General features: G+C 33.3%; 1 protein-coding gene across 2 annotated transcripts; it reads left to right on the plus strand.

Annotated features, from left to right (window-relative positions):
* Window positions 1–22,066: 22,066 nt before the first annotated feature.
* Window positions 22,067–26,264, plus strand: LOC128172785 (uncharacterized). 2 transcript variants are annotated; one of them, XR_008242327.1, is made up of 2 exons: window positions 22,067–22,742; window positions 25,831–26,264. XR_008242327.1 is itself a non-coding variant. In XM_052838532.1 (2 exons), the coding sequence occupies exons 1-2, from the start codon at window positions 23,998–24,000 to the stop codon at window positions 26,154–26,156; spliced, it is 336 nt and encodes a 111-aa protein (XP_052694492.1). In that variant the 5' UTR covers window positions 23,942–23,997; the 3' UTR covers window positions 26,157–26,264. The 2 variants fall into 2 exon arrangements, 1 of the variants encoding a protein (XP_052694492.1); XM_052838532.1 differs by lacking the exon at window positions 22,067–22,742 and adding an exon at window positions 23,942–24,007.
* Window positions 26,265–57,714: the final 31,450 nt, after the last annotated feature.

Genomic DNA, 57,714 nt, shown 5'->3' on the forward strand with positions numbered 1-57,714 from the left:
TGTACAAAAAACTTCGAGAAATCACGAAGTATCACATCATTAACAGATCAACATATATGAATATAGATGAACTACTCTATTGTAAGCTGTATGGTGTGTCTTTCACCGCCCCTTAAAATCACGAGAACATTATCTTGAGTTAAAGCAGTTATAATGCAGTCCATAGAAAAGTGGCTACAACTCTACATCTTTGAGATAACAGTACGTGAACTTGCACAAAAACATCTATATAATTGTGAATTTATATGTTCATCGATATTCATATATATCAACACAGCAATTCTTTAATAATTGTGAATGTAAAACGTTCTAGAATTTTATATACAAATTAAAATAATATAAACCAAACTCATCCTTATCATAGAAAATATTGTGTTTCATTCATGTAATAAGTTATTTTTATATTTGTCTATGTACGAGGGTCAATCAAAAAATACCCTCGTACAAAACATTTTGAAGCAGTTATTTAAAACGGGAGTATAACTATTACAACGAGAGAGAGAGAGAGAGAGAGAGAGAGAGAGAGAGAGAGAGAGCAGGGGTTGCTAGGGACACTTATTGCAAAATCTATAAGGAGGGATAAAATGAGAGAGAGAGAGAGAAAGAGAGAGAGATTATACACTGAGGATTCGGGAAACAATCATTTCTTCTTTTTCTAAAATTTCTTTCGCAAGCATGCGTTAGAGGGGCATGGTCACGATTTTGGTCAAATTTTATTATACTTTTTCTTATTATATACAACGCTGTAGGAATGTATTTCTAATTATCAAGTGAAACATGACAGTCAGTCGTAGAGTAATGAGCAAGATACAAAGCTCACAACTCTTTGTCATGTAAACAAGACTCGTGCCCTTTTTTTGTTTACACATGTTCAATATAAAACAGTAAAAAATCTTTTTCAAGCTGATTTGTCTTTCTTCTTATTCATTTTAAGCATAAATAAACAGTTCCTAAAGGTTAACACATTCTTTTTTGGTCTGAAAATGGAATTTTCATTTCAACATTCAAAATGTAAACAAAAGCTTTGTTTTACATCGCAAAGAATTGTATACTTTGTAACTCGCTTAAAACTCAACAAATGATACTCAAGTGTTGGTTGCCTATTAAAAATTTCTTACTAAATCATTGTAAACACTGAAATTGGATAAATAATTATTGACCAAAATCGTGACCATGCCCTTCAGGTTCAGTTGATTAAATGGTAAGCTTTGTTGACATGTACTTCTACAACGTACAAGTAGATATTTTATTAACGTAATTGAGTCAAAATATTTTGACTGACGCCTGTCAAAGCCGAGTGTAAAAGGCGGAGGAAAATATTACCGCTTTTAAACGAGAAAGAAAAAAAAAACAATAGCGAATAATAAATATTAGTTAATTATAGCTGTTAGGAAAAATGTCATTATAAATTTGCAAATAATTGAATGTCATTGTTTCCTAATGTAACCTTACAAGGTTGAGTGTTTTAAAGTTAGATGATCCTGAAAAAATTCACAGGATCCATAGGCGCTTTACATCTAAATCGAATTTTATTTATAGCAAGAAGATAAAAACTAATTACATACTGATTTTTAAACTAATTAAGATAAGGAACGCCTTAGACAGAGGGCTTAAACACACAATGTCTAAATATTTTCATGACGTAATATCAACATGGTACTTATTGATATCAAAACGAATATCAGGAAGAATACGTAAAAAAAAATATTTTAGAAATGAACTCAATATCTACCCAAGTTATACTCGTGTAACCTGGGTTGGGGCAGTTTAGGCTTTGTAATCATCGCAGTGGATTATAAATAAACATTTCCACTATTCTAGGACAATAGAAATTAAGTTGGAAAGTGGTTAACTTTCATTAAACGTTACAGTTAGAAAGGATTTATTGGAGCAGTATCACGAGAGAAAAAAAATCGGCTGCCATTTGGTTTCATAGACTGATGTTTGTTATTGTTTGGGTCAACCTTAGTTAATCGTCTTTTTAAAGCTTTAGCCTTGCGATAAGCTCAATTTTTTTTATATATGCTTTTATTATGTTATGCTGAATTGTCTCATTAAAATGTACCACTAAATAACTGAATGTGAAATTTTCGTTATCGGTACAATTTCTAAGTTTTTAATCGTATATTTCCAATTCTAAGTAAAACGTTATTTTTTTATTTTGCGAGCTGTAATCTGCACTTATAAAATAATGAAACGTTTACTTTGTATTAATTGTAAAATAACTGCTTTATTAAAATATTTTTGAGCTTTTAACATAAATTCTTTTATAAGTAAGAAGAATCAAACTTTGGAATATTTTATAAATAATACATTATTTAATTAGACTTCAGAGAAGTCTTTTACTGCAGTCCCTTAATTTATTTGTATATATTTACACGAAATGTAAACAATTTTATTGCCAAGGTAACGAATGTCGGCAATGTTTAAACCTATTACAATTTATTTTAGAAGGGGCGCTATATCACGATCATCCTCTCTTGCTTCAAAAACGACACTTATGTAATTATAGAAATCAATGCCAAGGGTTGGTCTCTTGCATGTCGTTTCAGTGTAAAAGTTACAAAATCATAAATAAAAAAATTGTTAGCTTTATTAACCTAAGTACATAGATCGTAAAGGTTTTATGAATGACTTCATGATAGCCCTGGCAAAATACAGTACATTTGTATTTCAAATCGAGCTCTTTAATTTTTTTTTTTTAAATGTAACGGTGGTCTGTTATTTTCTACTTTATTTTCCCGAATTATCAAGAGATGCTAGCTCATACTCATTTAAAAAAAAAGCAGCAACAACATCATTCTAATGAACTCCTTAACAGAGTCAGAAAATACAAAAATCGCAAAAAGGGTGAAATCAAAGAGTCACGATTAAAAATGAACCCCCTTTTTGTGTAATTAATAAACGTGTCATCTTTACTCTCAGTTTAGAAAAAAACAACATCACCGTAGAAGTTTTTTTTAGCTAATCTGAGCGGAAAGCTCCAGTTAATTTTTTGATCACTTTTTTAAGCCGTCCATCGGTCTGTCCGTTTTTTTTTTTTTTTTTTTTTTTGTTTTTTTTTTTTTTATACATTTTCGACTTTTCTACAGAACCACTGAACCCATTTCAACCAAATTTAGCACTAAGCATCCTCAGGTAAATTGAATTCAAGTTTGTAAAAACTTAGAGCCACGTTCATTTTCTAGGTGAGGTATTTAAAAGTCATTGAGAATGTGTTTTTTATTTTTCAAAAGTCTTGTTTTCAAAAACAATTTGGTCAGAATAGCTGAACTTTTTGTGGAACTTTTTGTGGAAGTATCCTCAGATAGTGTAGATTCAAGTTCGTTCAAATCAGGATTCCCGGAGTAGGGTCGGGCCACAATGGAAGGGTGTCAAATTTTTACACAGGGATATCTTTAAAGATCTATCTTTACTCTCAGTTAAGAAGAAAACAATATCACCGTAGAAGTTTTTTTTAGCTAATCAGAGCTGAAAGCTCCAGTGAATTTTTTCTGATCACTTTTCTCCGCCGTCCATCGATCTGTCCGTTTTTATTTTGTTTTTTAGCTCACCTGAGCTGAAAGCTCAAGTGAGATATTCTGATCACATTTTGTCCGTCGTCCGTCTGTCTGTCTGTCCGTCTGTAAACTTTTTACATTTTGAACTTCTTCTCTAAAACCGCTTATCCAATTTCAACCAAATTTTGCACAAAGCATCCTTATGGGAGGGCGAATATAAATTGCAGAAATAAAAGTCCGATCTGTATTCAAAGCGGAGAAAACCTTGAAACTGTAGAAAAAGGGGGGTGCATTTTAAAAATCTTCTTCTCAAGAACTACCGAATTCAATTCAACGTAGTTTGGCATAAATTATCCTTATGGGAAGGAAAATATAAATTGCAAAAATTAAGTGCTAATTCTGTTTCAAAACTGACAAAAATTGCGAAAATAATAATAAAGGAAAGGCGTGTTTCAATCTGTTTAATAGCTTCGGGCTCGGCATACGGTAAAATGGGTAGGCAAGACTTGGCCTGAGCAAAACAAAAGATTGGCAGGTATTAATCTGCCAATCTCATTAAAATTTCAGGATATTTGATGGACCAGTATATTTGTATTCGCTGTAAATATTGCTGCAAAATAATGCGTATTTGGAATTGACGATTGCCGATCTGCCCCGGCTTTTATTTTGCCACGGCCCAGGTTTGCATACCCATTTTACTCGTATTCCATACTTCTAAAACGAGGTTCTTTGTTTAAAGCAGCCATGACATTATACGAAAAAGGGTCGATCTGACTATGATGAATTTGCTTGCTATGCAACCGTTCGCGTATGAAGGGACATTTTTGAAACATGCAAAATATATTGGTGCCGATTTTGTGAAGTAAATTAAGGCTAAATATTTCAATGCGTTGACAGTTTTCACACATGACGTTGGTGTTAGCTTGTTCTGATTTTCGTTTCGTTTTCATAATTTATGCTTTGTAACCTGGGAACTATCGTCTGTATTTCGTTATTTTTACGTATCAAATCAAACAGAGACTTCGGTAAATTAACTGTTTACCTGCGCAAATTAAGCAAAATCTGATGTAGGGGTACTGAAATACAATTCATTCTATCGGTAATTTGGCATTATCTTTTGCGTAATGGTAGATTAATGCAATAGGTTTTTTTGAGATGCTCGGCATTTTCTCGAGTTTATTCAGTTTAAATAGAGTTTGATATCGCTGACGGAAATATGTAGGTATATAAATGTATATATATGATTTATTTCGAAAAAATAAATTGTGTTCTTTATTTGTTATACATGTAGTGCATGTTTCTTGTGTTTAATTGTTACCCTACAATTTCTATTACCAACCATATTTGAGTGTTAGGCTTCGAATTATAAGCAAGATACAGAGATTTGCTCACAATTCTATGTTTGTACACAGATCTTAAAAGCTAAAGATTAAAAAAGTAAAAATTTGTCAATATTTATAACGAAAATTTTCAAATTCTGTTTTTCCAGAAACCAACTTATTGAATTGTATACTTAACCTTTTAAGCTCACATGAGGGTGGGGCCACAATGGGGGGTCGAAGTTTAACAAATGAATATATAGAGTAAATCTTTAAAAATCTTCTTCTCAGAAACTAATCGGCCAGGAAAGCTGAAACTTGTGTGGAAGCATCCTCAGGTAGTGTAAATTCAAAGTTGTGAAAATCATGACCCCCGGGGGTAGGGTGGGGCCACAATGGGGGGTCGAAGTTTAACATATGAATATAAAAAAGTAAATCTTTAAAAATCTTCTTCTCAGAAACTAATCGGCAAGGAAAGCTGGACTTGTGTGGAAGTATCCTTAGGTAGTGTAGATTCAAAGTTGTGAAAATCATGACCTCCGGGGGTAGGGTGGGGCCACAATGGGGGATCAAAGTTTTACATAGGAATATATATAGTAAGTCTTTAAAAATCTTCTTCTCAGAAACTAATCAGCCAGGAAAGCTGACACTTGTGTGGATGCATCCTCAGGTAGTGTAAATACAAAGTTGTGAAAATCATGACCCCCGGGGGTAGGGTGGGGCTACAATGGGGGATCTAAGATTAACATAGGAATATATACAGTTAATCTTTATTAATCTTCGTCTCAGAAACTAATCCGCCGGCAAAGCTGGAACTTGTGTGGAAGCATCTTCGGTAGTGTAGATTCAAAGTTGTGAAAATAATAACCCATGGGGGTAGGTTGGGGCCACAATTGGGGGTCGAAGTTTAAAATATGATTATATAGAGTAAATCTTTAAAAATCTTCTTCTCAGAAACCAGCCAGGAAAAATGAAACTTGTGTGGAAGCATCCTCAGGTAGTGTAGATTCAAATTTGTGAAAATCATGACCCCTGGGGGGAAGGTTTGGGCCACAATGGGAGGTCGATGTTTAACATAGGAATAAACAGAGTAAATCTTTAAAAATCTTCTTCTCAGAAACTAATCAGCCAGGAAAGCTGAAACTTGTGTGAAAGCATCCTCAGGTAGTGTAGATTTAAAGTTGTGAAAATAATGATCCCCAGGGGTAGGGTGGGGCCACAATGGGGGGGGGGGGGTCAAAGTTTAACAAAGGAATATATAGGGTAAATCTTTAAAAATCTTCTCAGAAACTAATCAGCCAGATTATTCTTTATAATTGTTAAGACTTTGGCCCCAGGACAATTCTTTGGCCTCACGAGAAGGTTCAGAGTTTGATGTACCTTTATATCCCAATAATGCCATATATAAACTATTGTTAGGGATCTTTTTGAGAACTGCAATACCCAACATATGATATGACTATAAAATCATCCTGTTAGAAAAGGGACTAATGATTATAAACATAAGAATATCCAGGGGAAAATGGATTTCATTTATACAGGATCTACATGTATTATTGTACATTGTCCAGATAGTTTGTATTATGACACCATTGAGCTGATTTTATCATACCTATTGTTCCTCAGGTGAGCGCTGTGGCCCATGGGCCTCTTGTTTTTTTTGGGGGGGGGGGGGTTCTTTTTTTTTTTTTTATACATTTTCGACCTTTTCTACAGAACCACTAAACCGATTTCAACCAAATTTAGCACAAAGCATCATTAGGTAAATTGAATCCAAGTTTGTTTAAAGTAAGGGTCACGCTCATTTTCTAAATGAGGTTATTAAAAATGTGTTTTTATTTTTCAAAAATATTGTATCAAAAACAATTTGGTCAGAAAAGCTAAACTTTTTGTGGAGGTATCCTCAGATAGTGTAGATTCCAGTTTGTTCAAATCATGATTCCCGGGGTAAGGTCGAACCACAATGGAAGGGTGTCGAATTTTTACACAGGGATATCTTTAAAGATCTTCCTTCCTGAAACTAATCAGCCAGAAAAGATGTTACTTGTGAAGTACTTGCTTTATTAAAAAAATATAGTAGTCAACTTTTCTTTTAAATGCTTTCCAGCTTTTAACATATTTTTTTTTCAAAGTAAGAATCAACAACCTTTGGAGAATATTATTCATTTATTTCAGTATGCAGAAAACTAACTTTTAAATTTAGATTTTTTTCCATGGAAGTCATCTGTATCTTTATTGATTCATTTTATTGATTCACAGAGAATGTCTCTATATGAGATGATAATTGTAACAACCCCCCGCCCCCCCCCCCAAAAAAAAAATTCACATCGGTTTACTTAAAATTCTAAGTATCAGTGCAATTACCTGAACAAATTATTATTTGATACAGTAAAACATCGCTTTTGCAAAGTTTTGATTGATGTACACCTCATAGCGTATATCAATCAATATTGAACCCTAATAGTTTCGTCTGTAATTCATGAAATCTTTAATTGGAACCCTTATCGTGCTTCATGGTGCTTTTTCAAATTCATATACAGGAGTGGTACATTATGAAATGAATCTTTTATGAATAATACATTTTTTTAATTAAACTTCAGAGAAGTCTTTTACTGCAGTCCCTTTATTCTTTATGATATATTTACACGAAATGTAAACAATTTTATTGGCAAGGTAACGAATGTCTGCAATGTTTAAACCTATTACAAAGGACTGCGAACGATAGCATTGTCTAGCCGCCTAACTAAAAGTCATTTTTTGAAAGCTGTCTAATTAAAGTTTATATTTTTATAATAATGTAAACATTTATGTATATTTTCATTAAATATAAATGATTTGGTCAAACAAAGAGATATAACTTTGTATTTTGGGTTAAAATAGCTCATTTCATAATAGAAATGGAAATGTATTTTAAAACATCTCCCCCCCCCCCCCCCGTGAAACAAAATTTTTTTTTGAGTGGTTTTAACTATTGTTATTGAGCATATTTTTACCAAAGGGTTTGTTGTTTCGCGGGGGGGGGGGGGGGGGGGGGGGGGGGGCATATGTCTACAGACCGAAATACATTCCAAAAAAAAAGAATTTTGCTTTGTAAATTTTCGAAAACTAATTAACAGATATGAATTAAAATGAAATTTTACTTTAATATATATCGTAAATATGTTATCATTAATTTTTTTATGTACATATTGGCTGCTAAATAAAATTTCCTCACTCATAGAGACCGGTTTCAATGAAATTTTTTTAGACCCTGCGTTAGCCAAACTTTTGTTTTAAAATTAAATAATTTGATAACACATTTTTTTTATTTTGATATAAATTGATTAGGATTTGATTATACTTTTTAGTAGAAAACTTAGTTTAAGAATATCTGACAGAAATTCCGAAATATTTGGATGTAAAATGTAGGCGGGAAACGGGCGTTAGCGTTCGCAGATCTTATTTTAGAAGGGACGCTTTATCACGATCATCCTCTCTTGCTTCAAAAACAACACTTATGTAGTTATAGAAATCAATACCACGGATTGGTCTCTTGCATGTTGTTTCAGTGTAAAAGTTACAAAATCATTTATAAAAAAAATGTTAGCTTTATTAACCTAAGGACATAGATCGTAAAGGTTTTATGAATGACTTCATGATAGCCCTGGCAAAATACAGTACATTTGTATTTCAAATCGAGCTGTTTAAAAAAAAGTTTTTTTTTAAATGTAACGGTGGTCTGTTATTTTCCACTTTAAATTTCCCGAATCATCAAGAGATGCTAGTTCATACTCAATAAAGAAAAGCAGCAACAACATCATTTTAATGAACTCCTTAACAGAGTCAGAAAATACAAAAATCGCAAAAAGGGTGAAATCAAAGAGTCACGATTAAAAATGAACCCCATTTTGTGTTATTAATAAACATTATATCTTTACTCTCAGTTTAGAAGAAAACAATATCACCGTAGAAGTTGTCTTTAGCTAATCAGAGCTAAAAGCTTTAGTGAATTTTTCTGATCACTTTTTTGCGCCGTCCATCGTACTGTCCGGCTTTTTTGGGTTTTTTTTTTTACATTTTCGACCTTTTCTACAGAACAACTAAACCGATTTCAACCAAATTTAGCACAAAGCATCATTAGGTAAATTGAATCCAAGTTTGTTAAAACTAAGGGTCAAGCTCATTTTCTAGATGAGGTTATTAAAATGTGTGGGTTTTTTTTTTTCAAAAATATTGTATTAAAAACAATTTGGTCAGAAAAGCTAAACTTTTTGTGGAAGTATCCTCAGATAGTGTAGATTCCAGTTTGTTCAAATCATGATTCCCGGGGTAAGGTCGAGCAACAATGGAAGGGCGTCGAATTTTTACACAGGGATATCTTTAAAGATCTTCCTTCCTGAAACTAATCAGCCAGAAAAGATGTAACTTGTGAAGTACTTGCTTTATTAAAAAAATACAGTAGTCAACTTTTCTTTTAAATGCTTTCCAGCTTTTAACATATTTTTTTAACAAAGTAAGAATCAACAACCTTTGGAGAATATTATTCATTTATTTCAGTATGCAGAAAACTACCTTTTAAATTTAATTTAGATTTTTTTTCCATGGAAGTCATCTGTATCTTTATTGATTCATTTTATTGATTCACAGAGAATGTCTCTATATGAAATGATAATTGTAACACCCCCCCCCCCCCCGCCCCCAGAAAAAAAACCCACATCGGTTTACTTAAAATTCTAAGTATCAGTGCAATTACCTGAACAAATTATTATTTGATACAGTTAAACATCGCTTTTGCAAAGTTTTGATTGATCTACACCTCATAGCGCATATCAATCAATATTGAACCCTAATAGTTTCGTTTGTAATTCATGATATCTTTAATTGGAACCCTTATCGTGCTTCATGGTGATTTTTTCAAATTCATATACAGGAGTGGTACATTACGAAATGAATCTTTTATGAATAATACATTTTTTTAATTAGACTTCAGAGAAGTCTTTTACTGCAGTCCCTTGATTCAATTTGATATATTTACACGAAATGTAAACAATTTTTTTGCCAAGGTAACGAATGTCGGCAATGTTTAACCTATTATAAATCATTTTAGAAGGGACGCTATATCTCGATCATCCTCTCTTGCTTCAAAAACGACACTAATGTAATTATAGAAATCAATGCCAGGGGTTGGTCTTTTGCATGTCGTTTCAGTGTAAAACTTACACCAAATCATAAATAAAAAAATGTTAGCTTTATTAACCTAAGTACATAGATCGTAAAGGTTTTATGAATGACTTCATGATATCCCTGGCAAAATACAGTACATTTGAAATTCAAATCGAGCTGTTTAAAAAAAAAGGTTTTTTTAAATGTAACGGTGGTCTGTTATTTTCCACTTTAATTTTCCCGAATTATCAAGAGATGCTAGTTCATACTCAATTAAGAAAAGCAGCAACAACATCATTCTAATGAATTCCTTAACAGAGTCAGAAAATACAAAAATCACAAAAAGGGTGAAATCAAAGAGTCACGATTAAAAATGAACCCCATTTTGTGTTATTAATAAACATTATATCTTTACTCTCAGTTTAGAAGAAAACAATATCACCGTAGAAGTTTTTTTTAGCTAATCAGAGCTAAAAGCTCCAGTGAATTTTTCTGATCACTTTTTTCCGCCGTCCATCGTACTGTCCGGCTTTTTTTTTTTTTTTTTTACATTTTCGACCTTTTCTACAGAACCACTAAACCGATTTCAACCAAATTTAGCACAAAGCATCATTAGGTAAATTGAATCCAAGTTTGTTAAAACTAAGGGTCATGCTCATTTTCTAGATGAGGTTATTGCAAATGTGTTTTTATTTTTCAAAAATATTGTATCAAAAACAATTTGGTCAGAAAAGCTAAACTTTTTGTGGAAGTATCCTCAGATAATGTAGATTCAAGTTTGTTCAAATCATGATTCCCGGGGTAAGGTCGAGCCACAATGGAAGGGTGTCGAATTTTTACACAGGGATATCTTTAAAGATCTTCCTTCCTGAAACTAATCAGCCAGAAAAGATGTAACTTGTGAAGTACTTGCTTTATTAAAAAAATACAGTAGTCAACTTTTCTTTTAAATGCTTTCCAGCTTTTAACATATTTTTTTTAACAAAGTAAGAATAAACAACCTTTGGAGAATATTATTCATTTATTTCAGTATGCAGAAAACTACCTTTTAAATTTAATTCAGATTTTTTTTCCATGGAAGTCATCTGTATCTTTATTGATTCATTGTATTGATTCACAGAGAATGTCTCTATATGAGATGATAATTGTAACACCCCCCCCCCCCCCGCCCCCCAAAAAACACATCGGTTTACTTAAAATTCTAAGTATCAGTGCAATTACCTGAACAAATTATTATTTTATTCAGTAAAATATCGCTTTTGCAAAGTTTTGATCGATGTACACCTCATAGCGTATATCAATCAATATTGAACCCTAATAGTTTCGTTTGTAATTCATGAAATCTTTTTTTTGCAACCCTTATCGTGCTTCATGGTGATTTTTTCAAATTCATATACAGGAATGGTACATTATGAAATGAATCTTTTATGAATAATACATTTCTTAATTCGACTTCAGAGAAGTCTTTTACTGCAGTCCCTTGATTCTTTATGATATATTTCCACGAAATGTAAACAATTTTATTGCCAAGGTAACGAATGCCGGTGTAATGAAGAATAATGACCCCCGTAGAATAATGACCGGGGGTCATTTTTCTACGTAGAATAATGACCCCCCTAGCTGAAGAATAATTGGATTTTTCTGAAGAAAAAAGACCCGGGGGTTATTTTTCTTCATGTTAAACATGAAGAAAAATGACCCCCATAGAAAAATGACCCCCCCCCCCCCCTCCCCCCCCGTAAACATAAATAGAAATTGGTTACCCCGTATCTAAGATATGACTTTGAAATTACTTAATTCGTAGCAAGCACACGCAAAACACTCTGACATTTCCACAAATTGATTGTTAACAGTTACGTTACTTCTCTCGTCGACATACGGCGGGAAATGACGCAAATAAAGAAAAATTCATACACAATGAAGATATTGTGAGATGATTAACGAACAACAATCATGAAAGAATAATTGTTGTAATGATATAAGCAATATTCATTGGTGAATGAATTGTCAATCGAAGAATGATACATGTGTATATCTTTATGGAAAAAGACTATGGGGACAGGTAACGTAGGAATATGAATACTTCTTATTTACATTTCTTGGGGAAAGTGATTTTTAAAAAATCATTCTGCGTTAGTTTTGTTTTCTTCTACGTAATACATGAACATCAATATTCTAAACATTTGTTGTAATGTTGTTTTGTGATCATAAATAGACTTTAGTCTTTTAGAGCAAATTTGTGAAGAATACCTGACTATAGTAAATCTTAATAGATAATAAACACTGATCGATTATAATAAGAAAGATTGTTTCTAAAAGCGTTGATAAGAGGTTAGAGCCGATGTTATGGGTTTATATCCCGCTTGATTTTGATCACACGATCTTTATTGTATCCAAAGTTACCAATGCTCATACAAACTACTGAAGCATTAATCATCTTGATATTAACTAAACTTAATAAAGTATGCCGAGGGTAAAGTAAAATATATTTTCTGTAAGAGTACTCTCAGTACTTTGACGATTTTCCTTATTGGCCGTTAACCTCTACTGGCGTAATGGCTGCTGTTAGTACCTACTAACTTCAGCTTGGTTATAATGCCTAACAGTGGAGTAAACTTTTAACAATTTTGGTTTCATCATTAATTCTAGGTGATGAACTTGTATGTATCCAGCAGTTTGTATTGTGGAAATCCTCAATGCAAGTATAATTCATAAACAATATGAAGAATATAGAAGATGCGACGGCGAAGCGCGAAGATGCGAGGCGAAAGTGCTATGATAAGTGCGAAGAAGTGATACTTCTATCGCTTTTTCGGCTTTGCAACATCGCACTCTCGCCTTCGAATCTTCGCGCTTTCGCCTTTTGAGCTCACCGAGACGAGGTCAATGGGAGCATATGCTATACCCCCGGCGTCGGCGTCCGGAGCTGGTTAAAGTTTTAGTTGCAGCTCCTGTATCTAAGCTATTACCTGTCCTCTCTTCACCAAAATTAAATGGATGATGCATCTGGACCTACTGAATCTGGTTCCTAACTTTCAGATGCTGGAGGAGGTTAAGGTTTTTGGAGCAGATTAAAGTTTTTGTTGCAGGTGCCCTTTAATAGCAATATCTAAGTTACTGCTGGTCCGTACTTCACCAAACTTGCATGGATGGTATGTCGTATGATACTGATGCACCAGACAGGCTTGAGTGCTGAATCTGAGCTATAGGTTTCGGATCCTGGAGGGGGTTAAGGTTTTTGGAGCTGGTTAAAGTTTTTGTTGCAAGTGCCCTCTAATGATTATATCTTAGTTACTACTGGACTTCATTAAACTTGTATGGATGGTGCGTCTTATGATTCTTGATGAGGTTTAGTTTTTTGGAACAGGTCACATGTTTTATAGATAATAGCTTGCATAGTTGATGTAACTATATTATAAATGAAACGCAGAGGTTGCTTTAGATGCAGAGCCTGATCTCCATTATCAAGGATGCTAGAAAAATCTCTTACCTCACTCAAACCTGCTTGAAAGATAGATGTGGTTGTTGTTAAATGATGTAACATGATTCCTATGATATATAATGTATGATTTGAAACACTATTGTTTAATAGGATACAATATTATACCATATGTTATATTGTAAAACGTTATATGATACTATAAAATATTGTATCAATTGTTACCCCCCCCCCCCTCCCTTCGCAGAAAGGAGGGCATATTGCTTTGCTGCTGTCGGTCTGTCGGTCGGTCCACTAACAGTTTCCGTTCATTTTCTTTGCATAGGATGAACATATTGAAATGAAATTTGGTATACGTTTTATCATGATAATATCTAGGTCAAGTTCGATATTGGGTACGATCGAGCAATTTTCGACAGAGCTATGGCCCTTGGACGTAGAAAAATTCCAGTTATTTGCAGTTTCCGCTAATTTTCCTCGCAGAGGATCAACATATTGGAATGAAATTTTCTATACAGGTTTATCATGATAGTATCTAGGTCACGTTCGATATTGGGTACGATCGAGCAATTTTCAACAGAGTTATACCCCTTGGACATAGAAAAATTCCAGTTATTTGCAGTTCATTTTCTTTGTTGATGTTTCCAAGGGAGGGGGGCATAAGTGTTTTACAAACACATCTTGTTTTTATATTTTATGATATGATATTGTATCATGATATTGTTATGTATAGTATTGACTAATATATGATACACTATTGTATAATTATACTGTATTATTTATTTATATTTTTAATCACATGATACTATTACATATGATATTGCAATATATAATATTGCATCCTATGATATTATATTGTATATTCTATGATATTGTATCATACAATATTGTGTTATGATATTGGTTTCTGTAATATAGAATTATATAACATGAAATTGTATATATGATATTGTAATATTATGAAATATCGTATCATACGATATTGTATAATATGATATTGGTTTATATGATATATTATCATATCACATGAAATTTTATTTTATGATATTTTAATATATGTTATTATATCATATGATACTTATATAATACTTTACTTTATCCCATGATATTGTATCATTTAATATGATACAATGTTGTATCAAATTATATTGTATTATATAAAACAATATCATTTTATGTATCAAATATGATACAGTATCATTCAATATAATATCATAATATAATATTTACATTAACTTTCTTTCCTTCTATTAAATTACATTGGTTCATTTGAGTGATATTTACGCACCACACAGAAGACCGAATCACCAAATCTGCTGCGTATGAATACATTTAGTATTCCTTCAGTATTTCTCAAAGAACAAGAACTGACTCTTCTCGCGACTTCAAACCGGATAACGACCTGATATTATACTTACGCTGATAAATATTTCATTGATGTAAATATATTTTGACAGTTAAATGAATTCAATTGATTAATTTCTTAGTTTACCAAGAGTAAATTCATTAAATTACAGAAAGAAAATAAAATTGTGTTATTAGAATTTAAAACGCTGTGCATTATTTTTGTCAGTATATTTCGGCTGTTCCAGTGGCCATTCCGTTCATTTCGCATTACTCAGACAAGACAGAGCTTTTTTAAAAAAAAAAATCATACACCTGTATTTGCGGGAAGGAAATGCATGTTTAAAAACGTAAATATAAGCATTGATTTATTATTTTTTGAAAGATGAGGTCTTATAACTGCAACGATGAGTGAAAACAAATTTTCATAACGCGCTTGCGCGCGTTATACAATTCGTATGCACACCGCTGCAATTATGTGACCACATCTTTCAAAAAATAATGCTTGAATGCTTATTTATACAATATGATATCATATGTTTCAATGTTATGAACATATGTTTCAATGTTATTGTTTTATATAATACTATATTGTATTATGTTTTATGATATTCTATTATTTGATCAGATACAATTATAATGTATAACAATATACAATGTTATATCATACGCTATTATATCATATCTCACAACTTTTAACGGTATTTTATGGTAGTATATGATATATATTGTAAGTATGATAGGTTGCAATTTTAATTATATATTATTGTATTGATTAACATATGAACATATGATTATCATACAATTTTTTAATAGATGTTATACGATATTGTGTCAAAACAGAATCCATGAATATCCAAGATCATAAAGGGTGGTTTTCATATAATATGATAAAGGTGGTTTCATAAAGGTGATGCCTCATAAAGGTGATGCCTCATCTCGGTGAGCGTTGTAGTCTGTGATTACCTATGTTTTATAATTGCGGAGCTCTCCATCGTTTAAAGGGTTCCGAGGCATATTTTGGAATTTTTTTTTTATAAAATTAATAAAATTATCTAGGGGGATAGGGTCCGGACTCCTTCTCCCGTTTTACTGCGTAAATTATTAATATTCAATTTCCCTCTCCCCCTCTAGATCCATGCATGAGCAAGGCGTGTCGCTCCCTCGCCTTCGCACCTTCGCACTTTAGGCATCACATCTTCGTGCTTCGTCGTCGCATCTTCGTACTTTTGCTCCTTCGCACTATCGCCTTTGCAACTTAGGTCGAAGTGGCCCTATCGGAACACCATTGATATATGTAAATGTAATTGTTAAGATGACAACCATACCCCGATGAAATACAATCAATATCTTGTTATAACGGAAGGATTTTCATTTTCTAAGATATACCCCTTCTCTCACTTTAAGTTTAATTGAATATGAATTATAATTTCTGTTACTTTCTGTAAACTGCTGCATTAAAAATTACAATAGTGTAAAGACTATTTCACAAATAATAAAAAAAATATACTGAAAAACTTTAATCTACAAGGGGGTCATTATTCTACAGGGGTCACTTTTTTTCATGTGGAGTGTGCTCATTTTTATGAAATGACACTAATTCTTCAGGCAAAGGGGTCATTTTTCTACGTAGAATAATGACCGGGGGGGGGGGGTCATTTTTCTGCGTAGAATAATGACCGGGGGGTCATTATTCTATGTAGAAAAATGACCCCCGGTCATTTTTCTACGGGGGTCATTATTCTTCATTACACCGGCAATGTTTAAACCTATTATAAATCATTTTAGAAGGGACGCTATATCACGATCATCCTCTCTTGCTTCAAAAACGACACTTATGTAATTATAGAAATCAATGCCAGGGGTTGGTCTTTTGCATGTCGTTTCAGTGTAAAACTTACACCAAATCATAAATAAAAAAATGTTAGCTTTATTTACCTAAGTACATAGATCGTAAAGGTTTTTTGAATGGCTTAGTGATAGTCCTGGCAAAATGCAGTGTTTCAAATCAAGCTGTTTAAAAAAAGTTTTTTAAATGTAACAGTGGTCTGTTATTTTCCACTTTCATTTTCCCGGATTATCACGAGATGCTAGTTCATACTAAATTAAGAACAGCAACAACAATATCATTCTAATAAACTCCTTAACAGACTCAGAAATTATAAAAATTGCAAAAAGGGTGAAATCAAAGAGTCACGATTAAAAATGAACCCCCTTTTTGTGTAATTAATAAACGTGTCATCTTTACTCTCAGTTTAGAAGAAAACAACATCACCGTAGAAGTTTTTTTTAGCTAATCTGAGCGAAAAGCTCCAGTAAATTTTTTGATCACTTTTTTCCGCCGTCCATCGGTCTGTCCGTTTTTTTGTTTGTTTTTTTGTTTTTTTTGTTTTTTTTGTTTTTGTTTTTTTTTTTACATTTTCGACTTTTCCACAGAACCACTGAACCGATTTCAACCAAATTTAGCACTAAACATCCTCTAGTAAATTGAATTCAAGTTTGTAAAAACTAAGAGCCACGTTCATTTTCTAGGTGAGGTTTTTAAAAGTAATTGAACATGTGTTTTTATTTATCAAAAGTCTGTCTTGTTTTCAAAAACAATTTGGTCAGAATAGCTGAACTTTTTGTGGAAGTATCATCAGATAGTGTAGATTCAAGTTTGTTCAAATCATGATTCCCGGAGTAGGGTCGGGCCACAATGGAAGGGTGTCAAATTTTTAAAACAGGGATATCTTTAAAGATCTTCTTTCCTGAAACTGATCTGCCAGAAAAGATTTAACTTGTGAAGTACTTGCTTTATAAAATACAGCTGTCAACTTTTCTTTTAAATGCTTTCCAGATTTTTACATATATGTTAAACAAAGTAAGAATCAACAACCTTTGGAGAATTTAATCCATTTATTTCAGTATGCAGAAAACTACCTTTTAAATTTAATTCAGATTTTTTTTTCGTGGAAGTCATCGGTATCTTTATTGATTGATTGTATTGATTAAAAATAAAATCTTTTCAAAATCATTAACTAAAGATTTTTTTTTTTTTAAAAAGACCCAAAACAACACTCAGTGGCCCAAAAGAGATTGGTAAGTGTAATATCAATTAATAAAATAATTTCATTAGGGGAAAGGAGTAATCTGTTATTAAAGTAAATATATCTATTACGTTCACTATATATGAATTGTCTCTCTTTCCTTCTTGTCACACTTTGGGTAAGATTTGATTTTTTAATTATTTTTATGGCTCACAAACCGTTTCGATTAAAAATGTTAAAATGATAAAAAATTAATTTCAATTATTTTATAAAACTTATAAATATCAATATACTGTTTTTTACAGTAGAGACTCCACCATCTACGTGGATACATCGTAGGTTTTAGACTTCTTTATTTCTTTCAAATAGACTATCGATCTTCATATTCTAAAAGAATTCGAGAACAAAAAAAGGTTGTTAACTAATATTTTTTTCTCAGTTCGAAAGTTCTGGTGATTCCGATGTAAGTTTTGTTTGTATACATTACCTAAATTATTTAAAAGTTAACAAATTATTTTTTTTAATTCGTTCTTGTTTCTAAAATAAAAACTTTTTCTTTTGCTTTTATTTCATCGCAATGATAGCGACCTCTCAGAGTCTGCCGAGGATACACCAGTGTAAGTTCATTCACTTACATATTGTCTCTCATTTTATAATTGTTTTGTAGGGACGACATTTTTATATAACATTTTATATTTCAGATCACAGGAGGACCGCGTGGAAAAAGAATTATTGTAACATTTAAATCTTAAAAATTGTAAATGTGATCTTTTTATAAATGTGTTGGTTTTTTTTCCCATGTCATATATTAATTTTGCAGTATGAGAAGATTGGTAAACTTTACTAAGAGAGTAATTACTCTATAATTTTATGACTTGCGGACGGGTCACTAAACAACAGTCATGCGCGGATCCAGAAAGAAGGAGGGGTGATTCTGGAATCCCCTGCAAAATTCTACTTTTCTTTTATTAAATTACATTATAAAATTTCAAAAATATGCCTCGTACCCCCTGACAAGTTCAAATAACAGTCAGACTACCCTCCTCCCTTGGATTTTTTGTGATCTGCGCATGACATTCCTTTCGGTTCATTTAAAAAAAACCGAAACAACGTAAACGTTTTTAACTGTATTATCCACAGATACATCCTCTATATTTTTCTCGAGGGCGTTGAAAGTAAAAAAGTGTTTGGTCTTCTCTGTCCGAGCTTTAAAAAATATATACAATTTTAAATGTTACATGTACTACCGTTATAAATAGTAAATATTAATTCAAAAAAGTTAATTCTAAATTAACGTGACCTAATACATTCACGATTCATTATTTAAGGATTTTCTGTGTCGAAAAAAAATCAGTCAAAAATACAGTTGAAGACGACTTATACGATATTTTTCGAAAAGTAGCTAGCATGTAATGAATAAACCCTTAGCATTCGTTTCAACTGTTTTCATGCAGTATTTATAGTACTGTATGAGATTATAAGATTTATCTCTTTGATTGGTCATTATTTTTGGCAGGTTATGATTCACTGATCTGTATATTTAAAAAAACATATAAATTTAACACCTTAGCAGCATATAGGCCCTTTTAGAGGTGAGGTTTTAGTGCGATGACGTAACTATTGGGGGCCCCCTAGAGGATATTTTTAGAACATTAAATTTATAGAGGTCGTGTTCTCATTGGAGGAATGAATATAGGGGTGATGACGTAGTTACTATTGAGGCTTTATAGAGGGTTTTTTTTAGAACAGTAAATTTATAGAGGTCGTGTTCTCATTGGTTGTTTTTAGAAAATGGGCTGAATATACAAAATTTAGTGAGCATGCGTAGAAAAAAGTAGGAGGTTTAGGTAATGACGTAGCCATAAGGTGATTTTATGGTTTGTGAGCATGCATTGTAGTATCGATAATGTAAAAAAGATGGTATAAGCAATACGTGAGTTTTTATTTTTTTAAAAATAGATGGATTTAGATGACCTATTTTGAGCAAGCAGTAAAAATAAGGTATACTTACAGATGCACAGAGATATATATATTAATAAAAATAATTACATTTAAAAATGCGGTGATGTAGCATGCACACTTGAAAATAAAAAAAAGTTTGGGTATATTTTAAAAATTAGCTACAATGTTTTATCATTTTTAAAAATGCCTTCCACACCGAACAGTTCAACTCCTTTATCTGCAGTAAATGGTGGGATACTGCTTTTCCAGTCCCTGAGTATGATGACTGGGATTGGGAAATAGCAATGGATCCCTATCTGTCTGGGAGGTTGAGGGTTATTAACGGACGTTTAATATATATGTTCGATCATGAGTACGAACAATATATTATTAACCAGCCAGAAGAAAAAGAAGGAAGAAAAGTAGCTTTGTTGAAGCTGAATATTCCAACGGCCGTTTAAACGGCCACCAAATTTTTCGAAAAGATGTCTCTAATGCAATGAAACGTGTGCAGTAGGGGAAATTATCATTCGAATACAGTAGGTGAAAAGGTTTTTCCTCACCTAATGTACTTGATAATGAAAGACTTTTCTTGACAGCCTACGGTTAGTTTTTTCACATGCTTAACTAGTCAAGTTTGTGATAATTAACTGTAGAAAGCAAGAACATTGAAAAAAATAACGGAAATTATAATATGTTTCTATGAAAAAAAAACCCCAAAAATTATGTTCAATAATTTATATATAACTTTTTTTAATAAGAATATGTTGGTTTCACAGAAGTGAAGCGGAAGTAATTATTGTCAAGTCCTACATGACATTTCTGTTTAAAAGTGTGTTACTTTTACGATATATTAAAATGTACTCAGCTTATTGACTTTAAAATTGACAGGCTTTATCCTTTTACTATGCCAAATGAGTGTTCGAAATCAATTAATATCCTTGCATGGGTTTTTTTTTCAAACTGAACACACACATGCACAGCAGCGACGCTATATCCCCTTTGCAACAAGTTGAGCGAGGGGATAATAATGCCAACCACAAGAAGGAACGTTAGTCAGATTGTGTACTTTTTTTACGGATTGTGTTGCTGTCCCTGTCCTGGTGGGTCGTTGCCGATGTGCCTGGCTTGGTAGTATCCGTGACTTCCTCTGTCGTCGGAGTTTTTTCTATGTTTCTATCAGTAGTGATGTTGATAGGATGTGATGTATTAAAATGTTAGTTATTAAAGTAGAAATGATGATAGTTTGCGTGTACTATACACTGTGTGGCCGGAAAATGGTGGGTCGAGTAGACAGTGTACTGCTGTCTGCGATGCGTGTATGATGTGATGTAGTGATGTCTGTTGTCAAAGTATGCGGGGTACTGATATGGATTGTAAGTGTGGAATCAATGTTGGTAAATGGGGTCGCTGTGACAGTTTGAGGGTATGTACGTGTTGAAATTGTGTGTTGTACGGTCGACTGGTCCGACACATAATTGACTTAAGGAGGGTTGAACAGAGGAAGTATCTGCTAAAAATTGAATAGCAAAAAACAAAAATCAATTTCTAGGTGTATCTGCACCCGAGAAACTATTCAACAAATTAAAAATAAAACAAAATCAAAAACTCCAATCATGCACATACTTACACATTGCCGGCATCGTCGCGGTGGTTGCGTCGTCTATCGGGAGAAAAAAACCCCATTATTTACAATAGCTAATAACTTTAAAGATATGTGTATTTTCCGCTTCCCTTATTTTGAGTAAAAAAAAATATTTAAAGATTATTACCAGGGCATACAGGCCGTCCGTTGACAAATCTGCAAGTCATTGCGAATGACAAAATGTGATGCGATCGGCAAATAATTGTACTTATTCATTGGATAAAAGTGACAGGGGCGGAGTTTTCTCACGATTGGTGTTTTCTTATGATCGGTCTAACCTTAGAAGTGTGAACGCAGAGACCCGTGTAAAGGAAATTAAAAAAAATAATTACCTCTGCACCTGTGGTTTTTCTCCGTCGAGTCCAGCATGACTATGTCTTTGATCTGGGTCTCTTTGCATAAATGTACATACTGTACAATAGATCGGCAATTACCCCGAATTCTTAATTGTACAATCGGGACTAAGGTAGTTATATTTCGAATGAAACATCCTACCTCTACGTATGATGCATAAAGGGGACAAATATCCTCACCCGTGCACGTTGCAAAATTGCCAAAATCAATTTTACACATATCACATCCCGATGCCCCTCCAAATAATACACAGACAGAGAAAAGAATCACAACATGCATTTTAAGGAGATAATAAAATCTGATCTATTATGTAGCAGTGTTATTTAATAACTGAAATGCACTAATTCTGAACTTTTAATCATGAAATTAAAGTATACCCTTGCACGTGATATTTTGATCAGTCATTAACAACCAATTTTTATTGGACGCTGTATACAGACAATCACTGTATTGTGTATATCGTCTGAGCATTATGACATACATTTGTGTCTATCAAAATTTGCTTCTTTGGTCATTCTGTACCTGACGAGGATACTGATTACACAAAAAGTCGCTTTTTCGATAATTTTAAGTTTTATGAATTGTTTTAATTTTAACGACAATTGATTTGGTTTGAAATTCCCTGTTAATAATTGTAGGCCAAACCAGTTGGGAGGGTGCGTAAGGGATTTAATTTCACGCGTGATTAACCTAGTGGCCGTGTTTGACGGTTTTATGTTTGCAAACATATCATTTTTCAAAAAGTAATTTAGACAATTTCTAAGGAGACAAGTACCTAACGATCTCTGTCATCCCTTTCTCACGATGAAGTTTTAAGATAGTGATAATGTATATCAAATTCCGACGAAATTTGACAGCAGGAGTACCAAATATAATTACCAAAAAAATGAACAAAAATATTAAAATATTTTTCTAAATTTCTTTAAAATTATAATGAGCACATGAATTTTCAAAGCTGTATTAAAACCGAAGAAAACGCTCAATAAAATTGTTTTTGGAATATATTCACAAGGATTAAAACATGACAATGTAAGTATTTTTTTTTACCTATGATTTTGGCTTCATTTTTTGTTTTGTTTTAGAAATAAAATTCCGCACAAGAAAAATAACGATAAAATTATTTATTTCTCTTAAATATAATTTTAAGTCGCTGTACTTGCGGGGAAGTGCGTCAAGTAATGAGAAATCTCGCGCAAGCGATTAGCGACTTGGACGACCTGCCATTGATAATAGAAAAAAAAAATAACACGATTTAATTTAAAAAGTTAGCTACAAGTGATTCATTTTTTTTTTAAAACACACATTACAATGAGAACTTCAGCCAGACAACTGAAAAGTAAAAAAGTAAACATAAGGAAAACATGAAATATGAAGCAACTTTGTGTGAAAATATCTTTTTAGAATGTAGAACGAATTTGTAGTCTTTTCATATTTTTTTGGTTTAAGTATGGAGCAGTGTGCCACTCCAATTCTTTCTTCGTAAGTGTTGGTTGTGTTGTTTTTAGGAAAAAAAAGGTACTCTCCAGTGTATATGATTTTAATCTCCGTTCTGTTTACTTTAACCAAATTTTTCTTTATGATTTACACTTAAAAACAATAAAATTGATCATCATTTTTCCCCCATATGTAAAGTATTCCAGTAGCATCCAGAAAGAGGACGCACAGCTCCTCACCGGGATGTTCGTCTGGGTTAGTATTCTTTTTCCCAAAATTAAAAGTTTCAATTGTTTTATTGTTCAGAAATAATAAATTCTACACTCAACTTTCACTCAAAATTAATAGCATTTCATATTCTGTCCGTACATATATAGCACACCGATGTCAAAGAAGAGGAGGGGAAACCTGTTAGTACATTTTATATTTAATGAAACACAATTTCTTGTAAATGATCTTAGAAATATACGTATATATTAATTTTTTCATATATTCTTAACTTTAGTCCCTCCACTCCGTCGGTGCCGATTAGGTCAGTAAATTAATTTTGATTTTATCCTTTTAAATATTGAATTCGTAATTTATACATTGTGGTATGCAGTAAATATAATGTTACCCTTAATTCTCAGGTTCATTTAGAGTAACCCACCCCCCCCCCCCCAATGCGCCGATTCGTCCAACGTTAGTATGATTCTTTTTTATTAAATTAAAATATGTTTGTCACTGAGTTATTTTTTTTTAAATGTTTGAATGGTTATATATGTAAAAAAATTTTTTTTTGCTCCAATGAATACAAATAATCACACAATTTTTCTTTATTTAAAGTATCCGATGTACAATTGACCAAATAATGATGCCTGGTAAGGTATATATTCTATGTACTCGTTTGATAGTAAAGGTATGTAGTTTCTAAAAATAGATATTTTCTCCGCTTAATCACTATGGGGAAGTAACTCTAGCGCGGGAAATCACGCACGGTAAAATACTACTTTTCTTTGACGAAAACATGTGTAATCATATCGACATTAATAATATTTATCAAATAAAAATTGCAAACATATTTCAATAAAAATAAAGTTTTAAAATAAATTGAGTTCCTTTGTCAATATTTTTTTTTGTTTTTTTTTTTGAGAATTTTTTTACCCCCCCCCCCCCCCCCCCCCCCCCCCGTCAGCCGTCGCATTCATAATCCAACGCATATTCCCGTTATTTGGAAATTTCTATCCTTTTACGATTGAGAACTTGTAATTTTAGAATAAAAAATCTAAATTGTTGAGGGTTTTTTTTCATTCAGCAAAATGTTTGCACAAAAAATATTGTTACTAATACAACGAAGTGGTGAATTGTGGGTCACATCTGATGTGTAAAGTGTTACGAACAAAGCGTTGGAGAACCGTGTGAAATATTTTATTAGAATTCATTCCAAACCTTTAACTCGTAGAAAACAATATACATTGTATTATATTTTACTCAAAATTGTATTCTTTTTCAACCTAAAAGATTAAGTCAGTTTTAAAATGGAGACTGTCGATAAAGTCTGACTACGATGTTTCCGTACCGGTACAATTGTGGAATGCACAATCCATTTACATGCTTTACACAGTTATAACAATATATGAATCAACCATAAATGACTCAGTGATGTTGTAATAAACATGCATTTTTTACACGATAAGATTGTGTACAAATACCACACATACCATCGGACAACGGCTATCTGGCTGAAGCTGTCAATCAAATTTTGAGTATTTGATTTTATTGGATGGTGACGCGCCTCTTTTATGTAAACAGCTAAATGAAACGAATTGACCTTAAAGCAGTCGGAATCAGTATCTAATAGTATTATTTGAATGATATAGATTCCAGCGATTTGAAAAAGAGTGAAAAATGTACCGTTCATGCATACACATGTAATATGAAATGCGAGAGAAGAAATATAATCAGTGATTAGAGATTCATTATTTGACTTCATTATTCTTGTTAACTTGATTTACGGAAAATAACAAGGATATGTTTAAACACAATAATTACAATAAACGTGTACAAGCATTTCAACCAGGAAATCCGTATGCATGGTACTTATTAAAATAGTTAGTAGCAAATTCCCCGTTATACAATGTTAGGTCCGAAACACTCTGTATGTATAATGAAATTAGGTATACAAAAATTGAACAAATTGAATAGGACCATAGAATTACAAGATTACCCCAATTCAAGTTATGCACAGTTACAATATCTACAAAATCAATGATTAAAAACGACCTTTTCAGTATTTTTCGACGAAATACGCCTTAAAGTTACAATGTCATTTAGTTAAAAGTTGCTATGTCACTTAACTAAGGTTAAAATAAATGTTGGTTGTGTTTAGCTAAAAGTTGCAATGTCACTTTACCTAAAAGTTGCAAACGTTGTTATGTCACTTAATCAACAGTTGCTATGTAGAGCCCCTATGACGTCAGCGACTGTAGAGTCCCCTCGACCTATATTGACTGTAGAGTCACCCTTGATTGTAGAGTCCCTGTGGGAAACAAATTCAATCATTATTATTATCATTATTAATACAAGTACTGCAAATGGCCATCTTTTTATGAATCACATATGAACAGGTTGTGGACTGATTTAAGTCTTGATGGTTCAAATTATTTACAAAGTTTTATCGTCAGTAATCCATTGTCAATTTTAGTAAACATAAAACAACTCAAGGAACTCAAGAAACAGAAAAAAGAACAAGATGGAAACAAAGAAGATGACCGTGCTAGTACTAGTACTACCCAAGATGTTGAAGAGGTGATTCAAGAAGAAACAGTGCAAGAAGGAAGGGAACAAGATGAAATCGAAGGTGACCATGCCAGTACTAGGCAAGATGTTAAAGATGTGAAGATAGAACCTATGGACATTGATGAGGACGAGGTCATAACTGAAAAACTTGTGTCACGAAAACGTATTTTAGAAGAGCAGGCGAGAGAACTCCCAAGAAGAACAAGTTCGGTTAGAGTACAAATATTCTGAAATTCAAGAGTAATTGGAGGACATTTTTTATCTTAATATATAGTTGGAAATCTTATATATATACATGTATGTAAGTCCCTTTTTTAATCCAGGTTTCGTAATTATCACAGGATGAAGCTCTGCCATTCAGTCAACTAAAAGGTGACTGAAAGGTAACTGAAAGGTGGCTGAATGGCATAGCTATGCCATTCAGTCACCTTTCCAGACCATTCAGTTAACATTCAGTTGACTGAATGGCAGAGCTTCATCCTGTGTATCAAATGCTGCGAATAACTATTGGTTTTTAGCATAAAGTACATAAAGTCCATTGCTTAAACATATTTGTGAATTTTTTCTCATAACCTTTACCAAAATGTACATATCTTACTTTCGTCAGCTTGTAAGTAAAAATGTGACAGTTTCTTTTCCTTATATAGCCGTAAAAATATTGTACTTTACGTTTATAACGCACACTTAATATGTATCTTTTTTATGAATAATAAACGAATTGCACAAACTTGTGTCATTTTTTTTTGTATTCTGATCTAAAAAAAAACATTACACCTTAATTTAAAAAAAAATAATTTTCATTATTTATGAAAATAGTTTATCGTTTCTTTTCTTTGTTACATATAGGCGTCTTTTCATATAAATTAGGGGCGGTGAAAACGGCCGTTGATTTTATCTAATGGTATAAAACGTTTTTAGAGGAGGAGGTATCATTTATAGTTAAACATTACGCTGTGATTTTCAGATGATATTATTTCTAAATATAAAAAATATTTAAGCATTGCAAAAAACATTGACACTCTCAGAATGTGTATATATAAAATTATAAAAGATATGGAATAATTCGTGACCATACAAATTTCGTTTCTCAGTGCAGTCGGCATCTTGTCGTAAATATTAGGTGGCCGTGAAAGCGGCCGTTTCTTTTTAATATGGAAATAGGAAATTATATACATTCTTGTTAATTTATGCTAACGTAAACATTTATTTATAGAAATAAAGTATTCGGTATTGCACAACTAGTTGTAACATGTTTTTTTTTAAATGCGCATGCTCAGATGTCATCTTATGAATTGCACAACCTTGCGTCATAAATCTATAAATGGCCCACCCGCCAATTTTTAAATACATCTATAATTGACCCTCCGTCATTTTTAAAAAATCTAAAAAATAAACATCCAAATACGAGAAGGTATATCTGCAGCATAGGTGTCTGTATAGGGGGGGGGGGGGGCAAAACAGTAGAGCTATTGTTGTCGAGAACCTTTTTTTACACTTATAGGTTTCCTTTGAATATTCCTAAATGAAAACAAAACAAGAAATTAAGTTTTTTTTTTAAATGTACAATATACATATCCCTTGTGATCTTAAAAAGAAAATTGAAAAATTTAATCAGAATAATAGCATTGTGAAAACATCAAATGAAATAAAATTAGAATATTTATTTTTAGCAAGGGTCCGATATGCAAGAAAAAAAATAAATAAAAAATACACCAGCAAATCTAACGTAGGCATTAAGTTGTAATAATAATGGTTTAAAGTACTTACTTTACGACGTCTGAAACTTGGAGAGCGTGTATGCGCTGGGGGGGGGGGGGTCCTTCTCCGTCTTCTACGGGGTACTCGTCTCGCACATTTTTATAACCATAAATATTACATCATACATGTACCTTTTTTTTTTACTGATTTTTACATAATGTATGATCAGGTGTGAAAGTAAGATATATAACTATTTAATGATTTTTAATTAAAATAATATTTACCTTCAGGCCCCCTGTCCCGCTGCTGGATTTATGGCAGATGCGGGACCCCTCCTCCAGTATGCATAGCTCCTGTTTGGGCCGCGGACGCCTCCGCACTGGGGTCCGGCACTGCACCCGAAAGTGTTTGAGGAGTGCGCACCCCAGGACCTGCAACACTACCAGGGCGAGCGCCGCGACGCCCATGTTATAAGCTTCAGTTACTGAAATAATATAAAAAAAAAACAACGATAAGAGAAGGAAAATGTTTTTTTTTAATTAATTCAAAACATATTGTAAATGCCCTCTTTTTATTTTTTACGTTAAAAGTTAATTTAACATTTTAATGCTATTATTGTTAAACATGACTATTTCTTTAAAAATAAATCGCTATGTATTCTGAATTCCCTTATATTGTCATTACTCTGATTTATCATTCCAACCCCTCCCCCCCCCCCCTTTTATTCTTCTTTTAATTTACAAGAATACCTCACACATTTACTGACATGGATATGAACTACCGGATCATGCAACTTCATCTCATGCAAATGTAGTATAATATATATATATATATATATATATATATATATATATATATATATATATATATATATATATATATATATATATATATATATATATATATATATATATATATTATATGATATAAAAAAATAAAAACAGTTTATAAATCACGCACTGTACGAAACGAAAACATGCAATCTAACAATATGACGATTGATTTGAACCCTTTCCTTGTTGTGAAAAGTGTAATCTAAGAAATCATTGCGAAAATTGTGAAACCAATTTAAATCATGCAGTTAATACAGAAAAACAAACTCGTCAGGATAAGTTTCTTCATGTGAATTATTCGCCCAAAAAGTGTACAAGCTGTCGTCATTAGACTTACGCATTAGGTTTTCGCTAGCTTTCTTTTGATGTCGCTTGATTTTATAAAACCACAGGCATGCTCATACAAAAGGAAATAGTGTCAACAACCACAAGAAGTAAAGTTTGTTAAATTGTGTACTTTTTTACGGATTGTGTCGTTGTCTCTTTTCCAGTGGGTCGTTGCCGATGTAGCTGGCTGGGTGGTATCCGTTACGTCCTCTGTCGACGGAGCATGTTGTATGTTTATATCAGTAATGATGTTGAGGGAATGTGATGTATTTAAAATGTTAGTAATAAAAGTAGAAATGACTGTAGTCTGCGTGTAATGTCCACTGTGTGGCCGGAGAATGTAGAAATGATAATAGTTTGCGTAGTAGTGTAATATGTACTGTGTGGCCGGAGAATGGTGGGTCGAGTAGACAGTGTACTGCCGTCTGTGGTGCCCGTGTGATGTGATGTAGTGATGTCTGTTGTCAAAGTATGCGGGGTACTGATATGTATTGTACGTGTGGAATTAATGTTGGTAAATGGGGTCGCTGTGACAGTTTGAGAGTATGTACGTGTTGAAATTGTGTGTTGTACGGTCGACTGGTCCGAGACATATTTGACTTAAGGAGGGTTGAACAGAGGAAGTATCTGCTAAAAATTGAATATCAAAAAACAAAAATCAATTTCTAGGTGTATCTGCACCCGAGAAAATATTCAACAAATAAAAAATAAAACAAGATCAATAACTTCAATCATGCATATACTTACACCGTGCCAGCATCGTCGCGGTGGTTGCGTCGTCTATCGGGAGAAAAAAAACCCATTATTAACAATAGCTAATAACTTTAAAGATATGTGTATTTTCCGCTTCCCTTATTTTGAGTAAAAAAAATATTTAAAGATTATTACCAGGGCACACAGGCCGTCCGTTGACAAATCTGCAAGTCATTGCGAATGACAAAATGTGATGCGATCGGCAAATAATTGTACTTATTCATTGGATAAAAGTGACAGGGGCGGAGTTTTCTCACGATCGGTGTTTTCTTATGATCGGTCTAACCTTAGAAGTGTGAGCGCAGAGACCCGTGTAAAGGAAATTAAAAAAAATAATTACCTCTGCACCTGTGGTTTTTCTCCGTCGAGTCCAGCATGACTATGTCTTTGATCTGGGTCTCTTTGCATAAATGTACATACTGTACAATAGATCCGCAATTACCCCGAATTCTTAATTGTACGATCTGGACTAAGGTAGTTATATTTCGAATGAAACATCCTACCTCTACGTATGATGCATAAAGGGGACAAACACCCTCACCCGTGCACGTTGCAAAATTGCCAAAATGAATTTTACACATATCACATTCCGATGTCCCTCCAAAAAGCATACAGACAGAGAAAAGAATCACCAAATGCATTTTAAGGAGATATTAAAATCTGATCTTTTATGTAGCAGTGTTATTGAATAACTGAAATGCACTAATTCTGAACTTTTAATCATGAAATTAAAGAGTACCCTTTCACGTGATATTTTGATCAGTCATTAACACCCGTTAACAGTGCGGGTTAGGGTGATGCCGAACAAATAAAAAGTGATGATAACCAACTTTTATTGGACTCTGTATACAGACAATCACTGTATTGTGTATATCGTCTGAGCATTATGACATACATTTTTGTCTATCAAAATTTGCTTATTTTGTCATTCAGTACCTGACGAGGATACTGATTACACAAAAAGTCGCTTTTTCGATAATTTTAAGTTTTATGAATTGTTTTAATTTTAACGACAATTGATTTGGTTTGAAATTCCCTGTTAATAATTGTAGGCCAAACCAGTTGGGAGGGTGCGTAAGGGAATTAATGTCACGCGTGATTAATTCTAGTGGCCGTGTTTGACGGTTTTATGTTTGCAAACATATCATTTTTCAAAAAGTAATTTAGACAATTTCTAAGGAGACACGCACCTAACGATCTCTGTCATCTCTTTCTCAAGATAGTGATAATATATATCAAATTCCGACGAAATTTGACAGCAGGAGTACCAAGTATAATTACCAAGAAATAAATGAACAAAAATATTAAAATATTTTTCTAAATTTCTTTAAAATTATAATGAGCACGTGAATTTTCAAAGCTGTATTAAAACCAAAGAAACCGCTCAATAAAATTGTCTTTGGAATATATTCACAAGGATTAAAACATGACAATGTAAGTATTTTTTTTTACCTATGATTTTTGCTTCATTTTTTTAATTTCAGAAATAAAATTCCGCACAAGAAAAATAACGATAAAATTATTTATTTCTCTTAAGTAAAATTTTAAGTCGCTGTACTTGCGGGGAAGTGCGTCAAGTAATGACAAATCTCGCGCAAGCGATTAGCGACTTGGACGACCTGCCATGTCCGTGAGTAATTGATAATAGAAAAAAAATAACACGATTTAATTTAAAAAGTTAGCTACAAGTGATTCATTTTTTTTAAACACATTACAATGAGAACTTCAGCCAGACAAATGTAAAGTAAAAAAGTAAATTTAAGGATAACTTGAAATATGAAGCAACTTTGTGTGAAAATATCTTTTTAGAATGTAGAACGAATTTGTAAATTATTCTTTTCATATTTTTTTTGGTTTAAGTATGGAGCAGTGTGCCACTCCAATTCTTTCTTCGTAAGTGTCTGTTGTGTTGTTTTTAGAAATAAAACGTACTCTCCAGTGTTTAAAATTTTAATCTCCGTTCTATTTACTTAAACCAAATTTTTCTTAATGATTTACACTTAAAAACAATAAAATTGATCATCATTTTTCCCCCATATGTAAAGTACTCCACTAGCATCCAGAAAGAGGACGTACAGCTCCTCACCGGGATGTTCGTCAGGGTAAGTATTTTTTTTCCCAAAATTAAAAGTTCAATTGTTTTATTGTTAAGAAATAATAAATTCTACACTCAACTTTCACTCAAAATTAATAGCATTTCATATTCTGTCCGTACATATATAGCACACCGATGTCAAAGAAGAGGAGGGGAAACCTGTTAGTACATTTTATATTTAATGAAACACAATTTCTTGGAAATGATCTTAGAAATATACGTATATATTAATTTTTTCGTATATTCTTAACTTTAGTCCCTCCACTCCGTCGGTGCCGATTGGGTCAGTAAATTAATTTTGATTTTATCCTTTTAAATATTGAATTCGTAATTTATACATTGTGGTATGCAGTAAATATAATGTTACCCTTAATTTTCATGTTCATTCAGAGTACCCCCCCCCCCCCCCAATGCGCCGTTTCGTCCAACGTTAGTATGATTCTTTTTTATTATACTAAAATATTTTTGTCACTGAGTTATTTTTTTTTTAAATGTTTGAATGGTTATATATGTAAAAAAAATATTTTTTGCTCCAATGAATACAAATAATCACACAATTTTTCTTTATTTAAGGTATCCGATGTATAATTGACCAAATAATGATGCGTGGTAAGGTATATATTCTATGTTCTCATTTGATAGGTAAAGGTATGTAGTTTCTAAAAATAGATATTTTTCCGCTTAATCACAACGGGGGAGTAACTCTAGCGCGGGAAATCACGCACGTTAAAATACTACTTTTCTTTCACGAAAACATGTGTAATCATTTCGACATTAATAATATCTATTAAATAAAAATTGCAAACATATTTCAATAAAAATAAAGTTTTAAAATAAATTGAGTACCTTTATCAATATTTTTATACCCTCCCCCCACCCCACCCCACGTCAGCCGTCGCATTCATAATCCAACGCATATTCCCGTTATTTGGAAATTTCTATTCCTTTACGATTGAGAACTTGTAATTTTAGAATAAAAAATCTACATTGTTGAGGTTTTTTTTTCATTCAGCTATATGTTTGCACAAAAAATATTGTTACTAATACAACGAAGTGGTGAATAGATGTGTAAAGCGTTACGAACAAGCGTTGGAGAACCGTGTGGAATCTTTTACTATAATTCTTTCCAAACCTTTAACTCGTAGAAAACAATATACTATTACTTATTAGGTTTGTTACTGGCTGTTTAAAGAAATTTGTGGGGTCGGTAATGTCCATAGAAGGCGAGGCGGAGCCGAGCTTTCTATGGACTTTACCGACCCCACAAATTTCTTTAAACAGTCAGTAACAAACCTAATAAGTGTTTTGTTTTGTCGAGGTCCTAAAGTTTGATATGTAAACAAACGTTTGTGTAGAAAATCAGTTCAAATTACGTTACGTGCGCCATGTTGCCCTATAAATTTTGACGCTTGATTTTAAAGAAATTTGTAGGTCAGCCACGTGACGCGTTTCATCCAATGACGTCGCGACATTCTAGTCCGAGGCAAAACAAATTGTATTATCTTTTACTCAAAATTGTATTCTTTTTCAACCAAAAAGATTAAGTCAGTTTTAAAATGGAGACTGCCGATAAAGTCTGACTACGATGTTTCCGTACCGGTACAATTGTGGAATGCACAATACATTTACATGCTTTACACAGTTATAACAATATATGAATCAACCATAAAGACTCGGTGATGTTGTAATAAACATGCATTTTTTACACGATAAGATTGTGTACAAATACCACACATAGCATCGGACAACGGCTATCTGGCGGAAGCTGTCAATCAAATTTTGAGTATTTGATTTTATTGAATGGTGACGCGCCACTTTTATGTAAACAGCTAAATGAAACGAATTGACCTTAAAGCAGTCGGAATCAGTATCTAATGATATAGATTCCAGCTATTTGAAAAAGAGTGAAAAATGTACCGTTCATGCATACACATGTAATATGAAATGCGAGAGAAGAAATATAATCAGTGATAAGAGATTTCATTATTTGACTTCATTATTCTTGTTAACTTGATTTACGGAAAATAACAAGGATATGTTTAAACACAATAATTACAATTAACGTGTACAAGCATTTCAACCAGGAAATCCGTATGCATGGTACTTATTAAAATAGTTAGTAACAAATACGCCGTTATACAATGTTAGGTCCGTATGTATAATGAAATTAGGTATACAAAAATTGATCAAGTTGAATAGGGCCATACAATTACAAGGTTACCCCAATTCAAGTTATGCACAGTTACAATATCTACAAAATCAATGAATAAAAACGAACTTCTCAGTATTTTTCGACAAAATACGTGACTTGTGCACTGCAAACTTTACTCTATAAATTAGGGTTTTTTTCTTCACGTTATTGCAAGAGCGCCGCGGGAAAAAATAACGTTATACAACGGCAAATGACGTAAGGCTGCTACAACGTCACAGTCAGCGTAAGGGGGAAAAGTCAAAATAACTCGTTTTAAATTAAGAAAAAAAAATATTGCTTGACTTCATGCATCAATTGTTTATTCTTTAGTGTTTATTATGTTAGATCAAAAATAGTGCGACTTTTTGAAAATTTATTTCAAGCTCCGTAATCTACCGAGCTCATTCCGTAAAATCCCGAGCTCTCAGGCTCAATTGTACATCGGATACCTTAACAGAAAAAAGATCGAAATCATCTCAATTAGTGATGAGTAAGTCACGTAACAAATTTACATGTTTCATTTAGTTTAATTTTAAATAGATATAGATTTTTTTAGTTCCAAATTTATCTCCTTTTTCCCGTAGTTCAACCACGGAGAGTTACTGTCTTCTGGACAGTAGGTATGTATGTCTTTTTTAATCACCATAGAATATCTGTTATATCAAATACTAACTGTATGATGTTTATGTCATTTTTAATTGTCATGGTTTTGGATGTTTTACGTTATTTATTCATGCTTTTATGTATAACATTATCTTAACAATTTTGCACATTTTCTTTACACTGTCTTTTAATCATTTTATTTTAGTCTCGAGAGACAACTGCTGTGAGTTATTATTTTATATAATAACAATTTCATTTAAAAAAAAAAAGAAAGAGAAAATTAAAGATAAATTTTTACGTGTATGTAATTTAAGAACTATGAAATACAGTTATTTGTTAACAAATATTTATTCATTATTTCATTAGATAGTCTATTTTTATTCTTTTTTTCTTTCATTTATTTATTAAGGTCTTCCGTTTCCAACGGAAGACCTTGTACTGATTCTGATGGTTCTTCTTCATTATTAGGGTCTTCCGTTTCCAACGGAAGACCCTCTTGTTATTCTACGGTTTCTTTCTATTATTATTATTCTTAACATTCTTTTTCTGCCTTCTTTAAAGCTTTATTTCTCGAAAACTATTCGCCCGATTTGCACAAAATTTTCCGGACTTATAGGACATCGGAGGGGATAAATGTTTTTAGTTAAATTTTTTGCTGACGTCACTTCCGGTTTCAGATATTGACGATTTTATAAATTTTTAAGGGTCATTTTGTCCATGCATCTCCTTCGAAACTAATCAAGATAGAAGCTTGAAATTTTCAGGGATTGTAGATGAATGTATGTAGATGTACCCCCATGCTTCCAATGATGAAAATTACTAAAGGCCTCAAAGCTCGCCTGGACCTGAAAATTGACACCAAATGTTTTCACGAAATTTTTGCACATTTTTTGTGAAATCTTTTGATGTACAAATATTTTTATAAAACATGTAATGCAAAAGTTGTTTCAAATTACACGGGCTTTCATTTGATATCAAGAAAAAGGGGCTGGCCCCTCAAATTAGGGTCAAGAGGGCTGTAAAGTCTTCTTACAATAACTCTTTACTGAATAATAATTTTTTATTAATTATAGAAGCAAAAATGTTCATTGTACAGCTGTTTATCTATACAGTACCATACTTAAGTCATATGTTACGTAATTAGGGGTTTCAAGGGGCCAGAAATTCAAAATTTCGATCATTAATATATGAAAAAGGAGAAATATTTTGAAAAGCATTGAAGAACAAAAGTTGCTTAAAATAATGTTCTGTACAATATGCCACCTTTAATTTTTTTTGTTCATGGCCCCATTTAGGAGATAAAGGGTCGGCCCTTAAAAAACACATTTGTAAAGATATCCTAAGAACGGTTAACATTTCGTGAACACTTGTTTAACAAAATATTTTTATATTTGCAAGACCTTTCATTTGATATCAAGAAAATGGGGCTGGCCCCGCCAATTAGGGGTCAAGAGGAGTCTTAAATCTTCTTACAAGAACTCTTTACTGAACAATTATTTGTTATTAATTATAGAAGCAAAAATGTTCATTGTACAGCTGTTTATCTATACAGTATCATACCTAAGTCATATATTACGTAATCATGGGTTTCAAGGGGCCAGAATTCAAAACTTTGATCATTAATATCTGTGAAAAAGGAGAAATATTTTTTAAAGCAATGTAGAACAAAAGTTGTTCAAAATAATGTTCTGAACAATATGATACCATAAATTTTGTTGTTAGTGGCCCCGGTAAAGAGTTAAAGGGTCGGCCCCTAAAATACAGTTGTTTAGATATCTCGATAACGGTTAACCATTCGTGAACATTTGTAGAACAAAATATGTTTATATTAGCGAGACCTTTTATTTGATATCAAGAAAAAGGGGCTGACCCCTCAAATTAGGGGCCAGAAGGGCTATTAAGTCTTTTTTATAATAACTCTTTTCTGACTAATAATTTGATATAAATCATCAAGCAAAAAAGGAGCTTTTATTAATCTTAATTTAAAACTGAAATCCGTTTTAAAATCGGACGATGCATTACAAAAATATTGGGATTTAAAAATTGAGTTTACCGGAAATTTTGATTCCAGGTTCTTGGTTAAGAAAATAGTGTTATGTTAAAAGTTAAATTAACTCGTGCCTAAAATGATTCGGAAATTGTTAATTCGTACTTGAAGACATTCGGGACTTTGTTTTTATTAAGTCGTTCTAGAAATTGTTAAGGTTTTTGTTAATTCGTTTTTGAAATCATTCAGACATTGTTAAGTCGTACTAAGAATTATTCGATTTTTTAAAAATATTTTTTTTTTATTTTCTTTGTAGTTGGTTTTAGAACTCTGCTTCTTACAGGAACTTCTATCTTTACTCTCGACACCACCGGAAGACCCACTCGTTGCTTTGCAACGAGCTTTGCTCTAGTTATTTTTCTTCTTCTAGACATTTTTAAATCCTCAATAACTTTTTTGTTTGTCATCTGATTTCATTCAAATTATCACGGTATATTGTAAATTGAATTAGGTTTCTAGAGCACAAAAAAAATTGAAATCGCAACTTCCGGTTTTGAGTTATTCCCCTTTTCTAAAATTTTAGGGGCGTTAGTTTCCAGACAAAGGCTCCGAAATGGTCCGTAGCAAATAATTTATAGTTAAAAATCTTTATTATTGACACTTTGAAACTTGTCCTCTGATTTTTTGATTTTAGTTTCTTCCAATTATTCCACTCGAATTAATCAATCGAAATCTATGTTTTAAAAATAGCAAAATTTTTCTCATGTTTTAGCTTCGTAACTTTTTAGTTTGAAATATTTCCTAAATACATATAGAACAAAAGTTGTGCATAATGTTAAGGGCTTTCATTTGACACCAATAAAAAAGGGCTGGCCCCTTCAATTAAGGGCCAGTAGCCCTCAAAAGATTTTGCTTAATAACTCAAAAACGGTAAGGATTTCGATATTGCTGTCGCTGGAAAAGTTGTTTGTTGGGATCTCATAAAGGTCGTTACAATGTTATTTTGTAAGTGATTTGTGTAGTATGAGTGTAAAAAGCTTTACATGTTAACATGTACCTGCTTTCATTTGGCAAGTTAACGAAAGTCTTTGCGCGTAAAACTGGCAAAAAGTTACCACAGAAAGTATGATGGTTTATACAGGAGGCTTTAATTCATGAGAAACAAGATTAGAACACATGGTTTTTTTTATTAAAGTTAAAGTCATTGTTGTTAAGTTCTTATAGTGCACAACCCTTAAAGACGAGAATCGAAAAACAAAACATTCTTTTTCTTTTCTAGTAAATCACAAAATACTTATTGAAAAAAAAGTCTATGCATTACATTTTAGTTATCATACTGCATGCATTTAAAATCCACCTTGAATCAGAGATGTGTATTATTACGTAAGCTATCCCTCGCCCACGGCCGAGAAAATCGGTCACCATGGTTGCGGCTGGACTACCTAGCGGTCAGCGGTTATCTAATACACGAGAGTTGCGTCTCTCATATATGATTTAATTTAGCTGCGAACTGAAGAATTATTTCAGTTTTGATTACACATAAAGGTTTATTCTTCAATTGGATTAAACGATAGGGTGTCAATTAAGAAATCGTTCAGTTAATTAATAAAAGCAATGCCATTCTCAATCTAATGCAATATCATACATATATATCAATTGTGGGTTTAAGTAAAAAATGAATTTCTATTTGATAGAATTTAGTCATTAAATTGCAAACTTTTCAAATCTTCCTAGGTTCTGAGCTGTGCGTGTGCATGCGTTTAACCTTTCTGTAATCTATCCTTCGCCCGCGGCCGAGGAAATCATCCACGGCTGCACTACCTAGCGGTAAACGGTTATCTAATACACAAGATTCGCACCCGCACACTTACATGAATATGAACGTGTTTGAGTTTATATAGCCGTTAATACACTGTACACTGTTTTAATTTTGTTATAAAAGTTTGTTCATTTTGTATTTAGTTAAATTAAACATTGGAGAGTAAATTAAAAAGTCGTTCTGAAAATTAATAAAAGCGATATTACTCCAAATCGGAAATACTCGTGAGACATATTTGAATGGTTGGTTTGTAAGTCTTAAATGTTTTAAAACCTGTACAAATAATGTTTTCAATCAACAACAAAAAAACAACAACACAAATATTAAAACCTTTAAATAATGATCATCCCTCGCACATGGCCGAGGAGATCCCGAGCGTGTGACCTCTACGTGTACCTTATCACGCGTGCATGTATGGTATTTTGTACGAACGCAACTATCTTTATTATGTTTTAAACTATTATATTGGTTTCAGATGAACAAATAAATTTATTTTACTCGTACAGTTGATTTAGCATTGATTTATACGACAGCGTACAAGGTAATTTAAAAAATCAAATCAAATTATGATCAAAGTGTCATGTTTGCGGTAGGTGCTGACACGATAAAAGAATGCCCTGAATTAAGGCATTCGGCGATTATTTTAAAGAATATTCACATCAGTTTTGAAACAAGTTTTATTTAGATTCTATCAGTCACATATTAATAACTTCTGAAGTGTTTCTACATGGTCGTTAGTTTCATTGTGAAAACGAACTTATTTCTGTGTTGCCCTCCCACCGCCCCGCTGCCAAGTGCTCTTTTTTTTTTTTAATTCCAGATCCGTCGAAAATCATTTGATAGTGACTCCTTCTTATGTGTAACATTTTCTCCTGAGCGTGTTTCTCTTTCCCTTCCGTTTTTTTATTCGGTCAGTCTTTGTAAATTTCAATTTTCTTTATTGCGTAAATTCAATCGCCACGTGCTACCGAAAATCTTGTGTCACTTTGAACAGCGCAAACAGCTCAGAGCATATATAGCCCCAGCTTATTTATGGCTGCAGATCATCAATTGTTACGTAATTAATCAACAGTTCGAAGAGTGCTTTCTTCAAAGTGGTCAATTATCAAACAATAAGACTTTCATTTTCACATTAAAGGTGCGGGATCGTAATCTGAGAACGTGGTTATAATAAATTAACATGTCGAACACGCTAAACTTCTATTATATATAGTTATGAACAGAATAATATATATTATTATTAAAAGTTTTAAGTCAAATGTAATTTTTTCTTGGGATAAGATGTTATGAAATACGACTACATTATGCTATGCAGGTGGTCGCCATAGAAATCATCAAAGTATTGCAAGTTAGGACAGATTTGTTTACTTGACTTACAGACTATAATATAGCGACATATCTGCCTCCAAAAAATATATGCGCTTCTCAAAGTTACACTTCAGTGAGATGGGACATGTGTTCTTGGGGATTTTCTTTAATGCTAATTATATGAAAATTGATTTTAAAAAAAAGTTTTATTGAAGTTGTGTGGTATGAGGATGTCATGCAACTTAAGTTAACTGTTTCTATTAAGAAAGAGGATTTTCTATTCGTGTCCTCTTTTTTTCAGCGCAAAATGAAAAATGAACACAATGCAAAAACAGAAATGAACATTAATTTTATTCATTTTGGTCGTTGAACACAACATAAATTGGTGAACCCACCATCTTTTTTACACAAAAGCACATTTTACAGTATCTTTAAACCTTCATATTCCACAATGACAGTCATAATATTGATGATTCTACCAATTTCATTCATCGATTGTTTCACTTATGAAAAACTTGGTGGGTCCACCAATAATAAGATAATGGCGATTCTGTTATTTAAAACAGCATCAAATATATCAAATACACAGGACCCTGGTGAATCCACCAATTTTATTCATCGACTATCTCACTTTCAAATAAACTTGGTGGGTCCACCAATAATAAGATATTGGCGATTCTATTATTTTGAAAAGCATAAAATATCTCATTCACACAGGCCCCTGGTGGTTCCACCAAAAATCAATTGTGAATTTGTCTGCATACTGGCTCTGTACCAGTTATCGGCTATAATTTTACGTTTTCTTTTCGTGTTTCCTTATTTCTTGATATATTGGAAAAAAACTTTCCATATTATAAATTGTGAATTCCTTATTTATCCATCGGTTAGATTATATCATCATTTAGAACCCAAAACATATTGTTTCTGTGCTTTTTAGCAAGCCCTGAATTTGCCTAGGTTTTATAATTTACTGTACCAGTTATCGGCTTCGTGATAATAAATAGTAAAATCCTTGTACATGTTGATTTTATATTCTGCAAAGTGTTGATTGAATTATGTCCCGTGCGGGGTCAGCCTATAGGTCGTAGGGGTTATTTTACATAAATTAAACTCATAAAATTATTCTTTTATCATCATACGGTAATACATACAATCATACGCTAATCAATGCATAATTATACAATCAGGCGTTCAACTGCGCCATGAATTTCTCGGAATTTAATGAGTTCTCTTTCTTTATAAATGTTATATGTATTGATATTATATGTCAAATCAAAGAAGGGATATAATTACGTATCACAAAGAGGTCATATTCTATTTTTAACGTATTACGTCACTTTCCCCACAGGTGAAAGTGCAAAGATGTAAATCAGCGGTAAACAATGATCATTAACGCTCATGTTTAAAACATATTGAAGAAAGTTTTCAAGCAAACTTACTTTTCTTTATTAGAAACAGATGACTAAATTAAAAAATCTCGGATATTCGCGTGCTATAGACCCAAATCCTCAGTTTAGCCGATAACTGGTCTTAGCCGATAACTGGTACAGTACCAGTAGAGTTTTGTATTTCATTCAAAGAATTGGTGAACCCACCTACAAAAGCAATGATAGAACATTTGATAAAAACAAAAACTTTCGAATGCCTAAAAATACGCAATTTTGCAAACATTGTTTGGTGATTCCACCAATAGTCAAAGAGGTAAAAATGTTCTAATATGTCAATAATATGTCAATATATAAATACTACACTGAACAAATTTTAGGAACTTGTCCAAATTGAAAAATGCTGTCGCTATTTCAATACTTGGTGGATCCACCAATATAAAATTGTGCGAAATGTGAAATGTAACTAGAGTTCCAGATTGGTGGACTCACCAAGAATTTTTAAAAGATTAAAATCTGTTAATAATTCGCTGTGTTAAATAGAGCAGGCTTGGCAACAAAAAAAAGATGAACATTTTAGCTTCTATACAAGACAAGAAAGTTGGTGAATCCACCAGAAAGATCACATTAACACATTTTTAGTTTTCGCTGATGCAGACTAGTGGAATGAATTTACCTTGTTGGACTCACCAAAAAAAAGCACTTTCACTTTAGATTTACATACTTGGTGGATCTACGATGACTTATTAACCAAAAATAGATTACATAGCTGGTGCATGCACACACAAAAAAATCCCACAAAAACACTTTGTTTATCAGTCAAATAAAAATATAGATTTGTCGGAGTCTGCTCTTTCTGTGGGTCAAAATACGTTTTCCTTTTTAACGGGATTATGAATGACAGAAAAGAATTATATTATAAAAGATAAAAGCAACAATTATCATCACTAACTCCTAGGTGCAACTTATAAGGATTTCCACCGATGGTAGGTGTTGTAAATAAACTAGTCCCCGTCACTATTCATCATTTTAATAATTCGTTGATTATTATCCCCTTGAAAATCACCGATACTACTTTCTGGTCATGTTTTAAAGAGTTCTCGAATTATCGACATACGCATAGTGTATCTTTCCTCCTCAGGCTTCTAGATGGAGGTGGTGCCACAGGGATTTTATGTGTAAACCAACACAGCGATCTGTTAAAAAGTACAAAACTAATTACTTTACTGGATAATTATGAAAATGGAAAGAAATTTTCAACTTTCTTTTTTATATGATAAACTTTCACATATGATTTTACTTGATTTTGTCAGCTCAGGTACAGAGAAAATGAAAGAAAATATAATAACATAAAGTCAATGTAGAGGTCATGCGTTGAAGTTTGAAATAATCAATAAAATGTTGATAAAACGAACAAAATTGCATAAAAAAACTAGGTACTCAGGTTAGTTTCGTATATAAATAATGACAATAAATAATAATCAATATGTAATCAATAAATGTTTTAAAAAGTGCTAGTCTCTCATGATTGTAAATAATATTTCCTAATTTGTTTGCTGAAAAGAGAGTTTTACATAGGTATTGTTTCATGAAGATGGCTATAGAATACATATTTTAACTAAACAGCCCCTCCAATTATCCAGGGGCCGGGGAGCATTTGTACCGGATTAAATGAAAATAAAAATGGTATAATGCTTCATATTTCACTTAATTTGCATTACTTCTCGTATCAACATATCTAAAAACAGAATTCGGCTCTCCCTTAGCACATTGTATTTTATTAGACCATGACCAGGCGTCTCAGTCCGTACCCGTTTCACCCGAGTTTTATACCAAATGCGAGAAAGAATTACGTAATAATGGCAGCTACCGAGTGCCTCTTAGACAAACGAAAAAGCTTTCATTCAATACATACAAATATTCCGTTTGCTTCGTGGTTATTTTAACGTCAACAGACCTTACAACCGACAAGGCAACTTGCCATCAAACGCCTGGCTATTCTACTTGGCGATGTCACTTATTCAAACAAAAAGATATTGCAACTTATCACTGCACAGTTCTCTACCTAATGTTACATTGTAATCAAATTATACAGATTATATCACAATGATATTCTTTTTCTGCGTACATGTACTTCTTCTGCATCAGTATATTGAATATTAGACAACATAGCTTAAGTCTTACACTTTGATAGAAATACAAACAACCATATATGTATATTTATGAAAATATCTGGCATTTAAGTCCAAAAATCTTTTTATAACATATTATGCAGTAGGAAATTGTTAATTTTCTATATATTTACACCCACCGAGTATGATTACCTCAAATTTTAACAGAAAGGATGACTGCACTTAAGGACATGCGATGTTTGCGAGAAAATAAACTTTTAAAACAAGAATTTTCTTTCAATTGCAGAAATGGTCAACATCTTAACTGCAGCTTTACGTAATTGCGTTAAATAAAAGTATGTGTTAACAAGTACGAATTTGTTTTATAGGCGGGGGTCATCACGATTTCTTGAATATCCATACAATAATGAGGACGCCCACTTTTACACTGACTTCGTACAAAATCAGCGCATGTTTGTCTATTGTTTTACGTTTAACAGTAGTTGTATATTTGCATCATCAAAGTTATGTCAAAGGGAGATTAATAAACAAACATGCGCTCATGGTTTAAATGAGAAAAAACTGCTTCTTCTTACTTCCGCTTTCCCCGTTGTAACCAAGGGTTGATACATGTTGTATATTATATAAATCATCACGTGATTTCTCGCCTCAAGTAACTGTTAATATAAAATTTTATCACATGACGTGAAAGATAGCATTTTGTGTGCTTACTAGGACAATATGTTTAGGAACGTTAAGTTGTCAAGCATTGATTTAAAGGGACTGGGACACGATTTAGGCTCAAATTTCTCAAAATATAATTTGTCATATTTAATGTCTAAAATAATCAGTATGGGTGTTTTTAATACTTTGTCAAAATATGAAAGTCCAATATCGAGTTACAAGCGAGTTACAGAGGTAAAAATGTTTTGTAAACAAAGCTTGAGCCTTGTTATTGTTTAAATATGTGTTATAATGATATGTTTCAATCTAATGTTACTTTTTGGTGTTGGTAAAATTATTTATGAGTCAATTGAATGAGTTTATCTTGTTTCCACAAGTTATTTTGTCAAAGAAATTGTAATTTATTTACTTCACATTATTTGTAAGCAAATATAAGACTTGAGCTTTGTTTACATAACAACGATTTTTTCCTCTGTCTCTCGCTTGTAAAATGACTTCTAACATTCAAATCTGGGTAAATCGTTCAAAATACACAAGAAAACTATTTTATGTATACAAATCAAAAATAAAATTTTCATCTGAAATTGTGTCCAAGTCCTTTTAAAGTCTCATGTACTTACATAGGCGTGGTCTAATTGTTGAAACCATATTAAATAGTATACTTGTACCATATAGAATAGTTAGGGTTATGGTGAAAGAGTGATCACATGAATTTTATACATGGCATTGTTATTCATGATAGTCTAATTTTAGTACCATTCTGATAGTCAGCTCTACCTCTCATGGATATTAATATCAATCGTATGTTTGATCAAGGGCAGATAAGCAAAACATCTCCTTTTTTCGAAAGTTATCAGGAGAAAAACATAGAAAGAGCTTAATGTATCACAGTCAAGTTGGAAATTGACTAGACTCTTTAACAATTTTAACAAAAGTGGAACTAGGTTAAGAAATAAACGCAACAGAAGCGACCAAAAGGGGCCCAAAACCCGGCGCCAAGTGCAGTCATCCTTTATGAAATATATAGCTACGTAGACACTTACATAACTGAAATCTACCCAACCCTCTTATCAATTGGTCAAAACCTACAGTGAGATAGGAAAAATCACGGACTGCACGAAAAAATCATATACATGTATACATATACATCTTACTGATGTATATGAATTGTAATTTAACGAGGCCGAGTACAGAACGAGTACGCACGCTTTCGCGCAGCGTTTGATTTGTATTGTGACGTCATCTTTTTGCTTGGTTGACGCCATGGCGTGATAGTTTCAACTGCAGATATTCAGCGAAATTTGTTGAAAATGGCTCGTTTAATGCGTAAAATTAATGTTATATTGTGGAATAAACATAAATGTCTCGATGTATAAGCTATATTTGGGCTCGGGTCGAAAACCTGAAGAGGGTTCAGCAGACCTAACCCTCTGTCACGTTTTCTTAACCCGCCTAAATAGAGCTTAATTCATATATTTCAAGACAGTAACCATGTATTTTATATAAATGACCCTTAATATGTGATGTTATATATTTTTTTATTACTTAAATATGTCTGAATGCTTTAATAATACTAAAAAGATCACCTTTTCCGCCTTTCTCAAATAAAAAATAGCCATTATCTGACAAATCTGGGAAATTGGGCATACAAAAATCAACTTTGATAAGACCCCTGGAACAAACCAGGAGGTAAAAGGGTTTTTTTATTTGACCATTTGATGCCTTTTAGCAATAACTTTAATATGTAGAACAGAAAAAGAAATCCCTAGGGCAGAAGTTTAAAAAATGTGCAAAATTGATACATTTCAAGCGAAATCCCATAGGGTCCTATGTTAAACAAACTTTGAGATGACCCCCTAAACAAACGGTGTGGTAAATGTTTTATTTTTTAATCTTAAAATAATAATTATATAAATAGAAATTCAGGTAAAAAAATTCATTAAGAAATCTAGGGCAGAACTAATTAGACCCGGCCTCGTTAAATAGTTTTTAATTACTTTTGACAATCATTTGATCAATTTGTTAAAAGAATGATGTTTATACAAACAGAAACGAGGGTATGCTTACTTTGATGATTCATACAGGTTATATGAAGGTAGCGAAAATTGTAGAAAAAAATTCCTAAACCCGATAATGCGAATTCTAGCCACACCCTGCGATAGGAAACCCTACCCTGTGGTTGTTGAATTCATAAATTTGGACTTTATAGTCTTTCTTAAAATTCATTCAGTTTCAGTAGAGAAAAAGAAGAAGAGTTTCAACCAGTTTACGTGTATATTAACACTGCATGACCATATTGGCCTACTGAGTGCATCAGGTGACAAAACAAAATCATATTTGCGCGTATGTTAATTTTAAATCTGTTAAAGAAAGTGGGCGCTTAAGATGTACATTCGGCGGGAATCTGGGCGCACACAGAGAGTGAAAATTCCATCCAACAATTTTGCACATTTTCCGAATTATAACGGTTATTTGTGGGTTTTTTTTGGACGTGAAAGGGTAGAAAAATGTTTGTAATGCAAAGGTTTTATCATAATATGGGTCTAGTACATGTTAATATAGCAACACGATTCAATTCATGCAAAATCCTACTTATTTATTGCTGTCTTTGAATGATTTTGTCGTCTCTGGGTCTTCTCTTTTAGTAATAAAAGTTATAGTTGTTTACGTGCTGAAAAGTTGCAATTCATGTGGCTTAATAGCTAAAGCTAATTTTTGAACTCATTAATCTTAACCTTACTTTCACAAGGTCTGTGGATATGATAAGTACCATCGATATCTCTAGACAAGTTTTTGCTTTAAAGGCCTCGTAATATCTCTAAAAACCGTTAATCGACCTCTGAAAAAAGTAAGCTAAATTCGCGTGCAGATCAAGTGTCGTCATTTATACGTGTGAACAAACACAATACTTCACTTGCATGTAAGTTATTTTGGCTAAGCGAACATAGTGGTTAAAATATAATGATTTAGTTTGATTGATCATTCCTGTCTCCTTGTGTATTTTCCCATCATTTTCCTGATTATTTTTGTAAATGAGAAAATAGTTTTTAGGCATATTATAATTTAATTTCACTGCACTGAAACTATAGAGAAAAATAGCTGTATATACTTACACTAGTTATTAACTATTCTTTTTCAAATGAAATCCCTACATATTTTTTCCATTGTTCACCACTTTGCATATGGTCAGTGAATTTAATTTGTACATAAATCTAATTTTTAGAATTAAACTTTATATTCATTGAAACTTTTATCTCCTCTTTGATAACGTGTTGGATCCCGCAAGTGACATCCGGAGATGCTGAAATCATTCAATTATGTTTAAGGAAAATATCAAGGAGAGCATATCGCTGAATATATTTTTTGATATCATATATATATCCAACCCAACCCATTTATTACGTCAGGCAAAGGGATAGACTAGTGCACCTTCCTTTGCACCTTCTCGTTCTTTTCTCTTTGAAGAAAGGTGGTTTTGAGACATTAGTATGTCATCTATAGGTCTAGTATTTATTTCGCGCGTGTTTAAGACTTACATTTAGAACAAATAAAATCAAAAACACTTAATATTTTTAAAAGACCATTATGACAGCAGTTACAGGCACGTATCATCGTTATTGAAAGTGTGTGGTGGCAAACTCATCCAAAAAATCTTGACAATAAAAAAAAGGAACTTTCAAAATCATAAAAATCCTAATCCGTGGGAAGGGGGGGGGGGGGGGGGTCAGAACATAGCATATCTATAACTTCATAAAACATCAACTTCCTTTTACATTCTCCCCAAAAAGGGGGAGACAACTCCATTTTAATTTCCCTCTTTATATGTAGATTTAAAAAACTGTTTACTGCGCATAAAAGCAGGGGGGATGCTGCCACCCTTATCCCTACTCCACCCTCACCCCCGATGCTACGTGCTTTAGCTACAAGGTACTTGTATAAAGGCCAGGTCAATGATACAGATATAGCTGCTACATTTGTAATGTTTTTATACTTCAATAACTTTAGCAATCGTCATAACTTCGCATTTTGTTCTGCAGTTAATTGTGGACACGGTTAAGTAACATATTCACAAAAATATTCCAAGTACTCATGTTGATGTAGTGTATTACTTACCATAACTAGGCCGACTTCATTTGTTGTCTTTATTTCTTTTTTTCTTTCTTCATGTATCCAACCATCGGCATCTATATATATATAATTCTTTTCTTCTCTTTCACACACAATATCCAATATTTCGGTCATAATTCAAACAGATGAATCATTTTATTTCGTGGTAATTCAAAATTCCGTTGTTGTTAATCCGTATGTCCTATTTTAGAATGTTGATCATTCGTACTGTAAACTGTTCTGTGCATGACCCCATTCACCCAGCCTTCCTTGATGGTATAATGTTTCAGAGGAAGGCACAGCAGGAAGTCTTTATGCAACCGTTATTTGTTGACTGTGCCGTGCATTTCAAATTCAAAATAAATAGAATACTATATCTAGCTACATTTAACTGTATTTATTTGTTGAATAGTGCTAAAAATAAGCGCAATATTTTTCAATTATGCGATCATTGGTCCCTGATTTTCAAGTTTTTCCGACTTACTTTTATGAACCACGCTAGTCCATAATACAGCATTTTATTCATAATGATAAACTACATGTAACCTTAAAGGGAAACTTGTTAATCCTAATCTAGGATTAAATCGTTACAAACAGTTAATTGTCATAAATTTTCTAAACACTCTTCTCCTAGAATAAACAAATTTTATTAGATCAATACTCTCTCTCTGAAGCGGAGAATTTCATCGGATAAAGTTCGATTTCTTCGCTTCACAGGCGGGCCCGATTTTTAAAAATAGTTTTCGTTTCGTTAAATTACATTTCGTTACGATTCAAATGAAAACTTGTCAAATAGAAAGAGTTGAATGCATCAAAGAGAAAAAAAACCTGAGGATGGGGGTGTCTGAATTTTACTTATTGTTTGATGATGAAGAGTTTGGGGGACAAAGTCATCATATCGTACATAAATTGCTTTAAAAGCTTATCATGAATTAAGTGTCTGGTAACTCATATCAATCGGATTGTTCATCTATTTTGAGTACAAAGTATCATAACAAAGAGACATGTTTTGAAGGGTACTGTTTAAATCAACATTTTTTGTATTTATTTGAATTAATCAGTTAGCAATATTTAAGCGTTCCTTTGCTTTTTGTTGAGACACTCATATCACATTGCTGAAAAATGCCACTAAGAAAACATATGCATGTATATAACCAAAATATATACTTAGTATTCTTAGCACTTTCTTCAAATATCATTAGAAAAAAACTTCAAGAAGGATTTAGGTCATATAATATTTTTCAAATTGTAAACACACAAGATAAGGTCGCTAGGATATAGAGGATATTTTGAGATGAGATAAGGAGACACAAATCGCGGTTCCTCTTGTCCTGCACAAGGTCAGCAATGTTTATCCTCCCGCTGGTGTGAAGACTCAGCGAATTCAACAGAATGTAGCCTCCCGCTGTGCCGACCAAGAAAGTGATCTTACAGGTGTTTGTAATTATTTAATGAAAGACCTCCCTCTTTGCTGAGCTTCTAGCACGGAATTATTTTGAAATTCTCAGATATTGCTGAATTTTACGTAATTTACATTACGTTGCGATGTTCTAATGAAACATGCTCCTGGAAAGTGACTTATAACTCAATGAATATAAATATATATCTTTTCAGTTGAATAATTGTCAAAACTTAGAAGCAATTATTAAAAAAAAAGTATGTACCTTACAAAAATACGATTGAGATGAACTGACTGAGCACCCACAAGAATGTTTATGAAGCTATATCTTATAAATAAGAAACTTTCGAGAGGCGGGTATGACGCATCTTACATGTAGGTCCATGTGCTGCTGAATATTTGACTATTAATTCCTAGGACAACTTCTGATACTTTATGTACATGAATGATGTACTTATTTCTTTTTTATTTATTCGCCGTCGCATCAAATCCAACAGTTTGCGTAAAATATCAAATCTGAGAACAAATCATTCATTTGGATTAATTTTTAAGATATGCATTAAACGGATGCATAATCTTTTCTCCACGCAAAAAACAGAATTGTTTCTGATGCTTTTAATAAAAATTCGCACATACGAACGCGTTCTGTCCGCCGCCACTGTATTTTTCAGAGTTACATGTATACGTATGTCCACCGGTGGACATAACGTGACGAACATAATGTGACGGCGGACTGACCCACCTCATATGTAATAAGAAATATGCAAGTACGCGATAAGTTTATAATACAGAATACACTGCATTAAAAAGTGCAGTCTGGACTCCAAAAGACAATGCAGTTTTATAGAATAATATAGAGGGTTGTTATAGTGGTATGTCCCCTCCCCCTCCCAATTCACCCGAACTTGCAGAGATATAAGGAGTACATACATAAACAGTATGTAGTATTGAATTAGACCCCCCCCCCCAACCATCCTCGGGAATATAGGAATATACCAGTATAGTATACAACGCTTTCTCCTACCGTTGCCACCCCAAATGTTAAGTTCTATCTACATGCACATTTTTCACATACACATGTACATGTGTATTTCCCTTTTTAAATCCAAAAATCCTGAATTTGCGCCTGAATATTGAGAGAGAGAGAGAGAGAGAGAGAGAGAGAGAGAGAGAGAGAGAGAGAGAGAGAGAGAAATAGATTCGCGCCTGAATATTGAGAGAGAGAGAGAGATTTGCGCCTGAATATTGAGAGAGAGAGAGAGAGAGAGAGAGAGAGAGAGAGAGAGCACATATTTTTGTTTCTTTCGCTGCTAGTTAACTACTGTATAACGTGCTGAGCATTTATCTATACTTATTAATTTAGACATTTTGTCAATAGCCAAAACAAAACAAAAAAAAAAACACACGTGGCAATGTTCATGAAAGTATCTTATAATCTATATTACGACATGTCCTAGATGTAGGATGTCTTAAGACATATCTTATGACCACTCTAAGACGAAACATAAGAAGTAAACCGAAGCTGTCTTATGTATACTAAATCATATATAGGGGTTTTCAAAGCAGAAAAATAGGAATGGTCTCTTCATAGTGTATAAACTTTCAATTCTTCACGTGATCTGATATTTTAAAATTATATTTGTGTCTTGCATTTCTTATCCAGGTAAATGTAGACAATGGTGTGTACATGCATATACATGTATATATGAATACATGTCATAATACATGTACTTATCATGTTTATGTCAAATTTAAATTGTGTGTATTGTTTTATCACACCATATTATTATTTGGATCTATAAATGTTATTTTCGATCAGATATAATTTGCCGCATATTAGTTTTTTTTTAATAAAATGGAAATTGCAAAAGGCTTACTTAGATCTACATGTAAATATTAGACGGGGAATCTTCTTAAAATTTAGAAAACGGATTTTGTACTCAATGTATGTAGCACAAGTCATGCGTGGATTGGGAAGAATGAATTTAATTTGAATACAATAACATAGTAAAGTTACTGAAACTAGCGCTTGGAACCTCCACCCACCTTTTGCAGACATGCAAATTTAGATATGATCAAAAAATTGTCCTTGTTACAAACCCTGAAACGTTCTACTTTACCATTTTTTCGTGTGTTCACCGTGCGCTCAATGTGCGTTCACTTGCGCTCTCCGCTCCGCTCCGTTCGCGCTCACCGTTCAGAAAGCTCTCATACAATGTAGTTCGTTCATTGTGCGTTCACAAAGCGTTCACTGTTCGTTCAGCGTTCACTTATCGTTCAGTCAGTTTTCATTTGGAACTCCAAAATGAAAGAAACGGTCTTTGTGCATGCGAGACACTGCAAAATGCAGAGGTTGTTGAAAATAATTTCTAAAAAGTTCGTCTTCTGCCTTAGATGACATTTTATACAGCTAAAGAAGATGGGGGAATATAAGATGGCGGAAATGCCCATTCGGTTTAGTAGTGAAATACAATTCTAAATTTATTTCTCCTCAATTAAATCTATTCAAATATATTTAATACAACTTTGCAAAAGAAAAAATTCTAACTATAGTCAGTTTTTGTTATATTTAACAATAAATAAGAAATAAAAATATTGTCGGAAATTTTGGTGGTATCGAACCCGTAACATAAAAACCCTAGATATATAAGGTTAGCTTATGCAAGGTACTCTAACCACTGAGCCATTTCAGACACAACAAAGAGGGCTTTTTAAATATTATGTGTGACTAAGGTCACGAACTACTTGACTTGTATTATTTTTTCAAAACGTTCAGTTGTTGGGATACAAAATTATATTTTTAATGTATAGTGGGTCATCTCTCCACGTTTTTGCTGATTGAAATCGGTTTGTTTTCCAATAGACTTTAATTAGACTATGAGAACAATATGGAGCACAGACCCACTCTATAAAAGAAACTGCCTTGAAGTTCTAAAAAATGACAGTATTTGCAGGTTTTGATACGTATACGTATACATATTCCAAGTATTGAACATACCTATAGGTTAAAAATCAATGATTCGTTAAATCTATATTGTTTTAAATGATTTTTAAAAAACCCATCAGATTTATTGATACTTTAATTTTTCAGTAGCCTGTCCGATCGCGTATGGGCATTTTACACGCCTTATCCACCCATCTTCCAATTGTCTTTATACGATAGAGAGCTCCACAATGATAAAAAGGCGAGGGCGAAAGTGCGAAGACGCGAAGGCGAGAGTTCGAAGTTGCGAAGGCGAAGAGCGATAGTAGTATCGCTCCTTCGCCTTTTCAACTTCGCATTCTCGCCTTCGCATCTCTGCGCTTCGCCATCGCATCTTCGCTCCTTCGCCATCGCACCTTCGCACTTTCGCGTACGCAGCTTCGCACTCTCGCATCTTCGCCATATATAGGCGAAAGTGCGAAGGTCGATGTGGCCCCATCGGAACACCATAATTTTGTCCTTACATGTATTACCGACGAAATACAATGTAAAGAAAATATTAATCTCTGAGGCACTCCAAATATATCGTTTCTCTTGCGTTTACAAAGCGTTCACATCACTGGCGTCGGAAGCAAATTGAAAGTGGGGGGGGGGGGGGTGTGGGGTGTTAGACTTATCCTCAGAAATATTGAGAAAAAAGTAATTCCCAAAATTATGGTAATCCTAATCCGTGGAGGGGGGGGGGGAGTATACCTATACTTCCAAAAGAAAAAAAACTTACTTACCCATTTTTTTTTCCAAAATCATGGAATGCCTAATCCGTGGGGGGGGGGGGGGGGGGGGGGGGGGGGGGGGGCTAGTATGCTTCTGAATTCTCAATCTTTCAAGGTAAATTTTGGAACAATAATCTTTCCTGCGAGAAAAAGTGGGGGGCTGAACCCTCCGACGCCTATGCACATATCGTTCATCGTGCGGTCACCGCTCACTTTCCGCTCCACTTGCGCTCTGCGTTAGCTCATCGTTCATGAGCGTTCACCAAATTCCGTTCAGTGTGCGCTTACCGTTCGCTCAGAGTGCGCTCACCGTTCAAGTGGGAAAGTAGAAAGATTCAGGGGCTGTACCTACCCCCCCCCCCCCCCCCGTTATGAAAATAGGTACCGCGCGACGGATTGGTTGTCCACCTTATGCATAATTTGTAAACAATAAACAAATGGTATAGATACATGTACGTCTTTATGCATATAGATAAATTATTTATGCACAAAACAGGGAAGATGAAGGGGAGGGGGTGACCCCCCATCCTATTTTTTTTTAAACAGTATTTTATGTGAAATTCTTATTTGGGTGAATGATAAAAATAAAAGGGACATAAATCACAAAATTTTGAGATACAATGCACAAAATATATACCCACTTACTGGTTTGATATAAAAAAAAATATTTTTTTTCAGTCAGCTGCATAAAAAGAATTATGGCCACGTACATTGCATAAATCATGAGTTTAGATTTGTCAACCCTATCCTCTCCTATAACTTTTCATTTTGCAATTGCGTTAATTTTATTTTAATTTTAAGGAATAGGTTAAGAAAGTTATTAACAAAAAATTGGACACGATATGTACAAAATTAACTAAATATTCAAGAAATTAAGCATTTCATCATATCTATGTGTAAGTGATACATGTAATATTCGAGCTTGTGCGGGATATCATGTAGTTTTAATGCAGGGACGTAGTATCGGGGGGGGGGGGGGGCGTTATTGTCGCATCAATGATTTTTCTTAAATTTACATATAAAAAATAGAATTTTTGGACCAAGTAAAAAATAAAATTGAAAATAAGGAAATGAACAGTAAAATCCACGGATTGGGATTTTAATGATTATGGAAAGGTGTCTTTTTTCTTTTTTCCTTCCGTTTTTTTTTTTGGGGGGGGGGGTTCTTGTCAAGATTTTTTGGATAAGTCTGTCCCCCCCCCCCCCCCCACACACTTTAAAAAACGATGCTACGTTCCTGTTAATGATGGAGACGGGGCCTCTTAATCATAAATTTTTCTTCTCTTTTGTAAATTGCTGTGAATCATATCCTCGGTACTCTTTGCTGCTGTTGAAACATTCACTTTTTTAATAGTTCTGTTTGTGGATACTGTCCTTTACAAAAAAAGGGTCATTGGGAATCAATTCAAGAGCAAGAATTTCATTATCAGGATCAGGATTATTTTCGAAACTTTTTTACAATTGCTTTTAAATCTGGCATACATGTCAAAAGGATTTCAGGAAGTCGCTGGAAATCTCAGTGTCATTTGATTTCATTTTTACATAAAGCACAGGAAACATTATTTCTGCTAAAATATCCCTCTTCTCCATAAAAATAAAGTTGCTTGCGCTGTAATGCCGTCAATTACATTTGCATCTACACTTAGCGACCTAGAGCACACCGGCGCTGAAAACTACCATGCACTGTAATTGTGGTTGGAACTGCATGCTAGTCTAGGTCCTGATACATGTACATGTAAGTTGAAGTTACGAGAAATCGCTTGACCGGAATGGGCGTGAGTCGTATACCCGGTACACATATCTGCACCAATAATCCGTTAGGAATTTCTTTATCATTTGCTAGTAATGCCCAGTGCAGAAAGGAATTATTTGGAACGATTATCGACATAAAATTACATGCAGCACCACCAGTTAGGACCACTGTACAACTCGATCGATCCGGTTGTACGAAAACCCGATTGACACTCGATCGAATGGTGGTCCTTCAAATGTTAATTCACCAAGTAAAATCCAATTAGCGCTTCATCATTTATCATAGATCTGAGATAAATTTTAATTCAGTTCGGTGATATCCGGACGGCTGTCCGATTCCGGCTGATGTTAAGAGTTTCAACAATTTTTCAAACAAACAACTACATGTATATTTACATGTAACATGTGAAAAATGACAAATGGATAATAAATGTAGTACATACTATGGAAGCAAAGTAAATACCACTGTAAAATATAAATATACATGTACATGTACAGGCACATGTAGCAAATTAACCCCCTTTGAACAACATAGAAGTTGAGCCACCCCCCCCTCTCTCTCTCTCTCTCTCTCTCTCTCTGAAATATAATTAAACATGATAAAGTTCGGTAAGTAATAAAACAAAATATCCACACACAAAAATCTTTGGATATATATTTCATCTGACTTCATGGCCTCATGTAAATGGGTAGATTGCAAACCCTTGTTGCATTTATTCACACCAAAGCCAGATACCCCATCCCTCACACGCGGGCAGGTGTTACACGTGTGGATACATCAGTGTATATACATGTATATGTGTTTTACTATCATGATAAAAATATTGGTTGTTGTTATCCCGTGTACAATAAATTGTAATTGAATGAAAAGTATTTAGCGAACGCGAATAACTTAATGTAATTTTTTTTAACCTGACCTTGAAAAAAAGTTGTTCAGATTTAGCAAATCAATTTAACCCTCACCCTAATCCTGACTCTGGGAAAGTTTGCTTCAGTCTGGTCGGACCGGGAACACAAAGGGCCCGGCTCCGGGTGCGGTAGCCCGCCTCTGAAGCGAACACAGAACGTACCGGTTGACGCCCGGCTCCGCATAGGCCTAGGCTCTATGGTGATGCTCGTCTTGTCCGAGCCGGCGCTACGGATACGGCGGCAGACGGGGAAGAATGGCCTGTCCGCAGAGGCTTTGCGTCTATGGTCCGGCAAGTCTGCTCCGGTGCTCGAAGCGATGACTTACTCGCAGCAAGGATCCACAGACCCTTCGGACGAATGACAATGCCCGGCGCTCGGTGGGAAGATACATGAACATGTATCAAGCAGGGGATTTCCCGTGAAATGGAGAAATCGCACTTTCCCTGACGAAATTCTCCACTACAAAATTGGAACTCATCAAAATCGGAGAGGGGGGGGGGGGGGGGGGGCTACCAAGCAGAAGACAGAAGCGATTTCCCTGTGTCTGCATGGTCGGTCTGGGTTAGGGTTAACCATCATCTAGACTCAGAGAGAGAGAGAGAGAGAGAGAGAGAGAGAGAGAGAGAGAACTCAAATGAGGCATCTACATGGCGTAAGATCATTATATAGACATATCAAAATCTATAAGTTTTGGGTGAGATAAAAAAAATAAAAAAGGGAGGTAGATATTTGTCTAGTAAGTAAAGCTTTATAATTCAGAAAGAGTGGCCAATAAGGGGCGTCTTCGAATTCAAGTATCTTGACATCCTTTTGATACGGAAATTGTTTCTGTTTTGAATCATTCATCAAATTTAGGAGATTGCAATAATTATTGATGTTCAATTAAGAAATACAATTGTTACAATGTAGAAAATGGTTTGCGCTCACGCGTTAACCATTGAGACTTTAAAAAAGAAAGATTTCTTAGCCTACGTTTTTGCTCTTTTGTAGCTTGATTTAAGGGAAAAAAATACATTTACAAATATTTATACTTACATATAATTAATGATTTTACATTGTTCATACGTTCACAGTTGTGTGTATGTAAAATAAATGAGATGGAGATAAGTGAATATTTCCGGAATCAATAAAAATGTTTTCTTCTATAAAATCACGGACTGTGTTGACTCTATGAACAAACGACAGACTTACAACCGGACACCATGTTTAATTCGTAAAGCCTCTGCCTATTCCCTGGTCATCGTCGGTACCATCTGACATAGGTATGCCGACAGACCTTCCATATATAGAAGAATTGTTGTTCCTCTAAATCACCGCCAGGATCAACAATACTGCACGTACTTTTGCTTATTTATTGGTTTTAGAGAGAGAGAGAGAGAGAGAGAGAGAGAGAGATTACATCCTTACAATTATTAGGCTTATACTTCAGATCAATTGTAAACGTGCAAGTCATATTATTCACGGAAGCTTTATGATACATATCCCTAAATTACATGAGGAAAACTTAGAGTAATCGTTCTATTTTTTAACAACATCAGAGAAAACATTTTCCTTAAACATGTTCCCCTGATGCATATTTACGATATCTCGTTTACAAACATGCCTGCATCACTGACTATTGTATAACGTCTGTCTATCGCTTGAGGTTTTTCTCCATGCACATGATGTCATCTTACTCGTATGACGACTTTCTTTGTTGCTTGACTATTTGATCACAAATTTCATTTCTAAGCAATTATGTAAATTTTATATACTTTTATATCGCCTTAAGATATGTTTAAAGATCATCACAAAAGTTGATATTTTCGCGTCGCCTCAAACGCTGACATCGCCATTTCACTACGAAATGAAACAATTTTTTATGGGTGAAAAAAAAGAGCATGAACATATTTTATCCTCTTTTTAATTTCTTTATCATTTAATTTGAAAAGTACTTTTCGTCACGATATTCATTTCTTTATGCGGGTTTTAACTTTTCATTTTTTAATTTTCATTATTGAGTGAATAACGCTACTTATCTACGCAATTTTGGGACAATCCTCGTATAACATTGTGAGTTAGTTTTTGATATTAATAAGAAATATTATGTGAACAACCCTGTTAGCCTTGCAAAGTTTTACAAACCCGTGAGT

The sequence above is a fragment of the Crassostrea angulata genome, chromosome 2 (assembly GCF_025612915.1).
Source record: "Crassostrea angulata isolate pt1a10 chromosome 2, ASM2561291v2, whole genome shotgun sequence".
Lineage (NCBI taxonomy): Eukaryota > Metazoa > Mollusca > Bivalvia > Ostreida > Ostreidae > Magallana > Magallana angulata.